Source organism: Cryptomeria japonica, chromosome 6 (genome assembly GCF_030272615.1).
Source record: "Cryptomeria japonica chromosome 6, Sugi_1.0, whole genome shotgun sequence".
Taxonomy (NCBI): domain Eukaryota; kingdom Viridiplantae; phylum Streptophyta; class Pinopsida; order Cupressales; family Cupressaceae; genus Cryptomeria; species Cryptomeria japonica.
The window spans coordinates 54,183,770-54,255,858 of record NC_081410.1 but is presented as its reverse complement, the minus strand read 5'-3'; the positions used below and the strand labels follow the sequence as shown (position 1 = coordinate 54,255,858).

Here is a 72,089-nt window from a genome sequence, read left to right as displayed (position 1 = left end):
ACACATAAGAAATAAGAAAGGAAAGGAGCATGTTATCACAAAGATTTAGCCCTGAAGTGTGAGATAAACCCAAGGATAATAGACACAAAACACAAATCATGAGGTGACTTCGCTTTCCTTGGGGTCAGTATGCTGTATGATAGTTCATGTATATCATATGTATGTATGCATAATTGTTCTTCATTCCCCAATCAAGGAAGGTCACCTAGAAGAAGGGAACACCTATGTCTTTTGAGTCAACATGAGAGAGACCAAAAGAGATCTCAATGCTTTGCATCATCCTCAAGTAGACAACACTAAGGACAACAAATAGAAGAATGAGAATAACACATAGAAGAAGTAACAAAAGAGAGGAGGAGAGAATCTGCTATGCTAATGAACTAGTCTAGCACGTCATCCACCCCCCGATCTTGCTGATCAATATTTCGGTAGGCAGGAAACACACTAGAGGAGGAACATCCAACACAGCAGATGGAGCTATCACAAGATCCAAACAAGGGCTATGTTCATGTTCCAAGCCACGTTGTTCTTGTCTAGGAGCTAGGATAAGTGCTTTAGAAAATTCGTTAGATAAATGGTTATCAATATCAACAAATTCATATTCACTATCAGAAGCAAGAGGAGTAACATTTTCATCATGAATAACATTTTCATCTATATCATCATCAAGATTTATAAAAATAGGATCTTTAACTCGCACAAGATCAAAACCATCATGCATCTTATGTTTAGGAGATTTTGGCTCAATTTTTGGCTGAGGAGAAAATGGAATAATACTAGCTAAAGGTGTTTTTGGGGATTGCAAAGTTTGAGAATCAGCTGCCTGAGCTCTAAGACGACGCTTCCGTCGGCGTTCACGCGCAGAACGATTTCATCTAGTCTTAGTAGGAAGTGAAGAAGATTGAGAAGGAGGAATGTTCTCATCCTCATCACTTGGGTGTTTAGGTTGTGGTTTCTTAGGTTGGATAATAGGAGAAGAGGAAGGTCTCTTCTCTCTATAAAAGGAAGGAGGAGGAACTGCTCCATCTAAAGGAGGAATATTTGGTTTAGGGAGAAGACCAAGTCCATCATGGTGAGGAGGTATAGGTCTACTGTTAGAAAGTTTATCAGACATAGACATAGTCACATCCATAGGAATGGGTTGGGAATCTTCTTGAGGAAAGACATTAGTTTTATATTTCAAAGGAAGAACTTCCTTCTCAAGGACGATAGGAATATCGAGTTTTGGTGTTCGAGGTTCACTTAGAGATAGGATCATATATTTTTTCCACTTTTGATAAGATTTGAAAAGATGATCACTTCGCGGTGGAAGAGATTGGAATTGTTTAGGCCAAAAATAATCAATAGGAACACTAGAAGTTCTTTTAGCTGGTTTAAAGAGGCTATGATTGACAGTAACAACTTCACCATTATGGGGAAATTTCAAACACTTGTGAATAGGAGAAGCAATAGCTTTCATGGAAGATAGCCAAGGATAGCCTAGCTTCACATGAAATTGTTCAGACGATGGAATAATAGCAAAGCTCACATCAAGGGATTTGTTATGGATCTCAATAGGTAATATAATAGAACCAATTGCAGGAGAAGAAAATGCATCAAATAATTTCACAATCACATTTGTTTTGTCATATATCACTTGATTCAATTGCAAAGTGAAAAGAAATTCTTCAGTAATAACATTAACCATGCAAGAAGGATCAATAAGCACTCCACGACAAGGTGTATTCTTGACTTTTGCAACTATATATAAAGGACCATCAGGCGCCTTGATAGTTTCACTGGAATCAAATGTGATGGAAGGTTCTTTAGGAATTTTCTGCTGTTCTACAAAGTTAATCACATTCGGAGTCATAGACACAAGACTATCAGGTGAGAAAGAGGAATCATTAGTCTCAATCACATTAGAGGTATGAGAAGGTAATGGATCAATAAAAATCTTAAGATTTTGGTTAGGAGGAGCTACAGATGTGTTGCCTTTATCATTCACTCCTGAAACAAAGATAGTATTATTATCAATCAAATCTTGAATTTTACCCTTCAAAGCAAAACATTTTTCAGTATCATGCCCAGGTTGACGATGAAATTGACAAAAAAATTTGTTATCAAAATAGGGTGAATTAATCTTTGCAGGATCTATTTTCTTTATAGGAGGGAGAGTAAGCACATTTTGTTCCAATAACTTATTCATAATACTATGCAATGATTCATTCAGAGTAAACTTTCTTTCTTTCTTGAAAAACTTAGAAATAGGAGGCACACCTGATGTTGCATTCACATTGTTGTTGATGATGTTTTCATTAACAAACCCTCTGTTCGGTTTAAACTTCCGAAATGGTTGTTGACTACTATCACCCTTATCACTCAGAGCCATAGGATTTGCTTGTTCCATTTGACTCACAGTCAGTTGATAATTGTGAAGAGTTGCACACAACTGTTGGAAAGAAGTAAACTCAGAAAACAGAAGTTTTTCTGTAATGTCTTTTTGTAAATTAGAAATAAAGATTCTTTGAATATCATTGTCAGGTACTGGAAAAGAAATTTGAGCACACAAATGCTTATATCTACCAATGAAATCAGTCACTTTTTCTTTAACACCTTGTTTACAATGCATTAAATCAATCAAAGTAACTTTAGGACTTATATTGTTTTGAAATTGTTGAATGAAAGCATTTGCAAGTTGTTGGAAAGAAGTAATAGAATAGGAAGGCAACGAGCAATACCATTGTAGGGCCTTATCTCTTAATGTTCTAGTAAACAGTTTTGCAAGCAACCTTTGGTCATGAGCAAAATCAGTACATACTGTTTGAAAGGTCTTAACATGTGTTAGAGGATCACCTTTACCATTATAAAGCTCCAACTGTGGGATTTCAACATGCTTAGGAGGGATAGCTTGAACAATGTCAAGAGAAAGTGGGCTCGCAACATCAAATGTGGGCACACTAAACTTAGATTGATTCATAGAGGCAATTTGTTGCTGTAAAGAAGAGATAGTTTGTGCAAGATTGTTAATGGTCGCTTCAGTCGAAGAGTTCATATTAGACATGTTAGATTGTGATGGAGGTATTATGTTATTGAAAGAAGGTATTGATTGAGAGTAAGGTGGTGGGACACTATGATGGTTAGTCATAAGAGATGATTGGAAACAAGGAACACTACCAAGAGGAATGGAATGGTTAAATGAATTGCCCCCTTGCATCATGTTCAGTTGTGGAGATGTAATAGGGACACTCATTGAAGGAATGAATGAAGAAGTCAGATTGAATGAAGGAAGAGGGTTGATTGAAGAGGAAGGATTGCCCCCATGACTGGTGATCATAGGTGGAATGTTTTGTGTTGAAGTAGACATTATGTTTGATGCAAAAGTAGGTATACTAGCAATAGAAGTTGTTAAAGGAATAGAATGATTGACTTGAGTAGGAGGTTGTGTATAACCTAAAGTTTTGGCACAACTCTTCATAGGCATCACATTCGAATCCACAATGTCTGCAATACCACGCAAAATATCAATTCCATTCTTATCACTTTGAACCATACGTTTTAGACCCTCAATTAATGAAAGAGCTTGACTATCGGGATACTCATGAGACATCCATTGCTGAAAATCGTCAAATTGGTTATCTAATTTCGAAAGTTGTTCTTCAGAAACCTCATGGAGAGCTTCTTCATCATTAAGAGGATTAGAGGAATTACCTGTGTCCTCGTTAAAAAGGCCATTCAAATTAGGTTCCATCTCCTCGGTAATTAAACCTGGGAAAGACTTAATTCTAAGGCTTCATCTAACGGGAATAGTGTAAGTAGGGCTTATTGTTGTAAAACTCATGCACTAGAGAGGGAGAGAAGATTTTGAATTTAGAGGTAGCAAATTTCAATAAAATCAGCCAATCTCCTAGATTTAAGCTGTTAAATGCAATCACGACAATCTCCCGAAATTTTGAAAAAAATATCAGGGACTGTGGCGAATGGAGTGCACACAGTCCTTGCAACTTTTTTCAAAATTTTCAGAGATGAAAGTTATGATGATTTTAAAGCTAATCTGACAAAATTGAGTGATTTTACGATCTGTAGATAGGCCAAACTAAAGTTGCAATCTCAAAATTGAACCCTACCAAGATTGTTGAAAAATGCAAAATTTGAATTTTGAAAAAGAGAGGGAAACTGAAATTTTGAATTTTATGATTTTATAGGGAATACTAAAAGCAATGCAAGCTTTGAAATTTAAAAATTGACTCAATTTCACGCAAGATTCAATTTTGAAAGTGGAAATCCAAGTTGTAGCAATTAAACACTTAATTTCAAAAGCCACAAATTGCAAAAAACTGAATAAAGCACTGAAACTTTGAATGAATGACAACACACTTTTTAGATTTAGGACAGTAAGAAACACAATTTTGACACAAAATTTTAGTTTCAACAATTTTTGAATGATTAGAAGCCTTAATCCAAGCAATCACTAGACCAAATTTAACCTTAATTTTGAAAATGTTAGAATTGATGAAATCAGCCAAGATTCTGGATTTTAGCAGAAAAATACAGTAAGATCTAGCTCCCAAAATTTTGGAAAAAATGTCGGGGATGATGGCGCTCGGGGTGCACACGGTCCACACAACTTTTTTTGAAATTTTTAGGGATGAAAGATATTATGATTTTGTTGCAGAATCCAAAGTTACAGCCGATTTGGAGATGTTTTGATCAGTGAAATTATCGGTCAAAGGTTGAATCAAGAGGGTTTTAAAAAATTAGGGTTTTGACACTTAACCACTTAATTTTCAAAATTAAGGCACAAATATGAATTGATAATTTGCAATAAAAGGGTAGATCTGAAACAAGCATTAACAATTAAACATTTCACAAGCTCAATTACTAAAAAGAAAATTTAGGGTTTTTATGCAATTAACCTCTAAAATTTGCAAAAGATCAAACATGGAAATGTAATTAAGGAAGCAAATTTTTCAGATCTAACCATGAATAATCAGAATTAGGATGTTCACGTCGCGTTCACCAAAATGTAAAGCGGAAAATCGAACCCCAGGTGTTCCCCCGACTCCAAGGAGAAAGGAGGTCACTAGGATTGATGGTTTTCACTTAGGAGAGACTTTACATTCAAAAGAGGGGTTGAAAGCCACAAGATCTAATCTCACACAATGCAAGATTGAATGTTGAATGAGTTTCAAGGGTTAAGACAGCAAGGCTACCCTCTTTTGTAAAGAACGTAGATAGAAGGATTGAACTAGGAATGCATGTAAAGTAAGAAAGATTCGCTTATAAACAGAGATAGGAATACGGAATGAAGCTGCGGACCTGGAATTAGTAGTAAAATGTCAAGACGAAGTTGTCCTGCAAATTTGAGCGAAAGTTGTCGGGACGATGGTGCCCAGCGTGCACACGGTCCTTCGAAAAATCCGCGAAACGAAGGGGGATCTGTTCGTCTCTGCACAAGGATTCCAGATCTTCAATTACAGCCGCGTACCTGCAACCTACACACAGAAAAGAGAGGACGATTGGGGGGTTAGGGATTAGGGGTTTGCCTTTAGGTCAAACCCTAGTTTTGGAATTAACCAAGAAATGAGAATGCTGTAAATGTAAATGTTTGTAATGTAAACAAGTATTGATACCTTGTTGTAAGAATTTTTGTATTCTTACATGCGAAGGTGTAATGATGTTGTATGTTGTATGTTGTAAGTGATCTCCTCTTCAATGGTTGAATCCTTGTCTTGAATGCAACACTTAGCCTTGAATGGAGACTTAGAATGAAGGAATGCTTGAATGCTTGAATGTTTTAATGTTTGCCTAGCGCTTCCGCCTCTTGTACGCATATGTCCTTCCTCTTTCAAAATGGGAGAGGAAATGTAGTTTATATACTTGTCAATTAGGGTTGAGAGACTGATTTTTCCGACCTTAGGCCAACCTAGGAAGATTATTTTCCGAATTGCAAACTTAAAGACCCGAAGCCCCATAAGAGACCGGGCCCAAAATAGGGCCAGGGACTAGGGTGTTGGGCGCCATGGTCCCACCTCCCGGGACAGCAGGGTGCAAGGAGGATCAGGCCAGGGTGCTGAAAAATGCAGTTTTTGATGTCATAAAAAAGTTTCAGGGTCTCCATTCAGGTTCAGTGTTGCGTCGCCATCGTGAAGACCCAAATGCAGTCGAAATTGCAAGTGTCACAATTTTAGGATGCTACAACTCTTTACTGTCATAAACACTTATTATTTTAATACTAATGAAACAGGGGTTAGTCTGCAATGTTTTTGTCATTGTTGGCAAAGGGGGAGAAGTATATAAATTTTGATGTTTTGATGTATATTTTCATGTTTATCTCTAATAAAGAGTAGTATACATTGTATTTTCTGCAAAAGTGATAGTTTTTATGCTTAGGGGGAGTAATTTTGTTTATGACATGATTTTGTAAACCAATTAGATGTCAAAATTTTCTTAAGTGTTACCATCAATGCTAAAGGGGGAGATTGTTGGCATTTTTGATGATTATGTTGTAATTGTCATTGATGGTCACACACTTGCTATGAGATCACGTTTTGAATGTATGAATTATATTCAACCGGTAATTGTTCCAAACCGGTATCATGTGTTAGTCTTTAGACTCTCGGTGTTTTGCAGAAAGTGTTTACCGATCTCAAGAGATATGAAGACCCCAAGCGGTTTGAGGATCTCAAGCGGCACAAAGGATCAAAGTGGTAGAGCACATATTTCCCAGTCTTCATTTTCGACAAACCGGCAACCAATATATTGCATAAACCGGTATTTTGTATGAACCGGTAATACTCTGTGATGAGTTACCGACCAACATTTTGCGATGAGTTACCATCCACCGATTGTTTTTCGGTGCCGACACTCTGGTGGTGCTTTTTGTGTCATGTTACCAAATATGTCTAGATGCACTGAACCTAGAAAATTGTATTGTAAACCTATTGAACCGACATGAAATCAGATTCCTTTATAAGGACATCATGTCTAGGGTTTTTTAAAGTGGTTGATGAGTTTTTGTAGGTGTGATCAGAGTAGAGAAGTTTAGGTCTGTGAGAGAAGGTAGAGTGTGAATGTGTTGAAGATTGAAGTAATGCTAGAATGCATTAAGAACGAGCTATCAAGGGTCTAACCAAGCAATCTGTGCAATTTTCTAGATCACTCGCTTGTTGATTACTCACATCTTTGACAAGTTAGAAACCCTTAACTAGGTAGGCCCAGAAAGCCTTTGTAAATCCTCTAACAAGGTGGTTCACATCTGTGGATCTAAAATCCTCTAGCAAGGTAGTCTTTAATCAGACTTATCTGCTAACAGAGATTGAGATTCCTAACAGGATCTGTTCTGGTAAAGAACATTGTATGACCTTACCCGGTCTGACCTTAACCGGTCTTGTTTCTATTTTGCAGATAGTTACTTGTGAGTTTCATCTCACCATGTTTTTTTCCCATTTGGGTTTCCATGTCAATCTTGTGTTATGGTGTTACTGCTTCTGTGGGTGAATGCCTTATTTGCTATTTGGTTTGCATGTGTGTCAACCGGTGTGTTTGTTAAACTGCTTTACCGGTTTACTGCTAGACTATTAAAGTGTTTAAGTTCAGTATTTTTTTGTATACTAATTCACCCCCCCTCTTAGTATTCATCAATTGGTATCAGAGCCAACCTTTTTATAAGTCTAACCATTTGGAAAGAGATATGGGGGAATACGCTTTGAGGGAGCTTAGTCATTGACTCACTTAGTCTGAGCAAGCCTATGATGAACTTATGGTCAAATATAAGGTCTCTCAGGAAAAAAAAAAAGAGAGCATGCTGAAAAACTGATAGAGCTATCTAAAAATAGTTCTTCTGATGAAGCATACATGGAAGTCCTAATTCAAGAAGTAGAAAAGATTAATGAATCCAATTCCAACCTGAGAAAAGAGTTGGAAGGACTGACTATTCGAATGTGCCAAGAGCTTGAGAACTGGAGGAAAGTTGAAGATCTGGTAAAAGACAAAGATCATGAAATCTCCAAGCTGAAGCAAGAGATCAGTGCACTTACCGCTCACCTTCATGAAAGAAAAATGGAAAAAGAAGAAGTACAAGGTGAACTAAACATGGCTACTTCTAAGAATGTAGCCTTGAAGGAATCCAATGCTACTATTTCCAAAGAACTCACTAAGTCAAAGGAAATACTTGCCAAATTCAATAAGAGCACTGTTAAGCTAGAGCAAAAGCTTGAATTAGCTAAACCGGTAAAGAATACCAATGGAATTGGTTTCTCTGCTTATGAGAAAGGTGGGACCTCTATAACAAAATATGGAGCATCAAAGAAACAACCGACATCAATGGATAAAGGTAAGCAAAAGCTCAAACTTGTTTACTTTAACTGTCTCAAGGAAGGACACACTGCTAATGTATGTAGAAGTAAGGCTTACAATAATTTTCCTTATTTTCTAAATGATAAGCCTAGATCCAATAGATTCAATGGTAATTGTTATGCATGCAACAAGTTTGGGCATAGAGCATTTGAATGCAGGCCTATCATGCACAATACCGAAAGGTATCCTCACAGGAATCAAGGAGTTTTTCCGGAACCCTCTGGGAATCGGAACCCAAACTGGTTTAATACCTATAGTCATCAGTCAGGTAGCGGTGGCTATCAAGCGGCAACCAGATGGAGAGCAATCTATGTGATTTGTCATGGTCATGGTCACACTACTGCAACATGCAGAAGGAAGAATGGAAACATGAATAATGGAGCTTGGAGAGCACCTGGAATGGTTTGCTATCATTGCAACAAATCGGGTCATACAACAAGATGTTGCAGAGCAAGAAAGAGTATATCGGATGATATACTGGTCACTTCAGAAGGAAAAATTGATGTTGAAATTGTTCAAGCAGATATGAAGAAAACCTGTAAGAAGAAGCCAGAAGAAGTCATTCAAGTAGAACTGGTTTCTGCACCCAGTGTGGAAGTCGTTGAACAGGCAAACTAAGCATCAAAAAAGCTTAGGGGGAGAAAACGGTGAAATATCTTGAACCCCCGGTTGACATCGGTGAAAGACCTTAACTGGTATGAGATACCTGTCAGATTAACAGAAGACCGGAAATGGTATAAGGCAAAATTAGGGTTTACACCCTAATAGTGGAGTATTTATTATGGTAGGTGGAAATTTGTTTAAAAGGAATTTTAAAATCATTTCTCACTGTCATTTTCTCGAGCAAAGAAGTTTTCAAGTGCAGAGTGAAGAAAAGTGAGTTACATTGCGATTCAAGGAATCTATCAAAAACCTGAAGAAGAATTTGAAGCTAACATTTGTTGAAGGAGTTTAGAACGCAAAGCGGTATTTCAGTAACCGAAGGAGTGTGAAGCAAAATTGCAAAGCCCTAAATTTTGATCTACGAAGGTATTTTTCAAAATTCCTTATTTATCATGGCTTCTGCATCACATGCTAGCTATACTGCACCCGTTGATTCTATGGATTTCATTCAACAGAAGTCAAAATACAATGCCCTGTCTCAAATACCCACTAGTGTTATAGTGGAAGAAGGCATTTCTGATTACATAGACTATAAAATTGAAGACCTAGGGTCTCTTGTAATTCACTCCTAGTTAAGTTTGTTCTGTGGGAAGCATAAGAAGATTAAACCAGAATTCAGCATTCTGGAAAAGAAGAAACTTCACAACGCAGTCTATTTTATTGAAGAATTTTTGGATGATCACATTCGCATTATTCTAAGTAGGGTACATGGTGATAAGATATACTTAGAATGGACACATGATATCACACCTGAAGCAATTCATGTCGTCACCAATTTCTACAACATCGGTGAAGTGCCAGCCCTAAGGAAGGTCAGCAAAACTGAAATGTCCAAGATCACTGGTTTAGTAAGCGACTCACGTGGAATGACTGTCAACTCAATCAAGGATGATCTACTCAAGTATGCCTGCATGGTGATATTTTACTGGATGTTCTCAACTAGCAGAATCAACTATGTCTCTACTGCAACGGTTAACGCTACCTACAGGATGATAAAGGAACATGCATCATTTGATCTGTGCACCGATATGCAAAGACAACTCCTGTTGAACCTCAAGTCAATCAAATAGGAAAATTCCCTAAAATTTAAGTTTGGACAACTATTGGTTGGGTTGTTTCTCTACTTTCAAGGCTACTTTCTAGGAGTAGGTGATATTTAGTGGTCTGCTGACCAACTAGTGACAAAGCAAATCAAGGAAATTCTACAAGTAGTTGGAACTGGCTATTTGGAAGTGCTGAATAAATACTTTGATGAGTTAAGAGGCAAGATGAGCCAAAGGATAAGAATATCCAGTGATATAGTCAAACAGTATGAGGAAGACATCTGCTTCACCATCAAATTTGATGAGTGCATAATGGAGTTGGTTGAACCTAGATAGGAAGAAGTGGAACCAATGGGATATGAGGTAATGAATGACATGTTAGATGGGTATACCTCTACCCTATTTGCCTCGCCCCTTGATCCAAAGGCAAAGAGAACTAACACCCACCTAGAAAGGGTTACACCGATTCAAGAAACCTCAACAAAGAAGGTAAAGGTGGTGCCTTCAACATCGACACCGGTTACTCCAGCAAGTCCCAAAGGGACCAAGTGGTCACCAGTAAAGAAGAAACCAGAAGCGACACTTACCAAAGTCTTTGAGAGGAAGAGGAAGACAAAAAGTAATACACCAGACTCAGAGGACACTGTCTTTGAAGAACTGCCTAAGAAGACTAGGCAAGCAAGGAAAAAGACAAAGAGTGAACCGACATCATCTGCACTGGTAAATATTAATATTTCCACTTACAAACCTTTGACGCATTGTCAAAGAACAATTAAGAATATTAGAAGAAAAGTACTTAGTGATTTAAAAGAGTTCTTTGATGATTTTAATGATGATGAAAAGAAAGAAGTTGAACAGGAAGTTATCAATTATTTATGCATTAATGACCAGTGGCCATCAGAAATTAAATCTGACGCTCCTAATTCTTTGTATATTCTTTAGACAACAAGTGGCACATTCCCATAGAGAAAGAACAAGAAATAATAGAGGAAGTATTTGCACAATACTTTCCTGAGGTACCTAAAACATAACTGCATGAAGTGGTGGAGAAATATAAGGGCCTCTTCTTCATGAGAAGAAGAAGACTCTTGTAATTGGAAGGAAAAGTTTCAGAAGTGGTCAAAGATACCCACTCCCTTTCTCAATCAGCTTTAAGACTGCATGAAGTGGTTGAAGCCAACAGGAAAGCTGAGCAAGTACCAAAAATCACTCAACCGGATGAAGTATACAACAATGAAGGAGAACCGGTCACCACTCAAATGGAACCGATTGATGTTGATGCCTTAAACGGTGACAATGTTACTCCGGATGCACCAGTAGAAACAAAAGGTCAGGATAAACAGGAAGAAGACAAGAGAAAACAGGTAGAAGAAGAAAGGAAGAAACAAGAGACTGAAGAGACAAAACAGGCAGAACAGGAAGAGGAGCAAGAGGAAGAGAAGAAAAAGAATGAATATGAGAAGAAAAAGAAAGAGGAAGAAAATAGAAAAGAAGAGGAAGATGAGAAATAGAAAGATGCAAAGAATAAGAAGGAAGTGGAAAAGGAAGAGGAGAAGAGAAAGGAGGAGGAGAAGAGAAAGGAAGCAGAGAAGAAAAAGGAAGAGGAGAAAAAGAAGGAGGAAAAGGAGAAGAAGAAGAAGGATGAAGATGAGGAGAAATAGAAAGAAGAGGAGAAAATGAAGGCAAAAGAAAAGAAAAAAGAAGCAGCACAGAGCACTCAGATGGAAACTCCAAAGGCAACCGGTAGTCAAGCCAAACCGATTGACATTACCAGTCCTATTGACCTCCAGTCTGCAAATGAATCAGAGCTATTGTAAAGCATTAAGCTTGCTCAAGAGAGATTGGATGCTCTAAGGACGAAAAAGGAGGAAGATGTTATCCAAACTATGGTGGAAACACTTACCAATTTGATACCCGGTACGAACCTCCCCAGTACTGATTCCTCAATTGCCCATTTAAAACTTCTATGTACAGTTGTGGATGACTAGGTCCAAAGCTTGGAAGAAGTTGCAGAATCAAATGCCAAAAAGGAGCATGAAAAGGTTTTGAACATTGCCTTGGTGAAGAAGTTAAATGTGCTTCGGTCAGAACTCTAGAAGACATAAAAGAACATCTGAGATGCAATGGATGAGGGCAATCTACTGCTCAGCAAGATATGTCAACCTCATCTATTCTGTGATGATGTGCTCACTCAGAAGGACAAACTGCAATCTGATATGTAGTCATTTATTAGAAACTTCAAGATGCCATATGATTGCTTTTCCACATATGGTCAAACCGTTCACCGGCTTCAAATCTAGTCGGCAAGATTAGAGGCAGAGATAAGCAACTGGACACGTAATTTGCAGGAACATCAACTGATCCTACTACTACGACTACAAATTCTACAGAAATGCTATCTAAATATTGATGCCCTAACGGTCACTCAAGAGATGAGCATGATAGATGCCATGGAAGAACAGGTCTCCTAGATGCAGACAGAGAAAGAGGTGGCTACCTCTCTACTTGAGTCATGGTCCTTATCCATGAAGCAATTTTTGTAGGACTTTAAATCAGTTTTTGACAAGTTTTACTCTTTACTATCATAAACACTTATTATTTTAATACTAATGAAACAGGGGTTAGTCTGCAATGTTTTTGTCATTGTTGGAAAAGGGGGAGAAGTATATAAATTTTGATGTTTTGATGTATATTTTCATGTTTATCTCTAATAAAGAGTAGTATACATTGTATTTTCTGCAAAAGCGATAGTGTATATGCTTAGGGGGTGTAATTTTGTTTATGACATGATTTTGTAAAACACTTAGATGTCAAAATTTTCCTGAGTGTTGCCATCAATGCCAAAGGGGGAGGTTGTTGGCATTTTTGATGATTATGTTGTAACTGTCATTGATGGTCACACACTTGCTATGAGATCACTTTTTGAATGTATGAATTATATTCAACCGGTAATTGTTCCAAACCGGTATCATGTGTTAGTCTTTAGACTCTCGGTGTTTTGCAGAAAGTGTTTAGCAATCTCAAGCGGTATGAAGACCCCAAGCGGTTCGAGGATCTCAAGCAATACAAAGGATCAAAATGGTAGAACACATATTTCCCAGTCTTCATTTTCAACAAATTGGCAATCGGTATTTTGCGTAAACCAGTATTTTGTATGAACTGGTAATACTCTGTGATGAGTTACCAGCTGACATTTTGCGATGAGTTACCATCCGTCGATTGTTTTTTGGTGCCAACACTCTAGTGGTGCTTTTTGTGTCATGTTACCAAATATGTCTAGATGCACTGAACCTAGAAAATTGTATTGTAAACCTATTGAACCGACATGAAATCAGATTCCTTTATAAGGACATCATGTCTAGGGTTTTTTAAAGTGGTTGATGAGTTTTTGTAAGTGTGATCAGACTAGAGAAGTTTAAGTTTGTGAGAGAAGGCAGACTATGAATGTGTTGAAGACTGAAGTAATGTTGGAATGCATTAAGAATGAGCTATCAAGGATATAACCAAGCAATCTGTGCAATTTTCTAGATCACTCACTTGTTGATTACTCACATCTTTGACAAGTTAGAAACCCTTAACCGGGTAGGCCCGGAAAATCCTTTGTAAATCTTCTAACAAGGTGGTTCACATCTATGGATCTAAAATCCTCTAGCGAGGTAGTCTTTAATTGGACTTATCTCCTAACAGAGATTGAGATTCCTAACAGGATTTGTTCTGGTAAAGAACATTGTATGACCTTAATCGGTCTAACCTTAACCAGTTTGGTTTCTATTCTACAGATAGTTACTTGTGAGTTTCATCGCACTGTGATTTTTTCCCATTTGGGTTTCCACATCAAATATCTTGTGTTATGGTGTTACTGCTCCTATGGGTGAATGCCTTATTTGCTATTTGGTTTGCATGTGTGTCAACTGGTTTGTTTGTTAAACTGCTTTACCGGTTTACTGCTAGATTATTAGTGTTTAAGTTCAATATTTTTCTATATACTAATTCACCCCCCCCCTCTTAGTATTCATCAAGATCCATTTATGTCATAACCAACTTTCATCAATCTAAGTAATGAAACAAATTTTACCACCAACATTCAAGTGAAAGATATTAACTTTAGTCTTTTAACTCTAATGTAGTCTCAATTCCAGAGCTACTCAAAATCTCACGTTTGTCATTCTTGAATTGCAAGTTATATCCCTTATCAACCATCTAACTAACACTCAAAATATTATGCTTTAAACCTTCAACATACAACACATCATCATTATTGTTCTTACCATCAAGATAAATAAAGGCTCTACCATGGATTACACAAGCTTTGTTATCACCAAATCTTACTATACCACCATCACACTTTTCTAAGTTTACAAATTTACTCTTATCACCTATCATATGATGTGAGCAACCACTGTCAATTACCCATTCATCTTTCTCCTCAACTTTAGTAGCTAAAGATTTCTCCTTATTAATGTATCTTGTAGGATATGTAGTTACAGGGTCATCTTCCTTGATAGAAATGAACATTAACTCATCTCCCAAATTTCCCTTATTCGATTCATCATCTGTCACACCTTCGTCAGCAACATAATAAAACTTCTTTTGATATTTAGGCTCATATGGCTTAAATGGATTCTTAGGTTTTCTCTATATTTCCTGACAATTTGATGCAAAATGTCCTATTATTACTTGAAAAACATTTAAGAGGTAACTTTCCTTCATATTTACCCATCTTATTACTTGAAAAACATTTAAGAGAACCTTTAGGCAATCTTCTGGCAATAAGTGCTTCAAGTTCCTCAAGCTCTTTTTATTCATCTTCCATCTCTTTCATCTCTTTCTCATATCTAGATACTCTTATAGAACTTTCTCCTAGATCATATCTCAGCTTCTCAGAAACGAAAGCTTTGAATGCAGATTTAGTCTTAGGAAAAGAGTCTCCAAACTCACTTAGCTCAAAAGCAACAAGCTTACCAATCAACATGTATCTTGTCATATTTGTCACAGTTTGGATCTCATCAATAGCAACACCTTTATGTTTGTAAGTAGGAGGCAAGGATCTCAACACTTAAGCAACAATATCAGATTCTTTTAATACTCCATTGACACATTTGATTCCACACACAAGCTCATTCACTTTTTGCATAAAAGAAGTAATGTTCTCATTTTCACTCATCTTCAAGTTCTCATATTTAGCCTTCAAACTCTACAACTTAGCAATATTTACACAACTATCACCTTCATGCGAGGTCTCCAACTTTATCCAGATCTCATGAGCAATCTCTAAGTCCATCACAAATTAGTCATCTCAGAATCTGACATGACACTTAACAATGCCTCCTTAGCTCTAATATGGTATTATGATTCCTTTATTGAATCCAAAGTAGTAGGACCATTCTGAGGAACATTATATACATACTTAGTAATCTTCCAGTACTCTTCTCCAACACATCTCAAATGACATTGCATCCAGCTTTTCCAGAGAGTGTAGTTTGTTCCATCAAATCTTGGACTATCCTTCTTGAAAGAAAAAGTTGTCATCTTGGATTTCCTCAAGTGGTCAAGCTTCTATTGGAGGATCTAGCTCTGATACCAATTGTTGGCAACAATGCAACAAACTAAGAGAGAGGGATGAATTAGTTTACACAAAAAAATTTATGCTTCTTAAACCACAAATCTGATCGGATAATTAACAGTTAAAGCATGAAACAACACCACATCAATATCACACATACCACATAAATTTTTGACATGAAAAACCCAGTTAAGGGAAAAACCATGATGGGAACCTACGCACAATGAGACAATACCATGTTAGGAGTAAATGTAAATATTACTGTTGTCACGAAGGATTGCACTCGTGATGTTAAACTGAAAGCTCAACAATCCTATGAAACATGGGAATAATTTCAAGCTTGTGGGTATGCCTATCATGAAAGTAGACCTCTAGAGATTAGGTTGGCTTCCTATCTGATGAATCTCTTGCAATTAACTCTTGATGGGAAAAGGGATAGAAGGAATACTGAAATTGAACCTATCCTATGAGGTGATGCATCAAATGTCGCTTCTGACATCTACAATTGCTTAACCCATAAAATCTTCAACAAATAACTTTTAAAGTTTCACAACTCAACTGGACATGTGAATACATAAATATTTTATAGAAAGGGATTGATTAGAAAGCTTTCTCAAAGGAAAATAAACTATCTTCACAACTACAAACCCATCAAAATCAAATAGCACAAACTATAACCTGCATTAACTATGTATCCTCCTAAAATAATACTGCTTGAAAAAGACAACATTAAAGAATTCGAAGAATAAATCACAGAAAAATCATCAGAATCTTTCATTCAACACTAGACAAAAAGTATCGAGAAGGAATCTGTTGCTATCTTATTGAAAAATAAAGGAATTGTTGTTGTTATAAACTCAAAAATGTGAGCTATAATTATGTCCTTGAGCATGAAAGGGTCTAAAAATAGTCCACAATCATGTTGAGGAAAGAAAAAGAACTCCCAAATAATGAAGAGAGAAGGAGAGTATATAGAAGACCAGCTCCTAAAGATAGAGAACTAAACATAGTTGAGTGTCAAACTGAAAATCTGCATGAGAAAACCCTTGGGCGAGTTTTCCCAAACTAGTGTATAAAACACATGCAAAAATCTACCAAAAATAGTGTTTGATGGCAAAAATGGCCTCCCAACTGAAAAGACATGCAACTGATACTCTGACTTTGGTATTCTGCTGAAAATAGCTTCAAAAAATCACTCTTTTGCCTCTGAAAATGCATGATTTATATAGCCAAATATAGCTCTTAAAAACATCCCCCTCTCTGAAAATTTGCATGCATACTGATGCTAAATATAGCTCCCGATAAAAAGCATCTCTCCCCCTGAAAAAATCTGCATGATGAGCTATGTTTTTGTTTATTTCCCTTTTTAATAATTTAGAATAATTCTATTAAAATAATTAATACAATTATTTTAATAAAATTATATTAATTTATTTATGAATATAATTTAAAATAACTTTATTTTGATAATTAAAACAATGGTTTTAATAAAGCTATTTTAAACTATTTAAAATTATGAAATACTTCTTAAAAGTATTAAAAGTATTTAATAATTTAGACCCCTTTGCATGAGGGGATATAGTTAAAGCTTAGGTTGATGACTTTTCACTACAACCTATAATAGATGCATTTTTTTTTTTAAACATCAAGTTCAAAACTAGGCCATGCAAATATATTTTGAGAAACCCTAATGTTTGATTCATTTCATCCTTGCATTTTTGGGGGAAGAACCTCTATGGCTGCCATCATGCACTAAAAAACCTTGAGCTTGAACTTGGGCCAAGACTGAAGTTTTGAAAACTTGAACAGATGCTCAGTTGGGCAATGTGTGGTCGGGTATGCATGATTTTTCCTTATATTCCATGTAATATCTCCTTTTGGGATGAAATAATGCTCAAACTCTTAGGGTTTCCATAAAACCTTTTATTGGTGTTTCTCTGCATGATATTTCTTGAGGTATCTATACTATTTTGAATATGTTGCATGTAAAGAGAAAGAAGTCTTAACAATAGTTTGTATTTGCATGCTGGATTCTCCATATTGTCTTTAGTTGTCCTTAAACTTCAAATGGCCAAAGGACTGTGGCTTCTTAATAGTCTTCATTGGTCATTCAAGACTCAAAGTAATCTCTATGAAAATAGGAGATTTCGTCAACTCCTCATTGGTACTGTCATTTGCTCAAAATGGATTTGCATGCCACTTGAAATATCTTCACCTTGTATCAGTGGCATTGGTTTTATCTCTTGTAACTGCAATTTATTGAATTCTAATAAAGCTTTATTTGATGGTTCTTTGTTATGAAAGATCATTGTAGTTATGAAGTATCTCTATTTCTTAGGAGCTATCTATCTCTGCTCCTTAATAATGCATCATACCTATATTGATTATTTTTCCATTGGGTCTTGAACGGTGTGAATTTTATCTTATTTCCTACCACTGTCTTGGAAAAGTAATCATATATATTTATGTTAGTAAGGCCAATGCATTGATTACCCTTGCAGGTATATGACTCTATCTTGAATGAATGCACTTTCATTGTAATTGTATTACTCTCAATTGATTGAGCCCTGCACTTAGACTGCATGTTCTTGATGACACACTGTGCTCATGAAATCTCTATTTCTTATGATGTTTGGATGTCATTGGATACTGAGATTAGTCATTGTGATTCAAAATTATTAAAAAAAATTTGACTTCTTCGTGAGGAATGAAGTCATTGTTCATTAGTGATTTTATCTTCTCAAACATTGTTTTTTAATGACTGATTTATTGCGAATGGAAACCTTTTTTTCTTGAATTGTCATATTAGTTGTAGATTACTCTTATAAGGGACTACACTATTATGGTTTTAACTATATTTCTCTTTTTGATATGCAACTTTGTCCCGAGGGTTGTCTTTTTTACTCCTTTCATTGGTGACTGTGACTGAAATAGTCCATCACTGTTTTCTTTGTGTTGGCTACCCCTTAAACATATGCATTATTTACACCGGAGATTACTCCATATTATATCTCAATCATTATTTCATTGATCATGGAGTTCCTTTGATGATCATTCACTATCAGTGTGCTTTTACTTTGAGCTATTATGATGATTGTTACTATAGGACTTCTATGATCTTTTCGCTTTGCATTGCATTTTAGCCTTTTATATGCATTGTCTTCCTCTTATTGAGATTGTTGTCCTTTTATCTTATTTGGGACTACTCATGACCATTAATGGCTACTCACTGTGTTTATTATCTTAATTGCAAAATGATGATTATGATGATTACTGTGTATCATACATTTATAACATATAGGACTCTTCTTATCTAATTTGGGACTAGAGGATGATACTTTGAATCTCTAATGATGGATCATTTTTCCCGTACACTAGGATTGATATCCTTTGGTACTAATTTTGTTTGTTCTTATACCTTCAGACACTATACTTTGACATGACTTTGGAAACACCATCAATACATTTTGAAAATAACCTTGTTAGCATTGTGACAATACTGAGACTATGTATGTTCAATGACAGTAATTTATTTGTGATTCCTTTCCATAACACTGTCCTAATCTTGACTGCCTTGCAACCATGAAGATGAATTGATTTCTTTTTAACTAACCTGAAGGTCATTGATACTCTTCCGTGCACTGTTTATCATTGCTTGGGCACATTGTTTTACTGTCCATTCATGCACAAGAATGATACTAGGGTATGAATATTCATGAACTCATATTTGAACAATACCTTCCTATTGTGCCCACTGTCATCTCCATAGGAGAGGTCCTTTTAGTCTTTAAAATATTTGACTATGCTTTTGCTTTAACAGTGATATGACCCTTATTATTCATCAATTCTTGATGACTATGGGATCTTTGTTTGACAATAATATTATTGGCTTGGTGACTTATCTCTTTATGAACTTTGAGGTTTCCCTCATGCCTCGTGACTACATTGCACATAGGTTGTCTTCTACTTTCTAATGAATATGCTACTCTCTTTGGACTACTCTATGTTGTACTAAGTCATTTCTTGTTTGACAGTAAATGCCATTTTGAACAATCTTTGTTTATTGTGAAGACATACTAACTATCATGAACTTTGGGACAATGGCTTTTGATGAATTCTTTGACTCTGTCATTGTAGCATGAATATGAGTTCCTCTTTGATTATGATCTTATGGTTGGATGGTTGTTTCACTACCTTGTAATCTTTGAATTTCTCTGTTAGATGCATTATCTTAGTGTCTTTTGACAACAAATGGTTCATGAACATTTATTTATTCATTCATTATCATGATTTGAGAACAAGGTATTGTCATTATTGTTCATCTTATTCACTGTAATTGTCATTGGGTTGCAAACAGATGCCATCTTATACCTCCATCAAAGGATAAAGAGATTTGTCTTAGTTTGTGCTGATAGAGATGTATCATTTATAACAATACTTCAATGCTATTAGCCTATGGTATGAGAGTCCTTTACTGATATTTTTTATCATGACATAAATACCCTCATCTCCTAGTTTAACTATCCCTATCAATACTTTATTTTTATTTTGTGTGAGATGGCTCCCTTTGGTGTGGCCATGTCTAAAAAATTCTCAAGTTTCTTGAGGTTTCTCATATATTCTTTAATATTATTAGTAACAAGGTTGTCGTGACTGTCCCTAAACCACTAAGAGGCTGCTTTGTTCTTACTATCAAGAAGCCTAGAAGGTCTTCTCTCTATCCCATTTCTTCTGAAAGTCACTGCTCTTGTTGATGTATATCTTGCCATGAATATATTTTGGTCATTATTATTATATTGCTATCACAATCATATGGTGATTGTCTTTCATTAATGCTCTGTCTCATACCTTTGACTTAGAATAATACTAAATGGCTCACTGTTATGATAGATATTATTGTTCTTTGATACAATCTTACATCATTGTGATGTGACATTACCCTTGAAAAGCTTATTCACTGATATCTACCCCTAACTATCTCCAATGCTTGAAGCTTTCATTATTGATTGCACAATGACTTTGTGTTATTCTTAACAATACAATTTGGTTGTTCTTTACTTTCATGCTCATGTGATGAATTTATTCATTTGTTATACATTGAATTAAATTATATTCATTGTTGTATGCACTGCTATTTCATGGTTTATGTTTATCATTGAGTAACAGTGCATAGGACCATGGGTACAGTCATATTTTTTGTTTAACAACTGGGTAGTGTCACCTTGTGAGTGATGACTTGTATGTTGAGCTCAACCCTTGTGGGAGCCTATTTTAACCCCACATACTCTATATGATGAATCAGTAATGCACTATTTAATCCCTTTATTTGTTGGCATTGTGTTATCATTGATGTCAACCGGTATAAGAGATGGATCCGCATCACCGTTATGGGTGAATATAGGATGAGATATCTTTGATATCACCTTGTGTTGTAGGACACCGATAAGGTAATGGACAAAGTGTCATTCAGATGAATGACCACTGGAGTCATCGGTACACAAGTTAGTGTTTGACTTGTGTGGATGAAATGGAGAAGTTATTGGTACAGTGTATCACCGGTAAGGAGAGTATGTCAACTGCTAAGTGAAGTGTTTACAATGAGCAGGATACTTGGATGTTGTTTGTGATGAAGAGGCAGAATGCTACCTAAATCACATCAACATTAGAGGAAAAGGATGAGCAAGTCACCGGTATGATGTGTGGATGCAGAACAATAGGACTCCCACTGGATGAAGATGTAGTTACCATGTGAAGAGATGATTGATAGTGAATGTGCCCACACCAAATCACATGTACCTTTTTGAAGATATTCTTCATAAATGAGGAAGCCACATGAGTGCATTACAGGATGCAAATGACAAGGAATCACTACCATTGGTAAGTGGAGCTTATCTCCTATTATGCAAAGTGTGCATCATAGTTCTATGAGATAAGGTAGAAGAGGTAAAGGTAGATGAATGAAGACTCACACCAGATCTACTAGTGAATGAAAGGAATGCCTCAAGTGCATGAGATCAAGGATATGCACTTGACCGATAGAGAAGGGGTGTTGCTGCATGTAAAGAAAAATTAGTCAAGTGCTCATCAAGGAGAGATATAATAGATTGAGTGTGAGGGAGAACCAGGTTGAAGTGTTTAACCGACAACAGTGAGAAAATCGATAATGATCATACCGGAAAAGAAAAAGTGCAGAAAACTACAGAGTAGGCAAGCATAGAACTGACAAAGTGTAGTACTGGTGAAGAGCAACATAGAAGTAGAGATAAGAGGCAACCAGAAGAGAGAACCAACAGAGTGAGAGTTGACAGTGAACTGGATAGAAGATCCAATAGAGAGATTCAAAGAAGAGTTACATAATCCATTTGTAACAAGAAGATAACTTTGGTATCAAGATATGTTTTTGTATTCACTGAGTTGTAGCTTACTGTAGGGGTTGTAGCTCATTGGGTGGGTGCCCTAAATCAAGGGTCGGTGCTCCTTTGGGTTGATGCCCATAAAATATAGGAGTGGTATTCCTTGGGTTGGTTCCCTAAATATTGTAACCAAAGTGTTTCATTGTGAGGCTGGATTGGAGCAGTAGATTCTAGCAGCATTTCTCACCGAGGTTTTTCCCATCTTGGGTTTTCCTCGTATATGCTAGTGTTATGTGATGTCCTTCTTGTGTGAATGCATTTGTGTTTCATCTCCTCATTAACCGGTAAGTCTGCTTTTAGTTAGATCTTATAACTTGTATGCTCACATAGGATGGTTAAAGGGAAAGGTTTGAGAACCACTAATTCACCCCCCTCTCGGTGGTGCATTGTGTCTAAAAATTGGTATCAGAGCCTACATTCCCAATCAAAAGAGTTTTCTCTAGCTTAAGGACACAATGATCTATTTAGTGTCAATCTTGTCTCCAGTTTTTGATGGTTCAAACTATTCTATTTGGATTTGTAGAATGGAAGTCTATCTATCCCCCCTAGGGTTTGATGTGTGGATGTCTTTTGTAAATGGCTTCCCTAGAAAAGTTAGTCCTCCCACTGGTCCTGAAGTATAAAGAAGATCTAAGTACAATGTTGAAGCCATGAAGGCTATATTCAATGGAATTATCGGTGATGTTTCCTCACAGATGGATAAGTGTAGATCTGCAAAGAGTCTATGGGATAGACTGATGAAGCTTTATAGAAATGAGGCATGCACTATTGAATTGGATTGTGGAAGCATGAAGAACAAAAGAGGAGACTCATGTAGAAGTATTGATAGCAAATCGATCAGCTGCTATAGTTTTGATGAAGAGGAAACTCATCTCTTCATGGTACAAGAAATAGAAAGTGATGTGCACACATCAGAGTGTGACAAGGTAGACAGAAATCACCGGAAAGATGTGTTTGGGAGTGATTATGAAGATGAAGCTGAAGTAGATCTTGAATGTGAATTGGTAAGTGCACTAGAAGAGATGCAAAATGTTAGAAAGGAATTTAAAAGGTACAAGGATTCAGTTCATGAAGAATGCAACCAATTGAGAATATGCCTTGAAGAATCAAATAACAATATCTACATATTGACATCTCTACTAGAAGAGTCAAAAGGATTGACTGGTGAGTTGAAATCAGTCTTATGCTAAGGAGAGAAAATGTGATGATCTCTAACTAGAAGTGGATACAAAGGACCAAGAGTGTCAGAAGCTGAAAGAGGAAATGGAGAATCTGAGGAAAGACCTTGAGAAGTACAAAAATGAACTCAAGGTAAGAAACCTGTGTGATGCCAGCACTGAAGCCTTGGACAAAATGTTGAATCGGCAAAAAAATTCCAAGGATACCATAGGGTTATGATATGTTGTCGATGAATGCTCTACATGCAAGGAGACCTCCCATAAAGATACTCAATTTGTCTCCTCAAATGGAAATGGAAACGGTCAGACCTTCATGGTTAGAAATGCTCCAAGAAAGAAGATTGATCTGACTACAACTGGTGAGGACACGAGGAAGAAGATTAGTGTTGCAAGGATGAACAATGCAGATCCAAAAGGAGAATGGAGGTTGAGAGAAGGCAACTTCACCAAAAGCAAGAACATGAGAAGACAACATAAAAGACCTCCTCTTGGTAGAAAACAAGGGAATGCAACTGCCCACAAGATAGAGAATGTATGGGAAAAGGAGAGAATGGATGGAAGAGATGCAAAACATGGACAATCCAAGATTCATCCTTGGAGAAGCAGAAAAGGAGATAATAAACCGGTAAGGTCTCCTCAAGCTTGGCAAAACAAACTTGTAAGTTATATGCCCCCTCTTTCCGGTTACTATTTTGCATGCAAAGAATATGGCCATAGGGAAGATGAATGCAAAATGAAGTCTAGGAATAGACAGTATGCTCTTCCTAGAAACAATAATGTCATCTATTGGAGGTGTAATGGATTTGGCCATAAAAGTCATAACTGCAAAAGAATGAACTTGCAGTCACATTTCTACCGGTGTAGTAGCTATGCTTAACATATAAATGGATATAAAAAATATGAGAGACAAAATGCTACATGGAACAAAAGTAGAAGAGATTTTGTTCTCACAAGATAAAGGGGCCCATCGGTTCCAATAGCATGATACAATGGGATGACTAGAAGAAGATGGTCTAACCGGTATGCTAAGAGATTCCCCAATCATGTAGTTAGGATGGATGATGTATGCTACTATAGCACTATTTCCGGTTGTGATGTAGAGTCCAGAAATGAAAAGACCCTTCTGCAGAAGAAGGAAAGACCTGTCCCCATGACAAAAAATGGGAAGAAGAATGAGACCAAGTAGGTGTGGAGGAAGAAAACCATGGATTGGTACTGTGCATTCAATGCACATGTGATATCTCCTAAGGCCTAAAGGAGATGCAAGACCTCAAGGGGACTAACATATTGACTAGATCATTCACCCCCTCAGTGAAGATGGACACTTGAAAGAACAAGATGCTGCCAGTATGAAGAATGGATATGAGAAGATAAGTGTGTGTAGAGGTTGCCTTGGCTACACACCTATAGATCAGAGTTGGATCAATACTGCTTTGTCAATGTATGACAAGTTAACAATTGGTATCTAATGCAAAGTGACACATAAATTTCAGGAGTCACAGGAAGTTGTTCCAGTAGTGATGATGGATTGGTATAGGAAACTAGTATGTGCAGGATGTTACTAACATGAATGCTAATAGGTACTTGTAGGTTATGTAAGACAATGAGGTTAGAGATTATTGCATTAGCCCCAGTAGCATGGAATGTGGAGTTTATGTCTCAAGCGGTGTTGATGAAGACCTGAAAGACATATGGTGGCCCAGTTGTTGATCATGTAGGCATGCATGTTTTTTGGCTAACTAGTTTAAATTATGGCATGGTGATGTCATTGTATAGCATTGTGAAGATCTAGGATCATGTCATAGGTTGTGGTGGATATGATGGAGCTAAAGATCATCAAATGATCACAGTTGCATAACTCAACTAGTATATGGAGATACTTGGAGCCCTAGTATTGGATCTGACCGACATTGTGGACCTGAGATGTATAACTCAGGGGGAATTCAAGTGCTTATGATGTAGAGCCGATATGCTTGAACTTGTGAGGTACTAACTACCTAAAATACAAATGATGGAAATTATTGTAGGAATACCCAGAAGAATTTCATGGTTAAGGGTATCTGCTTGTCATTTGGTTGGTTGTATTCATAGTACAATCGCATTTGATTCTAAAGAAATTTAGGATCAAATGGGAGGTGATGCAGTTTGACTGACAGGTAAGTAGTATTCACTGACACACCATTCTAAAATTGAGTGCTTTAACAAATAGCATTAGATTTGCATCCTCAATTGGTGTCAATTGATGGTTGAGTCCTCCATCTCAAGTGTTGTGACTTGAGAATACGTAACAAGTGGTATCAAAGGAGGAGATGCATCTGGTAAAGAAAAAGGGGGAAAAATAATTATGTCAATGATGGAAAAATATGAGGAATGATATCCTGACAGTGCCCTTTGCCATTGTTGTCAAAGGGGGAGAAATTTTTTGTAGTATACCGCATACTACATGTGTGAAAATCCATGGATTATACAAAGGGGAAGATTTGGATCACACAAAGGAGGTGAAAGACTATTTAGTATGTCAGATACTACATGTATTGACATCAATGCCAAAGGGGGAGATTGTTGGCATTCTATTGTCATTGATGTCAACTGGTATAGGATGTTTACTGGTATAAGATATGGATGTGCAACACTGCTATGGATGAATAAATGATGATATATCTTTGATATCACCTTGTGTTGTAGGACATCAGTAAGGTAAGGGAGAAAGTGTCATTCAGATGAATGACCACTGGAGTCACTAGTACACAAGTTAGTGTTTGACTTGTGTGGATGAAATGGAGAAGTTATTGGTACAATGTATCACCGGTAAGGAGAGTATGTCAACTGGTAAGTGAAGTGTTGACAATGAGCATGATGCTTGGATGCTGTTTATGATGAAGAGGTAGAATGCTACCTAAATAACATCAACACCGGAGGAGAAGGATGAATAGGTCACTGGTATGATGTGTGGATGTAGATCAATAGGACTCCCACTGGATGAAGATGTAGTCACCATGAGAAGAGGTGACTGACAGTGAATGTGCCCACACTAGATCACATGTGCATGTTTGAAGATATGTTGCACAAATAGGAAAGCCACATGAGTGCATTGCAGGATGTAGATGACAAGGAATCACTACCACTGGTAAGTGGAGCTTATCTCCTATTATGAAAAGTGTGCATCATAGTTCTATGAGATAAGGTAGAAGAGGTAAAGGCAGGTGATTGAAGACTCACACCGGATCTACCCGTGAATCAAAGGAATGCCTCAAGTGCATAAAATCATAGATATACACTGGACCGACAAAGAAGAAATCTTGAGTCATCAAAACTGATGAAGTGTGATGGGTTTGTCACTTTGCCAAACTGGTTGAGATATGGTCTAAGCTAATCAGGAAGAAGGCAAGGTTGAGCAGATGCAGATAGAGGAAAATGGCCAGATTGAAGATGGAGTCTGTGGATGTCATCAAGAGGGTTTACCAATATGAATATCCACCGGTATTATGCACCAAGTGCAGATGCAAAAGATTCCCATCCGATGAAGATGTGCACAAGGTAGGATTAGCAAGAGTGCTGATCGGTTGAGTGTTCCAAGAGAAGCAGAGTGAAAGGATGATGACAAACCAGTTTGAGGGTTTAACCAACAAGGTTAGTGAACCCATAGAAAGGAAGGACCGATTGTGTGTTGATTGTTGGTGACTGAGTCTAGCCGACACAGAGGTCTAAGATGAGATGGATACCGACAGGGATGCCACGTGGAGTTGAAGTGGCAAGCTCGTAGAGTTCGGTGAAGTATCATGTAGGGATAGGTGTTTCTACAGGTGTGCATTTAATATGGAGCATGTGATTTGTGGATCGGATCAGAGAAGTGTAGGTCAAGGAAGAGTGAACGACATAGAAAGATCAGGGAGTTGTTGGTACCTGAATCGAAGCAAGGAAATTAGATTGCATGAGGACTTTGAGAAGGAAACAACTAAGGTATTTATGGCATTTTCACAGATGTAGGTCGATATACAAGGTTGTGTTTGCTAAGTTTAGAAAATGTGTATTGGAAGACACATTAATGGTGATGATGTGAAGATAGTTTTCTTGGATATCAGATCGAATGAGATTTGATTGGATTTGGTTTTCCTTGAGGATGATGAGGAAGCCCTAACCGCTTGAAATTTGAATAGGCTTTTGATAGGAAGACTGGGCTATAAATATGCAAGCCAAAGATATTGTTTAGTGCTTCTAAAATGGAGAGTATTGTTGTTCCATGTAAAGAAAAATCAGTCAAGTGCTCATCAAGGAGAGATAGAAGAGATTGAGTGTGAGGGAGAACTAGGTTGAAGTGTTCAACCAACAAGTGTGAGAAAACCAACAGTGATCATACCGATAGTGAAAAAGTGCAGAAGACTGCAGAGTAGGCAAGCATAGAACCGATAGAGTGTAGTTCAAGTGAAGAGCAGCAGAGCAACAAAGAGAAGAGAGAACCGATAGAGTGAGAGCCGATAGTGAACTGGATAGAAGATCCAACAGAGAGATTTGAAGAAGAGTTACAAAATCCATTTGTAACAAGAAGATAACTTTGGTATCAAGATATGTTTTTGTATTCACTGAGTTGTAGCTTGGTGTAGGAGTTATAGCTCCTTGGGTTGGTGCCCTAAATTAGGGGTTGGTGCTCCTTTGGGTTGGTGCCCATAAACTATAGGAGTGGTAATCCTTGGGTTGGTTCCCTAAATTTTGTAACCAATGTGTTTCATTGTGAGGCTGGATTGGAGTAGTAGACTCCGGCAACATTTCTCACCAAGGTTTTTCCCATCTTGGGTTTTCCTCGTATATGCTGGTGTTATGTGATGCCCTTCTTGTGTGAATGCATTTGTGTTTAGTCTCCTCACTAACCAGTAAGTCTTCTTTGAGTAAGATCTTATAACCAGTATGCTCACATAGGATAGTTAAAGGGAAAAGTTTGAGAACCACTGATTCACCCCCTTCTCAGTGGTGCATTGTGTCTAACAGTATCTGCACATGAAACAAACACATTTGATAAACATGGTATCTGTTGTTATCTCATGGCACCTTATTGATCCCTCTGATATCTATTTTTTGACTGTAGGCATATGTTTTGATATCCTTATGTAGATGAACTATATTTCTATTGAGTTTGGGTATGAAAGTATGATTATCCTCATTTCTCTAACATCATTTTTCTAAATCTCTTGTAGGTACTCTTGGAATGTGAACAAAAGAAGCTGTTGTGGATGACTAGTTGTGGCTCGACAACTTTCTCAAGTTTAGACTTGTCATTCTAGGCAATGACAGGTTACCCTATTCTCATACTCTTTTCTTCTTCTGTTGTATAGTTTATTTTCATAATGGTATGAAAATATTTGTTTATAGTTTTAGTTTCAGCTATTCCCACAGCTTGTGTGGGAACCCATGAACATTTATTATAATACAAAAGTTATTTATATCCAATCTTGTGGTGTTATTTGCTTGAAATACTTGCATATGTGAGATGAAATTCAACTTTAAACCATACTGTGCAAAACAAGAACTTGTAAAAAGTTTTTTGTGTACCCTTCTTCAAAATGCACTGTGTAAGGCCTGTAATAGGCCACCAAATTTAGCTATAGAGAAATTTGGTAACAATTACAATTGGGAATGCACATGCATTCAAGAACACTGCCTAGATCTTACTGCTCAAATAAGAAACCTAGAAAGGCTACAACCTTTAGAGAAGTCTCACTACCTTACACGAAGTCTCACTGACTTACAAAAGCCTTCAGACAATAATCCAGATTACATGAAATGTGAAAATACCATCTCCATATGCCTAAGTATAGTTTTGGTTAAGAACACAGTCTCCTCTTCAATACTTCTCTTCTCTCCTTCACACTTCCGAATATCAAATCACTTGCACGCACATCCAACTTGATCATACAAACTCTCAAAGATCGTAAACATTCATAAACACACATCTTACATGATTATTAAATTTATTTATACAAGTCATCGACCTATATTTCAAGGTCGGCTAAACCCTCAATACAAATTACAAGATAATAACCTCACACACTAAAACAATACATGAAAACCAAAACAATGTCGGCTAAGACATAGTATGTGTTGGCATATGTTGAACCGGTACGATGATAATGTATGTTGTCATTGATGTCAATAAGTGCAGGTGAACCAGTATGAAGATTGGAAGAAGTTGTTATTGATGTTCAAGTAGGAGAACCGGTATGAAGGGATGAAGTGGACTGATGTTAGGGTTTCACTAAGTGTGACTACGGGTTGGTAGTCTCAGCTCTAGGGTTTCTGGTTTGGCAATCTAGCTTGTGCGATGCAACCGGTGACATTCTGTGATGAGTTAGCTAAGAGATAAGGATGAGATCGAGATGCCAAGTCACTTTTGTGCACATGAAGGATTTCCTCGAGGATATTGCATGTGAAGATCGATTGCATTAAATGTCTACCTTGAGAATGAACATTCTTCTTAGTGGTATGTGAAGAGAGCATGATGGGTTACTGATTTCCATATGCGGTGAAGATTGGATGATGCAAAATGACTTGTGATCTGTTTGAGATTATTTTATTCTATGCAAAGTGTTTGAACGGTCAGGATTGGACCGCTTGTAATTGTAAACCTAAAATGTTTAGGGTTTAGGGTTTATGCTACCGATCTAATTGTTGTCTATAAGGTTGATGATGTTTGTTATTGTTTGTATTGGCAAATGTTGTGTTTGTATCCAAGTGATGAGATTCTTGCCAGACCAGTGAGTGGAAAACTGCAGAGTGTGATTGCAGAGTAGAGGAGCTGAAAAGGATCTACCTTAGCAAGTAGTGTTGTTATCTAATCAAAGCTTTACCTGTTGTATTCTAACCATTTCAATAGTAGGAAAATCCCTTTACTGGGTAGCTTTAACAGGGTATATAGCCATCCTTTAACCGGGTGATCTTTAATAGGATCAGTTCCTAACAGAACCTAGTTATAAATTCTTTAACCGGACTAGGCTCCTAACAAAGGGAGCTTTAGAAGAGTTCAAAAACAAGCTTGTGGGTATTCATCCCCACCATGGTTTTTCCCATTTGGGTTTCCACGTGAAAAATCTATGTGCCATGAGTTGTGCATTTTTCATGTGATGATTGAGCAGTCTTTATTTAGGTGAATATGCATGCAATGCTAATGGTTATGGTATTACTAATACAACACATGCATGAGTATATTGGTGAAGTAGTTATCAAGTGTTGAATGTTATTTGAAGTATTCAGTTTTACTAGTTTAGCTATCTGAAGTCTTACTGTGTTTAACCAGTATTGCCATGGTTAAGTTCAGTGATGAAGACAACCGGTTAGCATTGTTTTAACTCGATAAGTTGTTGAGAAGTTTTTGTATGTACTGATTCACCCCCCCCCCCCCCCCACTCTCAGTACCGATTAGAGTATTTGTTGTTCATCATTATTCATCAATGTGGACCCAAATAATCACTGCAAACATATAACACCTTCAACAATTATGCTTGATCATCTGCAACATGCTACAACCACCAAGAATGTCACATAACACAAAGAACATCACCAGACAAACAAAATATTCAATAACGTGCATAATAATCAATGTGGACCACCAATAGGAATAGAACATGATCTAGAGATATTCACAAGCAATGTGAATTGTACCACAACAACCGCAATAACTCAGATTACCAAAATCATCATCATCTCTCTACTGGAGCTCAAGAACATCATCATAACTGACTGTCAACCTGAAAGATTCGCTTGTGGATTTCCAAATCATGAACCAATCAAATTGAGGACACACATCAACGTCCATAACACATCCCACACATCTGCAACAAAAGATATTACAATTTTGAAACAATACGGAGCACAAACTAGAATACCGAATAACATGAACAACTAAATAACATCCTTAATACTGGATCTCAAAACTTGATTAAAACATCATGTAGACCTCTGAAAATGGGAATGAACCATCTATAGACAACATACGAGAAACACTTTAACTTGCATCAACTCATCTACAACACATAGGCTGATGTAAGACAGGGGTGCGAGAATTGGTCTAATTGTTGTTAAAACCTTAGTTACCCTAACTAACCAAGTCACCATGTGAAAAATGACTAAATTTCTTCCCCACAATGAATTAGAAACTCAAATCACTGACAATATGGAAGGTAATTCAATGATCTATTAAACGCATGATTGTCTAATCAATTTGAATCCATACAACACCATACAAGTGCAAAAACAAAGTAATTGTAGGAAATTGAGCTTCAAATTAGTTGCCAATGATTTCAAATTTGAAATTTACGTTGCAAAAACAGATTTCAGAAATTCAAATTTTGGAATTCACATAGCATCCTATTTTCAACCGTTGCTTATACAATTTATACCAAATTCCTGTAGTTTCCCGCAGTCACAACAGACCTTTGGGCTACATGACTATTTGACTCCCAAATTTTGCAAAATCACTTTGACACTGACATCGGAATAACAATCCCAAACTGACAAATCAATGTTGGACACTGACATTAGAATAACAATCCCGAACTGAGGTCTTTATCACCCATCAAAATCACTAGTACTGGCAGAGTAACCATTTTAAGAAATTCAGACAGAGTAACTTATTCTGATGTCCCTATTTCGACATAAGAATACCGAACAAGGCATTTGGATGTCTATCGATATAGCCATCAATAGTCGACTTGACAAAATTTTGCAATCCTGATAGAGTAAACTATCCCGATGACAACTTTTTACAGACTTGCAAATTATGACTCAAAATTTGACATACAGACCTAAAAACATGAAATGACATTACAAATGGTCTCAATAGACCTTATTGAATCAAAATGACATGACCCTTAACTCCTAAGACTCAAACACCTACTAGACATGGTAACAAAACTCTAGGTGTTCCTGCACCATACACCCAAAGAGGAAAAATTTCATGCTCCTGATGAAATGAGATCTACAATTGAGACCCCATGTTGTGCTATATCCTCCTCTGACATCCAGGTGGCATCTTCATTTGGTATTCCTAGCCACTTGACTAGGTGCTCCTTATAAACTTTTCTCCTTGTCCTCTTAACTTCTTTTGATTCCAAAATGGCTTCAAGCTTCATAGGCTAAGAAGGGGGAAGGTCCTTGACCCATTCCATATCAGCATGTTTAGCTCCTTCTTCTCCTTGACCTACAAAATTAGATTCCTTATAGGGATACAAATCTGCTACATTGAATATAGGTGAGATAGAAACCCCCAGTGGGAGTTCAATCTCAAAAGCATTGTTACCATACTTGTGAACCACTTTACATGACCCTATCTTCTTCATCATTAGCTTTGTATGCTTTCCCTTTGGCAATCTCTCCTTCCTCAAATGTGTCAATACTATATCACCCACCTTATATTGTACATCTTTCCTCTTCAAGTTTGCCTTCTGCTTATACTTGTCTACATTCTTCTCAAGTGTCTCCCTGATCTTCTTATGAATTTCATGCATGGCTACTGCAAAGTCTTCACCTTGGGCACTCTTCCTATCCATTCCACTCAAATATCTCAATTCATAGATACCTCTAGGATGCACTCCATAGACAACTTCAAATGCACTCTTCCCTATGCTCCAGTTGATTGAATTATTGTATGTGTACTCTGCTTGTGGTAGGATTAGATCCCATGACTGATTGTGCTTCTTAGTCAAACATCTCAGCAGGTTTTCTAATGACCTATTGACAACCTCAGTCTGCCCATCCGTTCGGGGATGATAGGCAGAACTAAAAGTCAGATTGGTTCCTAGTTTTCTCCACAATGCTCTCCAAAAATGTCCAATAAAATTTGAATCTCTGTCAGGCACAATGGATAATGGCAATCCATGGATCCTTACAATCTCCTTAAAGAATAAGTTTGCAATGTGGGAGGCATAAATGGTTGTTTGCATGCAATGAAATGAGCCATCTTTCTAAACATGTCTACAAATACATACACACTGTCATATCCCCTTGTGGTCCATGGTAGACCCAAAACAAAATCCATACTGATGGCTTCCCATGGTCTATTAGGTATGGATAGATGTTGGTACAACCTTGCATTAGAACTTGACCCCTTTGCTCTCTGACATATACCATAGCCTTCCACAAACCTCTTCACATCTAGGTGTATCTTAGGCTAGTAGTAAAACATTTTGACATGATCCAATGTCTTATCACATCCAAAATGTCCTCCAAGACTGCCACTATGCTTCTCGCTGATCAAATTTTCCCTCACAGAACACTTTGGTACACACAACTGGTCTCTTTTAAACAAAAGGCCACCTTGTAATACATAATCTGCATAGTCACTATGAAAAGAACCCCGTGACTGCTCACAAACAATAGACGCTTCATGAAAGTCTACATCATTCTGATAAATACCTCTTAAGAAATCAATTCCTACGCTTTGAAGTTGCACCTCTTGTATCATCATTTTCCTCCTGCTCAAGGCATCAGCTACCTCGTTAGCCTTCCCTTTCTTGTGCTTTATGGTGAGGGTATAGGACTACAATTTCTCCACCCACTTCATGTGTCGATGACTCAACTTCTCTTGACTATTTAGGAAAATCAAAGCATGGCTATCTATGTATACCACAAACTCCTTGGGCAATAGGTAGGGTCTCCATTTTTTAAGTGCTTGCACCATGGCATATAGCTCCAAATCATAGGATGAATACTTCTTTTTGGCTTCATTCAATTTCTCACTAAATAAAGCTATTGGCTTCCCTTCTTGATTCAACACTACCCCTGTGGCATATCCACTGACATCACACTCTATTATAAATACCTTATTAAAATCAGGTAAAGTAAGGCTAGGTTGATGTGCTACCCTTGTCTTGAGGTACTCAAAACTCTAATCAGACTCCTTGATCCACTGGAATCTGCTTATGTTCTCTCCTTTGATGGTATCTATCATGGGTGCCACAATAGGACTGAAATTCTTGATGAATTTGCGATAGAAGCTTGCTAAACCATGGAAACTTTTGACTTCCCTAATTGATTTAGGTATTGGCCAGTTGATTATGGCCTCTGCTTTTTGTGGATCGATCTTCAAAGTTCCTTTTGAAATCACAAACTCCAAATATAACAACTCATCCTTCATCCATTCACACTTCTTGAGATTGATCGTCAACTTCTCTTCATCCAACCTCCCTAAAACCTTGTCCAAGTGTCTCAAATAGTCTTCCTTTGTCTTGCTAAACACCAATATATCATCTAAATATACCACTATAAACTTGTTTATGAATTCTCTTAGGGCCTCATTCATGAGTCTAATGAATGTGCTAGGGGCATTAGATAGCCCAAAAGGCATGACAAGCCAATTATAAATGTCTTCATTAGTCTTGAAGCCATCTTCCACTCATCCCCCTCTCTGATCCTTATTTGATGATAGCCACTCTTTAAATCAATTTTTTAAAATTACCTTGCTCCGGCCAGACTGTCCATAAGATCTTCAATCCGGTGTATGGGGAATCTATATCTAATGGTTATCTTATTGATAGCACTTGAATCTGTACAAAGCCTCCAATCTCCATCTTTTTGGGGTGCCAAAATAATTGGCACAACACATGGGCTCAAACTCTTTCTAACCAAGCCCTTATCAAGCAATTCTTGGACCTACTTCTTCATCTCCTCATTTTGTTGAGGTGTCATCTTATATGCTGCCTTATTGGGAAGACTTGCACCAGGAATCAGGTCAATATGATGACTCACATCACGGATGGGCAAAAAGGAATTAGGTAATTCCTTCACTACTATAATTTCATACTTATCAAGTAGGGTCTGCACCTCTTTAGGGACTTCCTTACTATCTTTATCTACTACTTATGTTTGATTGGTTTCCCCACAATGGCATATCAACACTCCTCTTCCTCAAGACCCTTCATGAACTTCTTCTCCTTCACCACCATCACACTAGGTACTTCATGGACTGCACTCTCATATTCCTTTAATAGGGTAAGTGTAAATGATACCCCCCCAAGGTTCTTGATGACATAGACATTATTCTACCCATCATGTTGGGCCTCCCTGTCATATTGCCAAGGTCTGCCAAGTAGAAGGTCGCACGCATCCATGGGAATGATATCACACAAAATTTTATCCTCATAAGCACCAATTTTGAACTCTACCCAAGACTGCTCATTGACAAGTACTTGCTAACCTTTATTTAGCCAAGACACCTTATATGGTGTGGTATGAGGGATCCCCTTTAATCCTAATTTTTCTACCATCTATATGAAAACAAAATTATCAGTGGATCCAGAATTAATTACCACCTTACATACCTTTCCTTGTACCTTACATGTGGTTCTAAACAAATATATTCTTTGTGGTGGTTCCTTGATAGTTGGGACTTTGATCAGTGTCCTCATAAGAAAAGATTCTCTAGTCTCAGGTGTTGCTTGCAATGAAGGTGAATTCACACTTTCTACCTATTCCTCATGAACAATTTGTGTCCTCCTTTCTCCTCCATATGATCTTGTACTCACTTTGTTTGGACATTTCCAAGCAAGGTGACCAATTTGGCCACATTGAAAACACTTCCCTAAGAATGTGTTTTATCTCCTTCCTTGGTTTCCAAATCTGCCTCTTTTGTTAGATCTCCTACCCCTGAATCCACCTCTTTGCTCATTGGTTTGTTCTTGCTGACCACTAGTCTCCCCTTGATGCTTTTGGAATTTTGGTCTACCTCCTCCAAAGTTTCCTCTTCCTATATTGTTCTTTCCTCTACCTCTGGCCTATTTCTCTTACCTCCTTTTAACCTTCTCTTATTCTTTTGTGGCCAACTAAAAACATTCCTCTATAATCCTAGGGGTAGTTAGGCTCAACCCATTTACATACCTTTCTATTTTCTGCACTTCATCTTCATGGTGCCCTGCCCTCAGGCTCAATTTATGGAACTCCTCTGTATATGTCATCACATCCATTTCTTTTTGCTTTAAGTTCTGCAACCTCTTAAAATTTTGGACCTCATAATCACCTGGTAGAAATTGGGCCTTCACCTTTGCTACCATTTTGTCCTGAGTGTTAATCTTGGGCTTTCCTCTTCTCATCTTATCTGACTAAGTGTAATTCCACCAAGTCAGTACTGACCCCTTCAACTTAGTCTTGGCCAGCTTCACCTTTTGGTCCTTTGGAACCTCTCTGAAATCAAAATAGTTATCAAGGGCATCTATCCAATCTAGTACCTTCTCATTATCCATCTTTCCACCATACGTTGGCAAGTCTAATTTCATGTCAGAATGGTCTCCTTTGACAGCCTTGAGCACCATCATAAATGTTTTATCTTCCGGCCCCAACTGTTCCTCTTGGGGTACATTTTGGGGAGATTCATTCCCTTGCTCACCTACTTCTTCTTCCTTTGAGTCACTATCGACATTAGCAACCCCGGTTCTCCTCAAATATGCTTCCAATGTTGCTATCCTAACCAACATACCATCTTGGCTCTCCTTGACTGAGCTCACCTCTTTTGTGAGGACTGCATTTCCCTTGGGAGGCATCTTGCCCTTCTCCTTCTATGCAATCACTATTTCCACTCAAACTTCATATACACAAAACTTTCAATCACTATTGTGTCAACTAAACGATATTTCCAATCCTGATAGAGTAAACTATCTCGATGACAACTTTGACAACTTTTTACAACAATCACCCTTTATCGGGTTAACTATCCCGATGACAACAATGACAAGTTTTTACAGACTTGCAAATTATGACTCCAAATTTGACAGTCAGACCTAAAAAAATGAAATGACCTTACAAATGGTCTCAATAGACCTTATTGAATCAAAATGACATAACCCCTAACTCCTAAGACTCAAACACCTACTAGACATGGTAACAAAACTCTAGGTGCTCTTGCACCACGGGATAAACCAACTCATCCAACCAAACTGCAACATTGGAATACACAAAAGAATATGTTGACATCAATGACAATACATCATTCCAATAAGCTTTTGAGCAAAATCCAACAGAAAACCTCACAAAAGAGTGATTGTGAAATTTTTTCTTTTTAAATTGCAAGAGCACTACAATATATTGCCACTTGAAAGATCAATTGATGAAAGCATTAATATATTCTTTGATTACACTATCTACCAAGATTCAAATTTTGTAGAATGAGAAGAAATATATGATGAGAGATCTAACAACTTCAACAAAATGAAATACATAAGAACAAACAAGCTGTTCAACTAAAGAATATCAACTTAATCTTTTATAGAATATATACTCCAAAAAAACAGATACCCTAACTCAGCCAAACAAGGTGAAATTGAAGAATATCAACTTAACATTTAATAAAATATATACTCCTCAATTCTTTATTTGAATTCTATCTTGAACAAATTCAATAAAATCAATACTCTAACTCAACCAAACAAACTGAATCTGAAGAGTATCAACTTCAACTTTTGCAAAATATACATTTCTCAATTCTTAATTGCAGTCCAAAAAATGCTCAGTATATACCAAATATAGGACAATTCAAAAACACTTTTACTAAATCATATATTCCATTCGTCAAATTCGGTTTTATTCTCACACAGTTCTCTACAAAATTAATTGGTTTTAATTTATGATGGGCTATAAAAGCCCATTTATATTAATAAAGACTTTTGGTGTATTCAAGGGTTTTTGTATTCAGCAAAAAAACAAACACAAGGCAACACAACTGGTGTATTCATATTGCTGGGTGTTTGTAAGTGCATACCAACCTGTATTCAGCACTCTAGATTGAAAATCTTTGGTATTAATAAACATTTGGAGGAGCAGTAAACTATGCAAGCTGTTTGTGTTGGTCTGACAGAGCATTACCTGTTTTTCCAATAATATTTACCCATTACTTATCCCTTCTCCTATGAAAACTTCTTCAAAACAAAGCTAAAGCATAATATATCTTAACCAAAAGGAATATACGGCTTAACAAGGTGGCACTATATTTTCTTACAAATAACTGTATAGTGTACAAAACTTATTTATTTTGGATCTTCTTTTAAGATATGCTATCTGTGTGATTATTTTGATATATGGGGTATACAATTTGACAAAATTTTGATATATTTTATATATGAGTTGATTAAATGTTGATTATTTTGATATATGGGGTATATAATTTGACAAAATTTTGATACATTTTATATATGAGTTGACTAAATGTTGATATATTTTATATGTAAGTTGATGATATTTTAAAAATATTATTTTTCATCTTGTTAGTTCCAATAGTTCATACATATTGTAATTCACGACTGTTTTGTCATAGAAATCACACGTTAAATCATATCTCAAGTTCAAACAAACTTTCATCAACATGTTTATTTGATGTGGTCAAGATTGACCAAATGAGAATTGCCATATGTCTTGTATTTCTAAGTTTTGCGCTCTTAATACAATTTTGTTTTGCTGAGAATTGCCAATAAGCCTTGTATTTCTAAGTTTTGTGCTCTTATTATATAAAAACTTATTCTAGAAGACATTAAGATTAACATATTACAAAAACATAAAAACAGATAATTTTATCTTTCACTAAATAATAACTTTATTCTAATCCTATAATCATCTCCTTTTGACCTTTGTCAAACTTACTATTTAGAAAATTCCATGCATAATCTTTATCTCTCCTTATTTATATCACACTATTTCAATCTAACTCTCATACTTATCTGCTTGAATTAAAACCTAGACTTATCTTTATCATACATTCTATTTTATACTTCAAAATATCATGCCATTTCAATCTCTACTCTCATGCCACAAACTCTTCTCTACACTGTAATTTAGTTTTTAACAATGTGTTCACGTGGGTTGGGCTCAAACACATTTGCCATCCAGCATGCTCGATAATTTCAAGTTTAGCTTGTGGTTGTGATTTGATATAAAAATAAACAATGCCCTATGATGTATAAGGCAATAGGGTATGAGGATTTTCATGCCCTAAACAGAATGAGTTTGTGAAAACCAATGAACTGTGTACATCCTTGCTCAATAAAGAATTATACAAGCATATCAAACAAGACATTTCTTTGTTCTTTACTCCCAAATTGTTAAGAAGATATACCGCCACCTGGCTAAGCCATTTTTTTTTTTTTGGTTAGGGTATATTATCCTTTTTGCTTTGTTTTGTAGAAACTTGTATAGGAAAAAAACAATTAGAGAATGGCTATAAATTTCTTCGTTCATTCCTATAAAATTGTGAAGAAAATATACTCCCTCCTCTTTATCAGATATATCCTTTTGAAGCAGCTTTCATGGGAAAGAATGGCCATAAAAAAAAGGTGGAAAAACAGCTGTAAATGATCTGTCAGACTAATTTGACAGAAAGACAAAAGACTTGCATAGTTTCCTGCTCCTCCAAATGTTTATTTATACCAAAGATCTCTCATAAATTAGTCAATCTGCAGTGTTGAAAACACCCATCAATATGAGTCCACTAGTTGTGTTGAGATCAGTTGCCTTTCTGTGTGCTTTTGCTGCCATAGCCAGGGTAGCTAATACTTCTGCTTCTATCTCACCTCCTCTAGGAAACAAGTAGGTAGACTTTACTAAATTAAAAACATGATAGTTTTACAGTTCATAATCTTTATTTGAAGATTACATGATTAGATTATGTGGGCAATTTTCTTCATCAATGTTTCGGATCATCTTCTCTAATCCATAGTCACGAGCAAGTAACAGAAGAGATGGATATTCTCTTCTCTTGCAGATATTTTCATGGATATTCTCTTCTCTTACTAATATTCTCATGGATGTTCTCTTCTCTTACAGATATTCTCATGAATGTTCTCTTCTCTTGCTGATATTCTCATGGATATCCTCTTCTCTTGCTTGTACATCCTGATGACGGATGTTCTCTTTTCTTGTCTGTCCATTCTAATGATGGATCATAACGAAATCAGAAACATTGATAAAGAAAAATACTCGCTAATCTTAATCCAAAAATCATTAAATGAAATTGATTGAATTTTTGAAAGAAAAAATAAACTAACAAGTTTTGAATTTCACCGAATAATAAATATATAATCTAATAATATATGAATATATTTATCTATTATATTTTGAGTTTCATTGATTAATAGATATATAATCAAATAACATAGCAAATTTTATGTGCTGCAAATATGGTTGTCTAATTGAAACTATTTATATATTTTTATGGTTTAGATTGTTGATCACACTGAAAGGGCGAGGCGTACAGGTTTACAAGTGTGAAGAGAACCTTTCATATAGTCTTGATCATGCGAGTGCAGAATTGTATGGATTGATGGATTTTGCATATTCATATCCAAGAGGTCAACATTATTTCCTTCCTTATGCTGATGGACAAGGAGGCAAACCTACCTGGTCCTATTTCGATGGAGAACATACTACTACCAGTACAGTCACAGGTCAGTGCCCATTCAAAAAAAAAAAAAAAAAAAACTCTTTCATAAAAGGAACGGTTTTTAGAGATCATCATTAATTAAAATAAAATTATGTAAGAAATAGATTTTTGGATTAGATTATGTGTCGATTTTTTCTCATCAACGTTTCCCATCATATTATATGTTCTCTAATTTTCATCCATGGAATATGATCCCAAACGTTGATCATGTAGTATAATAATATTTCTTAGTTATACCATGGAGTATCAACTAAATAGATAACACATTCTTTAATTATAATGCTACAAATTACAAATACTTACCATTACATGACACTTATTTATAAAATCATTTAATTTTTGAACAATTAAATGATTAATATACTTAATTTTACATCTTATACATACTAAAAATAGTATGTATTTCTTGATGTAACATGTCTTCAAAAGAAACACAATGACATCACCATTTTATAATTTTAAGGATAAAATTAAAAATAATTAATTGCATTAATTTTTTATTTAAACATGTGATCAGTCCTATTTTCACAATTTGGTTTCTTCATTATAGTCTAACTTCTACAGACTCAACACTAAGATCCCAATGTTTTCTAATACAATATTTTACATATCAACTTTTAAAGTTGACTGAAATTTAACATGGCTATTTCCCTATTATGACGACATAAATGCTTTTAGTATGTTTGAATTGTTTTATATTTGAGATATATTGAGTATAATTTAAGTTGAAAATTCTTAAGTTTTGTTTAGGTTGAGAGTTAAGAATAGAGGAGTATTCATTTTACTAGACATTAAGTTGATATTCTTCAATTTTAGTTTATTTGATTGCAAGTCAATAATTTAGAGAATTGATTTTGATTAAATTGTATACACAATCCCTCACTCATCCTCTATATATTTTATTTTTAACATATTATTACTCTCACCAAATGAATTTCAGCCCTTTGAGGATTTTTTTTTTTTAATTTAAGATTGAATCATATATTTTTAAACTATTTTTCTTCATAATCAATTATAATTTATTAAAGGATAGCATTAAATTATAATAATGATTAAAAAGTTTAATATAGAAATAATATTAATATAATTAAAAAATTATTATTTAAAAGAAAAATAGAATAAATAAGAAGTGTTTAATATAATCATAACCATAAAATTTATATTTACTAATAAAATTATATTTTAAAATGGATCAAACTCTTTTTTTTTTTAGTAAAGGGGTAAAAACTTTATTAATAATCAGAAACCAGCATTACACTAGAAAGTCAGAGCCACAAGGCCCCAGAAGAGAACAACAAACCCAACCGGAAATCATCCAGCTTCATAACTATCCATATCCTCAGCAAAGATCTGATGCAAGTCCTGACGGTAATTCGGGGAAAGATGCTTCCAACCCTCAACTTTCCAAGCATCACCATGTTCCGAAGCCCACTTAGCCAAACAATCTGCAACTCTATTCCATTCATGAGGAATGTGGATGAAAGACACCCTCTCCATCATAGCATTAATTTGCAAAATCTGGTGCACAATCCCTGCCAACTGCCAATTAATCTCACTCACAATATTCTCAATCAACAAATTAACAATAATCTGCGAATTTGATTCACAGATAACGTTATGCCACCCCAGCTCATATGCACGCTCTAGGGCATAGAAAATTGCAAGTCCCTCTATAAAATTATTAGACTACTACCCTTTATGAACTGAAAAGAAGAAAACCACAACCCCCATACAATCCCTGCCAGCACTCCCAATCCCAGCAGGACCCGGATTACTCTGAGAGGAGCCATCGGTGTTAATTTTAATGGAATCATCCTGAGGAAGCAACTATCTTCCACCCTTTGAACCTTCTTCTTAGCACGTCTACCTCTCCTGACACAAGCTGAAATAGGAGACATCTCCTGCAAGCCCAACCTATTGACAATATCAACCTCTCCTCTATCCAAAGGAAAATTCACCTCACATTTAGCTTCCACTGTCTTCTGGATCATTCCAATGATTCTATTCCACACTTGCTGAACTAACAGTCTGACTTCCCTAAAAATCCTCCTATTCCTCTCTAACCAGATCTGCCAAAGTATGAAAATGGGATCAATGTGCCAGACAGTATGGACAAAAGAGGACAAAATAGGAGGCCTAGCCAAACTGCTCCAAAACTCCAACAAATAATCTGCATGAGCACAGGGGTGCTTCCACACACCCCACCAATAATGCCAGAGAAACAACGAGAAAGGGCATCTGAAGAATAGGTGAGAGGAATCCTCCTCTCCATTACCACACAAAACACAGATGGAAGGTCCGTGGAACCCACGCTTGTGGATATCGTCCCAGGTTAGACATCTATTCAAAGCTAAAGTCCAAGCAAAACAGTTACACTTCAGCCAAGAGACATTGTTCCAAACATATTTCCACCAGTGCACCTCCCTCCCCTCCAAGCGACGAAACAACAGCTCCTGGTATCCCCTGGCAACAGTAAAAGCACCCTTATGATTCGGGGACCAAGCAAGTCTATTCCTATCCTTAAGGGAACTACAGTGTCTACAAGCCAAAATGCCATGAAGCTCAACACAGTCTTCCTCCATATCAACAATCGGTCATTCATTAGGAACCTTCCACCGTACCATCTCCATTTGCCCACACCTATAAAAAGACTTAAAGTCGCTCACTCTAGACCACCCTGCCTCTAGGAACCTCAAGCAAAGATTCACTAAATTAGAAAACTGATCAATAATGGGGGGATAACCATCCCAAGAATCAAACCTAAAAAGCACCTCCTCCCTCCTCTTACGGATCCAAAAAAGGTCATCTTTTATCAATGTGGCCCCTTTCTTGAGAGTACTCCAAATCGTAGAGCCTTTTCCCACAAGCGAGTATCTTGGGATTTCCTCCTTCGGGATCCTTTCCATATACTTGAAAGATAAAATTCTAGCCCAACCTCGACCCTGTTCAACACACCACCTCCAGTAGAATTTAGTCGCCAAAGCCTCCCCAAATAAAGAAGATTGTCGTTGTAAAGTGGAAAATCGCGATCGAACCCTAGTTGCTCTCCCCTCTTCCAACTCCAAGGAGAGAGAAGGGAGATTCACTAGGGTTGATGGTTTTCACTTAGGGGAGAGACTTTACATTCAAAAGAGGGGTTGAAACCCACAAGATCCAATCCCACGTAATGCAAGATTGGATGCTAAATGAGTTTCAAGGGTTATGACAGCAAGGCTACCCTCTTTTGTAAAGAATGTGCATAGAAGAATTAAGCTAGGAATGCATAGAAAGTGAGAAATATTCGCTTATAAACTGAGATAGGAATACAGTATGAAGCTGCGGACCTGGAATTAGCAGTAAAATGTCGATACGGCGCTGTCCTGCAAATTTGAGAGAAAGTTGCTGGGACGATGGCGCCCGAGCGCCACGGTCCTCCGAAAAATTCGCGAAACAAAGGGGGATCTGTTCATCTCTGCACAAGGATTCCAGATCTTCAATTTCAGCCGCGTACCTGCAACCTACACACAGAAAATCGAAGACGATTAGGGGGTTAGGGATTAGGGGTTTGCCTTGAGGTCAAACCCCAGTTTTGGAATTAACCAAGAAATGAGCAATGCTGTAAATGTAAATGTCTGTAATGTAAAACAAGTACTAATACCTTGTTGTAAGGATGTTTGTATCCTTATGTGCGAAGGTATAGATGTTGTATGTTGTATGTTGTAGTAGTATGTTGTAAGTGATCTCCTCTTCAATGGTTGAATCCTTGTCTTGAATGCAACACTTAGCCTTGAATGGAGACTTGAAATGATCAATTGCTTGAAGGAATGCTTGAATGCTTGAATGCTTGAGTATAGTTTCCACGCTTTTTCCCTCATATCGAATGAAAGAGGAAAATGTAGTTTATATACTTGTCAATTAGGGCTGATAGACTGATTTTCCCGACCTTAGGCCGACCAGGAAAGATAATTTTCCAATTTGCAAACATAAAGACCCGAAGTCCAAAAGAGACCGGGCCCAAAATAGGACCCAGGGACCAGGGCGCTGGGCGCCATGGTCCTGGGGGACCAGGACGCTAGGCGCCCTGGTCCTGGGGGACCAGGATGCTGGGCGCCCTGGTCCTGAAGGACCAGGGCGCTGGGTGCTCTGGTCCCACCTCCCGGGACAACAGGGTGCAAAGGAGGTTCAGGCCAGGGTGCAAGAAAATGCAGTTTTCAATGTCATAATCAGGTTTCGAGGTCTCCATTCAGGTTGCGTGTTGCGTCGCCATCATGAAGACCCAAATGCAGTCGAAATTGCAAGTGTTGCAATTTTAGGACGCTACATTTAGCCCCCACTTTAGCGGGAGTATAGGCGTATGCTCATACTTCCGGTAAAGTACAAGGAAACAACATTGAAAGACTTTCACAACGTCAAGGAGGCAAGATACACCAAGCCCCCAGTGGACTAAGGATCTTACGACTTCGATTGACAAAGTAAAAGGGAAGATCACGAGAGAGAACCATGACTGTCAGTAGTAAGGTTCCCTCACTATGAGTCATGCAAGAAAGATATCAAAAATTTTCAAGGCAAAGCTAAATTTGTCAAGAAATTTTCAAGTATCTTGAAAAGATATGAACGGGATGTATGCCCCCCTACATTAAAGCGATCGCACATGCCTCACCGGGGGTGATTGCTTTAAGGTAGTGATACATATAAGAAAATGAAAAAGGGAAAAGGAGCACGTTATCACAAGGATTTAGCCCCCAAGTGTGAGATAAACCCAAGGATAATAGACACAAAACACAAAGCACGAGGTGACTTCACTTTCCTTGGGGTCAGTATACTGTATGATAATTCATGTATATCATATGTATGTATGCATAATTGTTCTTCATTCCCCAATCAAGGAAGGTCACCTAGAAGAAGGGAACACATGTGTCTTTTGAGTCAACATGAGAGAGATCGAGAGATCTCAATACTTTGCATCGTCCTCAAGTAGACAACACTAAGGACAACAAATAGAAGAATGAGAGTAATGTATAGAAGAAGTAACACAAGAGAGGAGGAGAGAATCTGCTATGCTAATGTAACTAGTCTAGCACGTCATCTACCCCCCGATCTTGCTGATCAATGTTTCGGGAAGGCAGGGAACATGCTAGAGGAGGAACATTCAACACAGCAGATGGAGCTATCACAAGATCCAAACAAGGGCTATGTTCATGTTCCAAGCCACGTTGTTCTTGTCTAGGGGCTAGGATAAGTGCTTTAGAAAATTCATTAGATAAATGGTTATCAATATCAACAAGTTCATATTCACTATCAGAAGCAAGAGAAGTAGCATTTTCATCATGAATAATATTTTCATCTATATCATCATCAAGATTTATAAAAATAGGATCTTTAACTCGCACAGGATCAAGACCATCATGCATCTTATGTTTAGGAGATTTCGGCTCAATCGTCGGCTGAGGAGAAAATGGAATAATATTAGTTGAAGGTGTTTTTGGAGATTGCAAAGTTTGAGAAGCATCTACTTGAGCTCTAAGACGACGCTTTTGTCGGCGTTCATGTGCAGAACGATTTCGTCTAGTCTTAGTAGGAAGTGAAGAAGATTGAGGAGGAGGAATGTTCTCATCCTTATCACTTGGGTGTTTAGGTTGTGGTCTCTTAGGTTGGATAATAGGAGAAGAAGAAGGTCTCTTCTCTCTATAAAAAGAAGGAGGAGGGATTGCTCCATATAAGGGAGGAATATTTGGTTTAGGAAGGAGACCAAGTCCATCATGATGAGGAGGGTAGGTCTACTTTTAGGAAGTTTATTAATCATAGGCATAGTCACATCCATAGGGATGGGTTGGGAATCTTCTTGAGGAAAGACATTAGTTTTATCTTTCAAAGGAAGAACTTCCTTCTCAAGAACAATAGGAATGTCAAGTTTGGGTGTTCTAGGTTCACTTAGAGATAGGATCATATCTGTTTTCCACTTTTGATAAGATTTAAAAAGATGATCACTTCGTGGAGGAAGAGACTGGAATTGTTTAGGCCAAAAGTAAACAATAGGAATGCTAGAAGTTCTTTCAGTTGGTTTAAAGAGACTATGATTGACAGTAACAACTTCACCATTATGGGGAAATTTCAAACACTTGTGAATAGGAGAAGCAATAGATTTCATGGAAAATAGCCAAGGATAGCCAAGCTTCACACGAAATTGTTCGGAAGATGGAATAATAGCAAAGTTCACATCAAGGGATTTGTTATGGACCTCAATAGGCAATGTAATAGAACCAATTGCAGGAGAAGAAAATGCATCAAATAGTTTCACAATCACATCTGTTTTGTCATATATCACTTGATTCAATTGCAAAGTAAAAAGAAATTCTTCAGTAATAACATTAACCATACAAGAAGGATCAATAAGCACTCCATGGCAAGGTGCGTTCTTGACTTTTGCAACTATATATAAAGGACCATCAGGTGCCCTGATAGTTTCACTGGAATCAAATGTGATGGAAGGTTCTTTAGGGATTTCTTGCTACTCTACAAAGTTAATCACATTCGGAGTCATAGACACAAGACCATCAGATGAAAGAGAGGAATCATTAGTCTCAATCACATTAGAGGTATGAGAAGGTAATGGATTAGTGAAAATCTGAAGATTTTGATTAGGAGGAGCTACAGATGTATTGCCTTTATCATTCACTCCAGAAACAGAAATAGTATTATTATCAATCAAATCTTGAATTTTACCCTTTAAAGAAAAACATTTTTCAGTATCATGCCCAGGCTAACGATGAAATTGACAAAAAGCTTTGTTATCAAAATAAGGTCAAGTAATCTTTGCAGGATCAATTTGCCTTATAGGAGGAAGAGTAAGCACATTTTGTTCCAATAACTTATTCATAATACTATGCAATGATTCATTCAAAGGAGTATACTTTCTTTCTTTCTTGAAAAATTTAGAAATAGGAGGCACACCTGATGCTGCATTCACATTGTTGTTGATGATGTTTTCATTGAATTTGATGGAATCTCTGTTCGGTTTAAACTTCCCAAATGGTTGTTGACTGCTATCACCCTTATCACTCGGAGCCATAGGATGTGATTGTTCCATTTGACTCACAGTCAGTTGATAATTGTGAAGAGTTGCACACAACTGTTGGAAAGAAGTAAACTCAGAAAACAGAAGTTTGTCTCGAATATCTTTTTGTAAATTAGAAATAAAGATTCTTTGAATATCATTGTCAGGCACTAGAAAAGAAATTTGAGCATACAAATGCTTATATCTACCAATGAAATCAGTCACTTTTTCTTTAACACCTTGTTTATAATGCATTAAATCAATCAAAGTAACTTTAGGACTTATATTGTTTTGAAATTGTTGAATGAAAGCATTTGCAAGTTGTTCGAAAGAAGTAATAGAATAAGAAGGCAACGAGCAATACCATTGTAGGGCTTTGTCTCTTAATTTTCTAGTAAACAATTTTGCAAGCAACCTTTGGTCATAAGCAAAATCAGTACAGATTGTTTGAAAAGTCTTAACATGTGTTAGAGGATCACCTTTACCATTATAAAGCTCCAAATGCGGGATTTCAACATGTTTAGGAGGAATAGCTCGAACAATGTCAAGAGAAAGTGGGCTCGCAACATCAAATGTGGGCACACTAAACTTAGATTGATTCATAGAGGCAATTTGTTGTTGTAAAGAAGAGACAGTTTGTGCAAGATTGTTAATGGTCGCTTCAGTCGAAGAGTTCATATTAGACGTGTTAGATTGTGATGGAGGTGTTATGTTATTAAAAGAAGGTAAAGAGTAAGGTGGTGGGACTCTATGATAATTAGTCATAGGAGATGATTGGACAGGAGGAACACTACAAGGAGGAATGAAATGATTGAATGAATTGCCCCCTTGCGTCATGTTCATTTGTGGAGATATAATAGGGACACTCATTGAAGGAATGAATGAAGAAGTCGGATTAAATGAAGAAAGAGGGTTAATTGAAGAAGAAGGATTGCCCCCATGACTGGTGATCACAGGAGGAATGTCTTGTGTAGAAGTAGCCATTATGTTTGATGTAAAGGTAGGTATGCTAGCAATAGAAGTCGTCAAAGGAATAGAATGATTGACTTGAGTAGGAGGTTGTGTATAACCCAAATTTTCAGCACAACTCTTCATAGGCATCACATTCGAATCCACAATGTGTGCAATACCACGCAAAATATCAATTCCATTCTTATCACTTTGAAGCATACGTTTTAGGCCCTCAATTAAAGGAAGAGCTTGACTATCGGGGTATTCTTGAGACATCCATTGTCGAAAATCGTCAAATTGGTTATCCAATTTTGAAAGTTGTTCTTCAGAAACCTCATGGAGAGCTTCTTCATCATTAGGAGGATTAGAAGAATTACCCATGTCCTCGTTAAAAAGGCTATTCAAATTAGGTTCCATCTCCTTGGTAATTAAACCTCGGAAAGACTTAATTCTACGGCTTCGTCTAACGGGAATAGTGTAAGTAGGGCTAATTGTTGTGAAACTCATGCACTAGAGAGGGAGAGAAAATTTTGATTTTAGAGGTAACAATTTTCAGTAAAATCAGCCAATCTTCTGGATTTAAGCTGTTAAATACAATCAGGACAATCTCCCGAAATTTCAGAAAAAATGTCAGGGACCGTGGCGCTTCGGAGTGCACACGGTCCCGACAACTTTTTTTGAAATTTGTAGGGATGAAAGTTATGATGATTTTAGAGCTAATCTGAAAAAATTGAGTGATTTTACGATCTGTAGATAGGCCAAATTAAAGTTGCAATCTCGAAATTGAACCCTACCAAGATTGTCGAAAAATGCAAAAATTTGAATTTTGAAAAAGAGAGGGAAACTGAAATTTTGAATTTTATGATTTTAGAGGGAATGTCAAGAGCAATGCAAATTTTGAAATTTAAAAATTGACTCAATTTCACGCAGAATTCAATTTTGAAAGCGGAAATTAAAGTTGTTGTAATTAAGCACTTAATTTCAAAAGTCACAAATTGTAAGAATTTGAATAAAGCACTGAAATTTTTAATGAATGCAAACACACTTTTCAGATTTAGGACAGTAAGAACACAATTTTGACACAAAATTTCAATTTCAATGATTTTTGAATGTTTAGAAGCCTTAATCCAAGCAATCACAAGACCAACTTTGACTGTAATTTTGAAAGTGTTAGATTTGATAAAATCAGCCAAAATTCTGGATTTTAGCAGGAAAATACAGTAAGATCTCGCTCTCGAAATTTCAGAAAAATGTCGAGGATGATGGCGCTCGGAGTGCACACGGTCCTCGCAACTTTTTTCCAAATTTTCAGGGATGAAAGATATTGTGATTTTATTGCGGAATCCAAAGTTACAGCTGATTTGGAAATGTTTTGATCAGTGAAATTGTCGGACAAAGGTTGAATCAAGAGGGTTTCAAAAATTAGGGTTTTAACACTTAACCACTTAATTTTCAAAATTAAAGCAAAAATATGAATTGATAATTTGTAATAGAAGGGCAGATCTGAAACAAGCATTAACATTTAGACATTTCACAAGTTCAATTACTAAAAAGAAAATTTAGGGTTTTTATGCAATTAACCTCTAAAATTTTGCAAAAGATCAACATGGAAATGTAATCAAGGAATCCAATTTTCAGATCTAATTATGAATAATCAGAAAGGATGTTCACGTCGGGTTCACCAAAATGTAAAGCGGAAAATCGCGATCGAACCCTAGTTGCTCTCCCCTCTTCCAACTCCAAGGAGAGAGAAGGGAGATTCACTAGGGTTGATGGTTTTCACTTAGGGGAGAGACTTTACATTCAAAAGAGGGGTTGAAACCCACAAGATCCAATCCCACGTAATCCAAGATTGGATGCTAAATGAGTTTCAAGGGCTATGACAGTAAGGCTACCCTCTTTTGTAAAGAATGTGCATAGAAGAATTAAGCTAGGAATGCATAGAAAGTGAGAAAGATTTGCTTATAAACTGAGATAGGAATACAGTATGAAGCTGTGGACCTGGAATTAGCAGTAAAATGTCGATACGGCGCTGTCCTGCAAATTTGAGCGAAAGTTGCCGGGACGATGGCGCCCGAGCACCACGATCCTCCGAAAAATCCGCGAAACGAAGGGGGATCTGTTCGTCTCTGCACAAGGATTCCAGATCTTCAATTTCAGCCGTGTACCTGCAACCTACACACAAAAAAGTGAAGACGATTGGGGGGTTAGGGATTAGGGGTTTGCCTTTAGGTCAAACCCCGGTTTTGGAATTAACCAAGAAATGAGCAATGTTGTAAATGTAAATGTCTGTAATGTAAAACAAGTACTAATACCTTGTTGTAAGGATGTTTGTATCCTTATGTGCGAAGGTATAGATGTTGTATGTTGTATGTTGTAGTAGTATGTTGTAAGTGATCTCCTCTTCAATGGTTGAATCCTTGTCTTGAATGCAACACTTAGCCTTGAATGGAGACTTGAAATGATCAATTGCTTGAAGGAATGCTTGAATGCTTGAACGCTTGAGTATAGTTTCCACGCTTTTTCCCTCATATCGAATGAAAGAGGAAAATGTAGTTTATATACTTGTCAATTAGGGCTGATAGACTGATTTTCCCGACCTTAGGCCGACCAGGAAAGATAATTTTCCAATTTGCAAACATAAAGACCCGAAGTCCAAAAGAGACCGGGCCCAAAATAGGACCCAGGGACCAGGGCGCTGGGCGCCCTGGTCCTGAAGGACCAGGGTGCTGGGTGCTCTGGTCCCACCTCCCGGGACAGCAGGGTGCAAAGGAGGTTCAGGCCAGGGTGCAAGAAAATGCAGTTTTCAGTGTCATAATCAGGTTTCGAGGTCTCCATTCAGGTTGCGTGTTGCGTCGCCATCGTGAAGACCCAAATGCGGTCAAAATTGCAAGTGTTGCAATTTTAGGACGCTACAGTCGTAAGCCAAGCCCATCCAACTACTTCGAGATGCACATCAAATGCCATTTCACAAGACTCCATTTATAGGAGGACAGGTTGCTTGTCCATAAGAATTGCCTTGCCAAAGAATCCAAATCCTTCACAAACCACTTTGGGGCCACTTGGAGCATACACCTATAAATCAGAAGAGCATGGACCACCGACTAGATCAGTTGAACCCGCCCAACAAAGGATAACCATCTATGAGTCTAATGTTCCACCTTAATGCAAAATCTATCTAGAATACCCTGCTAAGAGTCCCTGGGGGGATTACCAGCATAGATAGGACCCAGGTAAGTCAAGGGAAGAGAACCGACTAGGAATTTCAAGAAATAGGCAATCCTCAACGGAATAGTTCTAGGTGTATTGAAGAAGATAATGGAAGATTTATCCTCATTGATCAACTAGCCAGAAGCAACAAGATAGACATCCAAGATTTAACGTAGATTTATAGCTTCTTTGATCCTAGCCATTCCCATTAGGGCCATATCATCCACAAACTATAAATGGGACTAAGGAGGTATGTCATTACCCCAACTCCAACCATTAATAAGACCTAGACCCATATTAATAGTTAATCAGTCTCACCAGACCCTTAGCCAGAAGAATGAATAAGTATGGGAAAAGAGGGTCCCCCTAACAAAGACCCCTGGACGCACCAAACAACTCAGTATGATCTTCATTAATTAGCACGGTAGAAGAAACACAACTCATAACCCATTGGATCCATTCATCAAAAAAACCTCTAGAATTTTCTAGAGAAAGGACCATCAGACTCTATCATAAGCCTTTTCCATGTCCAACTTGATAAAAATAGCTTTTTCCTTGGAAGCTGTCATAGAATGAATGGTCTCAGTAGCGATGACCACACCATCCAAGATTTGACGACCCTCCACAAACCCACTCTGCTCTTCAGAAAGGACCCCCCCAAGACAATTCTTCAACCTTTTCGTGATCAACTTAGAAATAATCTTATAAATCACATTACAAAGAGAAATAGGATGGAACTGGTCTAACTGACCAGCCCCATTACACTTGGGGATGAGTGCAATGAAAATCGCATTCAAAGCCCGAAGCATCTGCTTACTCCTCTGGGACTCTTGGACCACCTCCAATAAGTCCAATTTGATAATATCTCAGTATTCTTGATAGAACTCAATTGGAAACCCATCTGGTCCAGGAGCCTTCCCCATTTTCATGTGAAATGCAATCCTCTCAAGTTAGTCCAACAAAATAGGTCTCATAAGCTGCTCATTCATCTCCCTAGTAACTAGAGAAGGAATACAAGAAAGAACCTGATTTTCCTCTTCTGAATCCCCCTGAGAATCCTCACTAAAGAGGGATTGGAAATTTTGCATAGACTCCCTAGAAATCTCCTGCAAGGATAAACACTGCTCACCTCTATCATTAACCAGCATAGGGATGGAATTTCCATGTCTCCCTACTTTCACTGAATTGAAAAAGAACGCAGTATTCTTATCCCCCGCTTGAAGCCAATCAATACGAACTCTTTGTTTCCAGTAGATTTCCTCCCTAATCTCCCACTCCTCTAAATCCTTCACTGCCCTGACTTCCTCCCTGAGCAAGGCTTCTGACAATCCATGCTCTCTAATCTCTCTAGTAATGCCATTCAACTCTAATTGAGTCATTGTCTTAGCATGAAAAATATTACCAAAACACTAACGATTCCACCATTTAAGATGAAACTTAACAAATTGTTGTTGCTTGGCAAAAGTGTAAATGGCAGTACCAAAAGTGTAAATTGTTGTTGTTGCCACCCTTTCTTCCACCACTCTGCAACATGAACCTGCAAAGAAGAATCTCGTAACCACATAAGCTGGAATTTGAATGAAGGAATGCGAGTGACCTGAGCTGAAGAGGACACAAATTTAATGAGCTAGTGGTCTAAACCTTTCCAATATAAAATCTTGGAGCATGTGGACCAACCCCCTCCAAACCAAAAACTAGAAAACAGAAAGCGATCCAGCCTCTCTGCAATCCAATACTCCCCTAGTCTCCTATTGTTCCAAGTGAAGAGACCATTACTGGGCTTGATGTCAACAAGATTCAAGGTTGATATAGTATCTCGAAGAAGGAAGGAAGAAGGCTCCAACCACATAACACCACCCTTCTTCTCACTCAATTCTAAGATGGCATTGAAATCACCTGCCATAATCCACGGATGAAAAGGAAAAAACCCTCGCATAAAAGAAATATGAGACCACAAATTTTTCTTACCCTGAAGATCAGTGGGGGCATAAATGTTAGCAAACAAGATATATTCCCCAGTCTCAAGACTAGGGTCAACCCCAGATAAAGAAGATCTGGAAGAAACCCACCATATAAGATGAATCCTCAAGTGGTTCCAAAGACAAGCAACACCTCCAGGGGAGCCAAATGCCCCAATACACTGACATTCACCTCTCCCCCATAGCTTAGGCACCAGACCCACCATACTTTCCATAGATAATTTAGTTTTTTGCAAGAAAAGGACATCGGGAGAATGACTCCTAATCAATTCTCGAACAACTTTTTGTCTACGGCCACTGTTCAAGCCCCTCACATTCCAAGAAAGCACAATCATTTCGGGGGATTAGAAAAATGAGAATCTAGAGTCTTTACTGACCTTGACTCAACCAAGTTCTCCCCCATCAATTTAATCTTATCCAAGTCCTTCTTTCTGCCAACCTTCGAACTCTTCTTCGTTGCTCCTTTCTTAATTTCTTTCTGAAGAAGACCCAGATGTAAGGAGATCTTATTAATTTTAACCCCAACAGAGTCCAAATTCTGTGTTGTAGGAGAAACATCCCCACTAGCCATCTTCACTTCATCACTAGAGATGGGTTCCTTCTGAGCAAATACCTATTGATCCATCTCCATCTGTTGACTTCCAACCTCCTGCAGACCCTAGGTAGGATCCAAGTTCACACTATCAAGCATCAACCCAACTACACTATGATCTAAAGGAATCATCCCCGGATTCACCTCCTACTGCCTAAGGTCATCTAGGGCTTCATATCTATTAATGGTGTCCTCCTCTTGACTCTCCTACAAAGACCTCTTCTGACATCAATTCCTATTCTTTGTCTTAACTGGGACAAAACCATCGACACCCACGACCATACCAGACATGGGAGCTTTTCCTTTACCAACCCCATCAAGGTTACGAGACTGTTTTTGAGGCTAATGCTCAGCTGATTTAGACCTAGGGCACTTGTGTTGCAAATGACCATACTCATGACATAGATGACACTAGAAAGGTAAAGTCTCATAATCAAGCTATTGGACCCAAGAGTAAAAGCCTGCACACATATCTATAGCATCTGGCAAAAGCTTTCTAAGATCAATTTCAACACAAATGTGAGAAAAATTCATTTCTTTTCTCCCCAAGGTTTGCGTTGAGGATCCAACAGGCTTCCCAAGCAGTAAAGATAGCATACGCAACACATCCTCCTGACAACATTCCACTAGAAAATGAGGTAATCGAACGCACACCAGGACCCTATTTGGGAGCTCCTCCGAAGGATTAAATCCCGCATGCCAAGGTTTGATGAACAACCCCACCTGGTTATAAAAATAAGGGCCTCCCTCAAAGACCCAATTTCTATCATCCATGCAATTAAAAGTGACCATGAAGTAATTGTTTGCTAGCAACATAACATCCATTTCCCCTTCTGGCGCCCAAGTCCTCTGAGACCAATTCTCCAAAAACTGTAAAGATACCCTCATCCCCCAAAATTTGCAGTATAACGAGTGCTTAGAGAAATATTCAACATCTTCAGCAATCATCTCAAGCGGAATTACCAATTTCGGCTGCTCTTTGCATCTCTCAAGACAACCATTAATCTTCGAAATTCGAGCACCATTGGACAAACTAGCACTTGCAATACTCAGATCTGGATCAAAAAGATTATTAACAAAGGTCTTAGAACCTTTGGGTGGTCATTTCGAGCCCAACGTTGCTCAAAAATCCATACCAGGTGAAACCCCCGAGGCATCACCGCCAGCAAAAGACATCGCACCCAATTGCCAAACCACAACCCTAACAAAAGAGGGCAAGGAGGCCTCCCACCACAGTCAACATCGAACACCCACCGCAATAAAACCCGAACACCCACCCCTCCCAAACGCAGCCACAGAAAAAAAAAAAAAAAAGGGTTTAAAAATCTCCCTCACCCCACAGGCTCCCCCCAGGTTGCCGCAAATCCAACCCAGTTGCACCCTGCACCAGCACTCCTTCCACGGGCCCCCCCGCAGCCACCAACATCAAACACAGTCACCGAAGAAGCTGCCTCACCCTACAGCCAACCCCACTTCACTCCTAGGCCACCGCGCGCAGACCAGAAACAACTCTCACAAGCTAGGGCTCGAATGCCCTAGCTCGACACCAACACCCTCCCTCAAACATGATGCCATCCATTTTTTTCACTACAAACTATGAAAAAAGCATATCAAATTCTTATTATTTATATTAAATTCTATTTTGTTAATTGCTAGATTATAGAATTCTATCTATTTATTTATAGCATCACAAATATATTATAGATATATTTTATTAAAATTAACAATAATAAAATGATTATTATATTATATTTAAGAAAATTTGGTATTAACAAAATATAATCTTATATAAATAAATTTTGATTGATATAAATAGTACAATAAAAGGGAGGTCTATTGATTTTTAGAAGTATTTTGTTTATAAAAATATTTAAATATCATTAAATTGAAAATCTCAATAAAATTTAATTGTCAATTGTTCTTAATAAAAATGATTTTTTAAAATTAATGTATACTAGAGAATTACATGAAAAATTAAAAAAAATTATATTCTTTATTCATAGATTTTAAAACACATATTCATAACCTCGTATTAAAATGCTTTTTTAAAATGAAGCTTCTTTAAATTTATTATATTGTTTTAAAAAAATGATATCTTGTAGTGTTCTTGTCATTAAAAAAAAAAATCTTCACCATCACTCTTTTGTATAAATTCTATCTCTTCTTTTATTCATGCAACATGTATTTGCTCTATGTAGCCTAGTTACCAACTTGAAAAGTTACATGGCTTTAACATATTTTTTACATTTCCAAATCTTATAAGTTTAATTAATTGTAAATCAATGTTGGCAATATTTAAAATAATATTATGAATAAATTTAAGAATGATTGATTAGTTGTGGTCTTTGTAGGAAAAGTGATTGGAAAAAAGGAAGAGAAAGACACGATACCAGATCTATTATTGCAGGCGACCTCCCATAGTGGCCCTGGTTCCTTTGACAAGATTTCCTACATCTCACGATCTAAAAGTAAAGGTGGTATTCCACAAGTTACATGTAGTAGTGTAGAAGATACCATTCAAGTAAATTATGAAGCACTTTATAGCTTTTACATAAGGGAAAAGAGTAAACCTGTGGGGCTTCCCTTGTCTCTCTCAATTTCAAATGGACATGTACCTATAACTAGCTACTTTGGTGAAGGCATGCAAATATACTCTTTCAATGGATCAACATGGGTAATAAAAAATGTTTCAGCTCAATTGTCATCAGTTCCAGGACAAGAGGTGGTTGGAAAGCATTATTTCCTTAGTGAGATAGATTCTCATGGAGGGCAACCCACATGGGAGACATTCAAGCCCTCTAGTAGAGTAACTGCAAAACTTCAAAGTCGAGAAGTAGTTGACCAAAATTCTATTCCATGGCTTTCTTTGCAAACTACAAGTAGTGTGGATAGCAAGTAAGTCTCTTTACATATTTTTTATTTTTATTAAATTAAACATCATCTAAACAATGAATAAATGAAATAAGGAGACACAATTTTTAGTTAATTTTAGCACATTTAGTAAGTATTATTGACCTAACTATGTATATGTATTTTTTTTTGTAGATACTCACTAGCACCTATCTCATACATACAAAGAGTTTCTACAACTGATGGAAAACCTCCAGAAAGTGTTAATGGAGCTCAAATTGGAGATATCTACATGTCTCCATATACCGCAATATATTGGTTTTATGTACCCATTAATATATGGAATTAAGTGATGAATTATAATGTGTTTAAACTCTAGTATAATAATTCAAACTTTTGAAAAATAAGTTGCAATGTTAAGTGAAGTTCATTGACATTGATTAATATTTATACTATTATAATATTTTAATAGAAATAAAAGTTTAAATGGTAATTTTCACATGTATTTGTATTAGTTATAATTGTTGGAATTTAGGTCTCATTAATCTTGTAAATCTCATGAAATTGATTACTCCAAATATTGTTTGTAAGTCACTCACAAGCCCGATAAACATTTTTATCCATAGTGATAATTTTATTTTTATTGACATGGTAAATATTTATTTTTTAGCCTTGGTATTTAACTATTTACGATCAAGAGAGTTACTAAGTTACTTTTACTAGTCAAGCATCATGGTGATAGTAAATAGGTAAAGGTGGTCAATATTGACATCCACATTGAGAAAAAAAATAATTTGAGTTGTGAGGGTACTTCTAATATGTTGTATGACCATTTATGATAGTTATGAAACTTATTATAAGATTCTATTATAGCATCTATGAGAAAATATTATTTATTTGCTCCCTAAGTTCCCATGCATGAATAGTGACTTATGGCAATTATAAGAGGTCATAATGAGTTGAAAGTGATTATTCCAAGGCGGAGGCATTGGGTTCTAAAACTTGGGTGTCATTCTTTTGGTTGCATAATACTTTGTATATAATAGGTGCTTGAAAGTGGAGTTGTATCAAGTTTTGTTCATATTTATATTACAACTTGGGTTATGTTGCCAGATTGAAGGATTAGATTGAATACTAGAGAGGACTTAGAGTGGATGTATTATAATCATATTTTACTAATAATACAATCTATTCATCTCTTCTTTTGTAGATTTTTTTTCTTGAAAGAGTTTCTCCACGCTAAACATTGTGTTATGTGTTTAGTTTCCATTTATATGCTTTCATTGTTAATGTTGATTTAAAAACTCCATATGATAAACATAGTTAGATTTAAAATAATTGATTTAAGCTTCCAAAATTGTTTTTAGCTTTAATTTTCTAAAATTTGGTATCAGGTCCTTGGCCAATTCCATGTCAAGTAGAACAAAGGTTTTCTAAGCTATAGTGGGAGTTTGGTTTATCTAGTTTTTTGTAGATTTTTGTGTTGAAATTATAAATACAAATTATTTTTGTTTGGACATAGGGGAATTTAACAAATAGGACATGAGTTGTGGAAGCTAAAAATGGAGGATCTCCTTGAAGAAAGAGATCAATGGATGACTATAAAAAATAAAAAGAAACTTGAAAAACTTAGTTATTAAAATATTGGAGAAGCTAGACAAAAAGTCATAGATACAATCAAATTGAATCTTGTAGATTTTGTCTTCTTGAATGTGTCAAAGGAAAAGACTACAAATGTTTTGGGAAACTATATTGGTGAGATCTACAAAGCAAAAAAATCTAGTAAATAAGCTCTACTTGAAACAAGAGTTATTTTCTCTTAAGATGAAGGACGGTAAATCAATAGCCAAGCATTTAAATTCTTTTAATTTGATTTTGAGTCAACTAAACTCTACATATGTGATGTTTGAAGAAGAAGGTAAATGCATTATGATTCTTTGTTCTTTACCTAACTCAAGGGAAATTTTCATTCTTTCTATCACTACTAACCTTGAATATCCAAAGATGGATTCCCTTGTTGCAAATTTGTTGGCATGAGAAATGTTATGGCTAGTTTGGGTAATGCTCTAAATGTTAGGGAAAAACCTAAAGAAAGAGGGTCTAAAGGAGATAAGAGTGGACCTATGGAAAAGTCTAAGTGCAGATCTAAAACTCTTGGGAAGAAGAATAAAGTGAAATGGTGAAAGTGTGGAAAATTAGGATTTATGAAGAAGGAATGTAGAAATCTAAATAAATAAATTGATTCATCCATAAAGAAATCCTCAAATTCGGGTAATGAAGCTCTCGTTTCGTCTCTTCATATTATGACTAATAAATATTGGTTACTTGGTTGAAGATGCCCATATCATATGAAACCTCATAAGTAGTGGTTTTCCACATGATAAATCTGATAGAGGCAAACTCTATCTTCTTCTCTCCTTTTTAATAAAAATAGGGGTAAAAATTTATTCACCTTTGTATTTTCTAGATCCTTTCTTCAATCTTCTCACAAAGTTTGCTTCTATTTCATCCATGTTATTACTTGCTCTAAGTTCATCTTCAGTCTTCTTGGTAGTTTTCCATGCTGCTTCTTTTTTCTCTTTCTACAAATCATCTAGCTCATCAATCTCAAAGGCAAAGACTGATCCATACAATTAATGATCCAATGTGTATTTGTCCATATCATGGCTTTCTTCAATGGCATACTTCTTATGTTTCTAGCATTTAGGCAGTGTCGACATCACTTTCTTCTAATTTACCACCAATACCCCTAATTTCACTCACAATCTCATTTACTCTGTGTAGATAACTTTCAATTTTCCCATCATTAGACATTCTTAGGTTCTCAAAACCATGCTTCAGATTTGTTAAATTGTCTTGCTTTGTCTTCTGATCACCTTCATATACAATACTCATCTTTCCCAAGATATTTTTATCTAGCTTCAACCCTATAACTTTAGCAAATACTGAATCACTTAAATACTTGATAATAGAAACTTTATCATTCAAATTGTTCTCACGTGACTCAACCTCATTTGGTGCCTAAGGACCATTTGTCAAAGTAGTATATCCAGTTTGGATACTTTCCCATATTCCAATCAATAGAGATTCTAAATGACATTCCATCCTTTCCTTTCAATACGAGTAATTTGTGCCATCAAACTAATGCTTTGTAATTTAATTCCTCTACCATTATAGATCTTCCTTAAGAAGTTAAGCTTCTCTAAGAGGAACTAGGCTCTGATACTAATTGTTGAACACACCACAAGACTAAGAGGGGAGGGTGAATTAGTTTTAACCTCAAAATATATTACTTTTTATCTATCAAACTTCAAACCATAATTAACTTATTACTACAATTATGAAACATGAAAGTACAAAGTACAACAATCACATGAATACTATATTAATGTGCACAACCCTAAATAGGGAAAAACCATGATGAGAATCATACTCACAATATGAAAAATTCATTACAATGTTTAGGATCAAGGCCAAGGAGCTCACTACCCCTGAAGGACTTGCAAGACTAAGGTGCAAAACCTTAGGGAAGGATACAAAGGGCTACACAAACTTCCAAAAGGAACATACCTTCTTTAGGTAGGTGTAGAGGATCAACAAACTGAAATGAACAAGATCTCTTGGTCATGAAATTGTTCTTGAACCATTGTGTCAAGCAACCAATATCATGGCAAACACATTCAACTTCAAACATTATCTTACAGCTGTTCACAAACTGTCTTTTGCACTACTCCTATACCAAATCTACTTGTGCATCATTCATATTCATTTCACATCAATGCAAATGCATCCCATTCTCAACTCATACATCCACACTAAAATATATACAAGATAGTTTATTGAAACTATTTATGGTGAAAATGGATACAACAATATTGAAAGACTAAATGAATTCAACCACCAAACCCTAGCCTAACAACAACAAAGATCCACCATAACATATGAAGATTACCTAAGACAATGCAAATCAAATGAAATCACAAAGCTTATACCATCACATGTCCAATAGGGTTTGGATCTCCATTCTTCCTATCTCCATTGATCTTGCTTGATATAGTTGCTCTCAGATTTTATGTGTGCACAAGAGCTCAACAAAGAACGAAAATGTGGTTGTAAGTAGGCTTGATCGCATATGAAAGTTTGAATTCTAGGATGCTTGATTAGAATGTGTATGTTCTGGGGGTTGATAATGAAGGAAGCATCTCCTTATATAGAAGACACTATAAGAAATGGAGGGATAAGATTGAGAGGTGTAAAAGATAAATGGTCGGCTATGATTAGAGGGTAGGTAGAGAAAATAAGAAAATAATAAGAGGGTAGGTAGTGTATGAATTAAGAGATGAATGACATGTGTCATAGGTGGAAAAGGTTAATGAATTAAATAAATATATAAAGATTTATTTAATTAATAGAAGAAGTGGGATCAATTAAATAAATATAATATTTATTTAATTTAGGAAAAGGATAATTTAAATAAATAAATGTTTTTGTTTAAATGAGAAATAAGGCTAGAAGAGGATAAATGAATTAATTAAATAAATAAAGATTTATTCAATTAATAGAAGAATTAGGCTCAAATAATTAAATAAATAAAGATATTTATTTAATTAGACTGGACAATTTTAGGTGTCTACATTTTGCCCCTCTTTGAGACAATGCAGTTGTCGCGTTGTTTCAAAGAAGATAATATGAACTGATACAAAGTTGCCCCAAGATGGGAATGATATGCCCCCTCGAGAGATTGGATGAAAATGTCTGGAAAGATTCGCAGACAAATGCTTGATAAGAAAGAAAGGCTAGAAGGGACTGATCGGATAGGATAGAGTGACAAAGTCACGGGATAAAGAAGACTGACACGGGAGACTAGGGCTAGGGTAGTCTATAAGATAGACTACGAGGGAAAATATCCTCATTGTCATCCACACATCCAAGAGATCAGAGTGCAGAGAGAGTAGAGAGCAGTCAACAACAATGGAATCTGTTCACAGATTCGATCGCGTTCGCCGATATCAAAGGCTAGCAGATGCAGGAGAGCCGGTAAGTACTGCAAAACCTCCTTGTACTTTGTTGCAATAAATGTTGTCATAAATGCATGCTAGGTAGGTAATTTAATGCATTTTAGATATATCAAGCAGGGGGCAAAAAATGCTAAGGCACGTCTGCATTGGTGTCAGGCGCGTCTAGGTAGGCTAGGCGCATCTGTGTCATGAATGTGTGTTTATGTCTTCTAGGCCAAACAACAGTTCTGTGATGAACATACGCTGTCGATTGGATAAGTTGTTGAGAGGATACACTCAAGCAGATCCTCTAAAGAAGACTAGAATAGTAGATAGGGCTAGGATTGACAATTCTGTGATAAAACATATGTTGCCAAATAGAAAACTACTCAAGAGGATACAATCAAGGAGAGGCCCAGGATAGGATAGATCGAGGCACTTTATTATGGAGAAGACAAAACTTTATTTGTTGAAGCCCATTGTTGCTGATGTGTCTCATCTTAAACTGACTAAATCTATGAAACTGATACTTTATTATGGAGAAGACAAAACTTTATTACGGATTGGTGATGCAAATGTTGCTTTATTGCAGATTGTGCACGGATAGACTGAAGAAAGTTTGGAAGAAACTGTACTCTTTGAAACATGTGATGCTCTCAGTTCCACACCCATCACTAGATGTGGGATTTGCCTTAGCCACAGATAGGAGCTGATTTATTATGGATGGAAAAGGTGAAAAGGAGGGATGATTATGAATGGCTAACCAATCTTGGGTAGATCAATAACAAGCCACGATGGGAATGGGTAAGCTTATTATGAATGGATATGTTGTGAGTGTGTGCAAAGTGAAAGGAAGAAATAGAATCCTGAAAGAAGGAGGAGCAATGTCTCTACACATGGCGTCGGTGACCCGATTTTCACCATGGTACTTGCCCAGGGCGCCACCGAAGTGGTTTTCACCATTGGACAAAAATGTTTTTATGTTTTTCAATTTTTTATATATATATATATATATTGAATTAGGATATTCTGAAGAGCTATGTGTAAAACATGCAAAGGTGCATGTTGTTGATAGGATCCTCCAAATTTTCTCCCTCTGGTGTTGAAAGTTGATATGCACCTAATCCGTAGACTGATGTAATGATGTAAGGACCAAGCCAATTCGGTTCGAACTTGCCCTTCTTCTCTATGTCTTGCTGATTTTAGGGTTTTCCTTGAGAACTAAGTCACCCACCTCAAATGTGCAAGGCTTTATCTTATGATTGTAGTTGCATTGTTCCTTGACTGAATGATGTGTAGCTCGAGTGAATGTCTTTCTTGATAAAGGAACTGGGATAGAATTACTAGTGTGTGGACTACATAGGCCCATATGCATGTCACCTAAAGAAGTTTGGGCATCCCTGATAACAAAGTCCTTTGAGGAAGTTCCATTAAAGGTCCATGATGTATCGCTAGAAGGGAATGGATGTGTTGAACAAGTGGATGAGTTATGAAAGGTTATGATTGCGAAAAGAAGTGAAAGTATCATGACATGTTGGAGACTTAGGATCAACAAGTATTCTTTTTGACTTGAAATTTTAGAACTTTTGCCCCCAGTTATTTTTCTATTAGGGGAGGTCAACTCTTGTTCTTTTTCATTTATAGGATTTTTATCCTTGACTTTGATTTTTGCAAAGTCCAATAGCTTTTGATTTTGATTTGGACTGAAGGATTTTTCTTTATTTTTGATTTTTAAATTTTTTTGTTCATAGGTTGATTTTTTATCCCCAATTAGTAAGGGCTTTTATAATTCTTGTTGATCCAAGTCTAGGAGAGGAGTGGAAATGGAATGAGTGGATGAAATGGTAAGGCTATGTGATTTCTCAAGAGGGTTGGCGATACACTCAATAGATTCTTCACTAGAACCACTCTTAGGACTATTGATATCAAGAGTTTCTTGCACCACTACAGGAGATTTGCATTCAGACTTAGTAGCCACAACACTAGGTGGTTCACCCCCAATTCCTTGATATTGCAAATTGTTTGTAGATTGTTCATGTCGACAAAATATGTTAGGAGATAGTGGGAGTTGATCAACATGAAAGAAATACTCACCACATCCCATGTCTTTAACATTGAACTTTTCTTTTAGCTCTGTTTGTTTGGATGTAGAAGGTTTCCAGGATTCTGGATCCACATATCCTGAAGATGGAACAACTTCTCGATTGACTGGGATTGTTATTTCTGATTTAGGTCGCAAATTGTTTCAATATATGAATGGATTTGGGTCATCTTTGACGACCACTTCAACTCCATTATGTGGAAACTTGATACATCGATGATATGTAGATGGTATTGCACTCATCTCATCAATCCATGGACATCCTAGCAATATGTTGTATGTGAGATCGAGGTCTAGGACTTGACAAACCACATCCTTCGTTATTGGCCCAACTCTGAGAGGTAAGGTGATTGTGCCTTTGGATGGACGTTCTTCATCAGCATATGCCTTGACGGTAATTTTGTTTGTAGCATTCACAGCTTTACCTGAATATCCCAATTCTATTATTGTGTTCAAAGTACAAATGTTTAGACCTGCTCCTCCATCTATCAGGACTCGTTTTATTCGATGTTTGTGTAGGAAGGCTTCAATGTGTAAAGGTGCATTATGTGGTTGGCTTATAGAGGGTCGTTAGCTTCGGTGAATGTAAGGGAGTGTGGAATGGAAAGGTATCCCAACATGGCTTGAAACTGGTCCACATTCAGATCAGTAGGGACAGAAGTGTCTCTCAAGATTTTGTCAAGAATGGCTTTATGTGCAGGGGATATACATAAGAGCTCAAGGATTGAGATAAGCACAGGTGTCTTCCCTAACTATTCTACAAGGTCATACTCAGGTTTGGTTGATGAAGAAATGATGTTTTTAGCTGGAGCACCTTGCAAGGTGAATTTACCTCGACGAGTTGTAACATTAGATTCAGAGGTAGGTTTGGAAGAAGATCCAATGCTTTTTAGGACAATTTTGGGTGTTTGGGTAGAATTCTCAGGCATTTTTTCCTTGATGATAATGGTAGAGACATAATTGTCCATTGAAATGTGATTAATAGTTGAATCATAATCATAGGATGCTCTAGTATAGTTGGTCTACTCATCTATGGCTTTAGCTTTTCCCTTGTCATGTTTTGGGAATGGTTCTTTAAACATTTCATGTTCTTGATTAGATGAGTGTCCCTTGATCTCAATGTCACCTCTATCAATGAGATCTTGTATGATGTTCTTCAATTGATGACAGTTTCCTATTTTATGTCCCTTGCTCTTATGAAATTCACAATACTCATCATCATTCCACTAATTTGGTTTGACCTTTGGCTCATATGGAGGCAGATCTGGGATTGTTATTATTTTGTTTGCCACTAGCTTCTTGAAAGCTAACTCAAGTGGTTCTCCCAATGGGGTGTAATTCCTTCATGATTTGGAAGTTGCTTGAGTATTCACTTGATTGTTTGTAGAGCTTGATCCCAAAAAAATGATTTTGGGTCATACTGTATTGGCATCAATAACACCATCATTGACTATGTTCTTGTTTTTGTTCCAAAATCTTGGCTTGTCTTTTCCTTTAAAGTCCTCTTTGTTTTCTTTGAATATTTTGATGATGCCTTGCTCAATTAGGACCTTTTCTATTGCTAAGCCTTTTTCAATGACGTCCTTGAAAGTGGACAAGCAATCTTTTCTCAGGTCATAACCAATTTCTCTGTGGACATTTTTGGGTGAACATATCTACCATTTGTTTCTGTGGAATTTCACAAGAGCATTTGTTGGCTAGATTCCTCCATCTTTGTAAAAATGATGAAAAAGACTCTCCATCCCTTTGTTTGGTGTTGCACAAGGTAGTAACTGATATGTCTGTCTCTATGTTGTATGAGAAATGTTGGATAAATGTCTCTGCTAGATCACCCCAAGACTTAATTCCAGGTGGGAGTTGGGAGAACCATTCCATAGCTTGATCACCTAAGCTTTGTGGGAATAATCTCATCAAATATGTCTTTTCTACTTCTACCTCAATGGAGGCTATGAAAAATTGTCTTATGTGTGCCTTAGGATCCCCTTTTCCTCTGTACTTATCAAACTTAGGTGTCACAAAGTGTGTAGGAAATGGAGGCATTGGAATGCTCTTGTCAAATGGATAAGGACATATGTCTCTCATTGTGTATGTTGGCTTCGGTGTATTTATGTCCTCCATTTTCTTTTGTAAATCTTTAATTTGTTGTTCCAAATTGTTCTTAGTTGGAGACCAACTTCTTGGACCATACCCCATGCCTGAACCACTGGGTGGAGGAGGAGCATGTTGCATATATGGATGATATTGATCATACACATGTTCATATGGAGGAGGCCTATAATGATGCTACATATATGGACCACTTGGTATAGAGTCATGTTGAGGAATGGAATATCTGCTTTGTCCATGTATACCATACTCTACAGGCATGTCATGAGTTTGTTCGAATGTGTTGCCCCCAAATTTGACATGGGGTTTCCTTGTGTCCAAATTTTAAACATGCCTTTGGATATCCAATTGCTTTGGTGGTTGGTCCTTAGCATTGGCATGTGATTGAGTATATTTTTCTACATAAGACTTCCATAATGGTCTACGAAGGTGAGTATCATATGCTTGACCATGTGTGTATGGAACCTCTAGTTTTTGAAACAAAGATGATGGTGATTCAGGAACCATATGTGGTCCTCTATTGCCTCCACTATTAGGCCTCCTTTGTTCCATGTTGAGGTGAGGTTGTTGCAAAGGTCGATTTTCCATTATTTGAGACATGTAAAAATCATGAGGGATCTTGGCTCCACTTTGTGCCATCACTTGTAAGAAGTATTGTCTATCTCTCCTCATTATTTCCTCAACCAATCGATTAAAATGGGGATCCATAATGGAGTCTTCCACTTCTGCTGAATGTACTGAAATGTTCTCCATATTATCATTGTGTGTATCATTGTTGTTTGTAGTGTCCATGTTCTCAACATTTGAAATGTTTCTATAAGCATCCATGTCAAGTAATGTAGTATGATCAGAATTGAAAAAGATATCATTGTCATACTCATAGGAACTCATGTTTGTGGACTCTTGAGCCTCTTTAGCTTCTCTCCTAGATTTTTGGGAACGGGTTTCAACCATGAACTAGGTATTGACCAAGACGTTTGAGAATAGATGAAAATGGAAAGAATATGGAAGACCAAGAGTTGGATGGAATGTAAATGAATCTAAGGTGTACTTGCAATGTCCAAAGTGTAAGACCAAGTATGTATGTAGTAGAGTAGGTGTGACTTCCAAAGAGATGATAGTTTCTCTTGATGAGGTAAGTTGACCTTGACTCTAAGTAAGACCAAATGAGACCCAAAGGTGATAGACCTTGATGAGGGACCATTTAGAAAAATGTTGTTGTATGTAGTGTGTTGACAAAGCAAGATGAGGACAATTAAGTGACCTTTTGACTCAAGTTTAGACAAATGTGAATGTAATGTAAGGTGTAAAGCAATGATGGACTTTGTAAAACCCAAAGACAGGTTGAATTCTAGATGAAAACCCAAAGAGATACCTAGGAAGCTCAATAATTCTGAAACTGACTGTTCTTATTTGCTGGACTGTAAAAAATTTTCAATTTTGAACACAGACGTGCCTGTATACTTCACAAACACGCTTAAATGACACAGATGTGGTGCTGTCAGACACAGACATGTTTCTGAGATTTTTTAAATGCAATGTTGTTCAAAAGACACAAACGTGTTTCTGCTCTTCACAGATGTGTTTAGATGACACATACGTGGTTCTGTCAGACACTGATGCGTTTCTGAAAACTTTGTGCAATTTTTCCAATCTCTGAAGTGACTTGTTGTGACCAAATCTGAATTTTTGACTATTTTTTGTGACAACAGGACACAATGTTGATGAGGACACAATGTTTGCAAGTGTTTAGACTCAAAATGACTCAAAGAAAAGTATGTTGTTTGATGTAAAATTGTTTTACATACACTCAAAGACACAAAAGACACAATGTTTTAATTTTTGGTCTTGAATGTTTGATTGTTCAAAATTAGACAAGCACAATTCTTATGGTTGGCTAGGATAATAGTTGTTGATTCCCACATGAGGCTACGCTATTCAAAGCGGATACTTAGATGCTTGACCCCACTGGCTTCACCCTCGGCACTCACTTCTCGGGACAGCCAAGCATTAGTCCCCATGAAAACTCCTCCTGGCGAACTTTGTATCTCTACTAAGAACCGTATGTGCGTGGGCCGCTCCAGAGGTCCGACCTCCTGCCCCAACAACTAGAAGGATTTTGGCTTCTAAAACAAAAAGGTGCTAGTAAGGGCATCCGCTCGTGTGGCCATACATGCAACACTTTCAGCTCTATAAATACAAAAGGCTCCCATTCGGTAGGGGTTACGCCCTACAAATGATCAAATAAATTTGATTAAACGGGTTTATGGGGAGACATAGTGTCGGTATGAACTAATCAGCACACATTATCCATAGTTTTCACCATGAATATAGTTGTTTATAGTGGTTCAGAAGAGGTGGGTTTTCCTCACTACCACTTGGGTCGTTCTCTCCTCACTAGTAGTCCTAATGACCACACGGGGAGACAGACCCTCTAAAGATGAAACAAAAAGAGTCTATTGCCCAAGACACAAAAGACACTGGTTCAATTTTAGTGCACCAATTGAAGTGTTTGCTAATCTATGAAAACAAGGCACACAATAAAGATCAAAAACCCTTGCTAGGATCCTACAACAAAGATCTATTAGTTGTTTGGATTGTTTCAAATTATCACCCCTTCCTGAAAGCACACAAGTTAGGTAAATTTTAGATCCAAAAGACTTTGTGAAATAGGGGCCTTCAACAATGCGTTTTTTTAACCAATTCAAAGATCTGATTCATCACAAAAAAAGACCACCTGTAAAATTTCAATAAATTTCCATAAATGTAAGAAAACGCAAAACATTTGCTAATTTGCTCCAAAAATTAATTTTTTATGAAAAATCATAAAAAAATTCATATAAAATGCAAAATGGATCCAAAAAATCAGAAATTTTTACTGGACACTCTTGATAACCTTCCAAACATGCACAAAAACATTCCTATAGAATTTCCAAGCAGTTTGTGAGATATGAGCAAAATAATGCAAAACCCTAATTTTCAAAGATCCGAATTTTAGGAATTATTTTACATCAAATTTAAAATCACAAAGAACAGATCCTGTGTATAATTCTGAGATATTTCCAAAAATGTAAGAAAATCCAAAAAAATCACTAATTTTCTCACAAAATTAATTTTTTATGAAAAATCATAAAAAATTCATATAAAATGCAAAATTGATCCAAAAAATCTGAAATTTTTACTGAATACCTCTGATAAGCTTCTTGACTTGCAAAAAAAAATTTAATGCCAAAATTCAAAGCCATTTGTGAGATCCGATCAAAATAATGAAAAACCCTAATTTTTAAAGATCCAATTTTTAGGGAAATATTTTGCATCAAAATTAAAATCACAAGGAGTAGATCATGTGTATAAATAAGAGATATTTCCAAAAAAATAAGAAAATCTGAAAAGTTCGCTAATTTTCTCTCAAAATTATTTTTTTATGAAAAATCATGGAAAATGCAAATATGCTCCAAATCTTCTGAATTTGGGATTGAGAGCTCTTAATACTATCCTCAACTTGAAAACAAAATTTGGTACAAAAATACTTAGCCGTTTGTGAGATCAGATCAAATCTCTCCAAGATCTTGATTTTGTGTCCAAAACCCTAGCTACACAAGGTTATTCTCCAAATTGTTTTACAAAATAGCAATATAGGGTTAGAAAAACCTGCAAAAAACACAGATCTAACAAAAATCCATTTCCCACCGGGCGTGCCAAAATGTTTATGGTGAAAATGGATTCAACAATATTGAAAAACTAAATGAATTCAACCACAGAACCCTAGCCTAACAACAACAAAGATCCACCATAACATATGAAGATTACCTAAGACAATGCAAATCAAATGAAATCACAAAGATTATACCATCACATGTCCAATAGGGTTTGGATCTCCATTCTTCCTATCTCCATTGATCTTGCTTGATATAGTTGCTCTCAGATTTTATGTGTGCACAAGAGCTCAACAAAGAATGGAAATGTGGTTGCAAGTAGGCTTGATCGCATATGAAAGTTTGAATGCTAGGATGCTTGATTAGAATGTGTATGTTCTAGGGGTTGATAATGAAGGAAGAATCTCCTTATATAGAAGACATTATAAGAAATGGAGAGATAAGATTGAGAGGTGTAAAAGATAAATGGTCGGCTATGATTAGAGGGTAGGTAGAGAAAATAAGAAAATAATAAGAGGGTAGGTAGTGTATGAATTAAGAGATGAATGACATGTGTCATAGGTGGAAAAGGTTAATGAATTAAATAAATAAATAAAGATTTATTTAATTAATAGAAGAAGTGGGATCAATTAAATAAATTAAATATTTATTTAATTTAGGAAAAGGATAGTTTAAATAAATAAATGTATTTATTTAAATGAGAAATAAGGCTAGAAGAGGATAAATGAATTAATTAAATAAATAAAGATTTATTCAATTAATAGAAGAATTAAGCGCAAATAATTAAATAAATAAAGATATTTATTTAATTAGACTGGACAATTTTAGGTGTCTACAGAAACCCTAGTTGAGGGCTAGCCACAGAGAGAATAAAGAATATTACAAAAATTCAGCCACGTGAACCTATAACATCCATTGTGGTCCACTCCAAGAGATAAAAGGGACCCAAACATATCACAACACATCCTTTCCAAATGACTCCAACAATCACACAATCTAACACATCCTCCAAGGTCGACATCAAATGAAATGTCTAGATAAATAATGTAGCACACCAACCAATCAACCCAAGAACATCCTTCAATCCACAAAACTCAATGTACACGATGGTGAGACCCATATAAATATCCAAACTCAACCACCAAAGTATATCCAGACCACAAAGGCATGATCCAAACAAGATACACCACAACAATCAATTGAAAACTAGACCAGCTAACAAAACTGAACTCAGAACAACATAAATTTACTTGCTAATCAAACTATCACTAGAAAACTAAATTGGAACACTGCACAAACTAAATGAACATGTCCTCTAGCTGCAACACTAAAAACCACATGTCAAAGAACCGGCCCAATTTTCTTTGAACCATATTTGACAAATACCCCACTATCAGAAACAACAACAACTAACTCTACCATGTGAGCAACAAAGGACCTTTAAAATTGATAACACGATATACACAAATCATAAACATTGTATCCAAAATTGCACTTCATAATATTCATATGTTGGAGGAATGCAAAACATTCTTCCATTGAGACATTAAAAACTCTTTCTTTCATAGATATTATTTCCTTCATATTGAAACTTCCACTACACCAACCTTTTGAAAACACCTCAAACTTTCTCAATATCATTACAAGACCATGCAACAATATCTGAAAATTCATTTCTAGACCATTTGCATCACATAGTGACATGAATGACAAAACCAGATATGTTAACATCAATGACAACACAACACAACAACTCAAGTTTCCAACATTTAGGAAGTGAGAATACTACTTATTTGAGTTCCTCTAGTGCGAATGGCTTGAGAAATGATTGATTATCCTCTTGAGAGATCAAAAAAGGAATGTTGCTAAGAAGATCCACTCTATCTTGGTTCAAAGAAGAGATGTGATGATCTTATTTGTTGAGAAAGTTAGAGAAGAATTTGACTGATGCCCTTTGAATATCTTATTCTTTATTTAGAATGTCCCTGGACTTATTGTCCCTGATTGAAAAAA

General features: G+C 36.7%; 1 protein-coding gene across 1 annotated transcript; it reads left to right on the top strand.

The window, feature by feature from the left end:
• The first annotated feature begins 39,641 nt into the window (after nucleotides 1-39,641).
• On the top strand, nucleotides 39,642-57,565 carry LOC131876491 (uncharacterized). Its single transcript, XM_059221909.1, has 4 exons — nucleotides 39,642-39,748; nucleotides 40,382-40,605; nucleotides 56,718-57,261; nucleotides 57,412-57,565. The coding sequence occupies exons 1-4, from the start codon at nucleotides 39,642-39,644 to the stop codon at nucleotides 57,563-57,565; spliced, it is 1,029 nt and encodes a 342-aa protein (XP_059077892.1).
• Nucleotides 57,566-72,089: the final 14,524 nt, after the last annotated feature.

Excerpts from the sequence above, each read along its gene's own strand:
- LOC131876491 (XM_059221909.1), top strand. The coding sequence starts at position 39,642 with ATGAGTCCACTAGTTGTGTTGAGATCAGTTGCCTTTCTGTGTGCTTTT. Across the intron at positions 39,749-40,381 it reads TCACCTCCTCTAGGAAACAA|ATTGTTGATCACACTGAAAG; the intron begins GTAGGTAGACTT and ends TTTATGGTTTAG. Across the intron at positions 40,606-56,717 it reads TACTACCAGTACAGTCACAG|GAAAAGTGATTGGAAAAAAG; the intron begins GTCAGTGCCCAT and ends TGGTCTTTGTAG.